This window comes from Triticum dicoccoides, chromosome 2B (assembly GCF_002162155.2).
Source record: "Triticum dicoccoides isolate Atlit2015 ecotype Zavitan chromosome 2B, WEW_v2.0, whole genome shotgun sequence".
Classification (NCBI taxonomy): Eukaryota; Viridiplantae; Streptophyta; class Magnoliopsida; order Poales; family Poaceae; genus Triticum; species Triticum dicoccoides.
The window spans coordinates 618,536,975-618,609,063 of NC_041383.1; the positions used below are offsets into that span (position 1 = coordinate 618,536,975).

A 72,089-nucleotide genomic window follows, 5' to 3' on the forward strand; every position below is an offset into this window, starting at 1 on the left:
CTATATATTTGGGCTCAATATCAGCCCGATGAGATGTTGGCCTGTTAATGGCCCATTTAATGGATGGGCCAATTTTTAGGATGTACATCTTTTGGCCTTTTAGCGACCCATTTAAATATTGGGCCAATTTCGGTCCTGGTGTGTCTTTCAGCCTGTTGACGGCCCATAAATCTGATGGGCCATTTGTAGTCGGACCTAAGTTTCGTTCTTTTAGCGGCCCATTTAAGTGTTGGGCCAATTTCTGGCTCGGTGTCACTTTCAGCCCGTTAACGGCCCATAAATCAGTTGGGCCATTTGCAGTCGGACCTGAGTTTTGGCCTTTTAGCGACCCATTTAAGTGTTGGGCCAATTCCCGGCCCTGTGTGACTTTCGGCCTGTTAACGGACCATAAATGAGTTGGTCCATTTGTAGTCGGACCTTAGTTTTGGCCTTTTAACGTCCGATGCCCATCATGGTCCAATACCAGCCTGGTTTCTCTTTCGGCCTGCTAAAGGCCCACAACACAGTTGGGCCATTTACAATACGACCTGACTTTCGGCCTGTTAGCGGCCCATGCTCTTCATGGTCCAGTACAAGCCCGCTGTCTCTTTCGGCCTGCTAAAGGCCTACAGTATAGTTGGGCCATATGTAGCCCAAACTTAGTAACGGCCTGTTAATGGCCCGTGAAATAAATTGGGGCCACCTGTTGCCCGCTTCGATGTTGGCCTGTTAACGACCTGGGAGGTAATAGGGCCGACCATTAACTTTCGGCCTAGTAACGGCCCATTAACTTAATGGGCCCACTAAAGTTCGTACATGTCTTTAGGCCAAATTAGATAATTTGAGCCCATTACAACGAGCAATTATGCACAGGACCAAAACCGATCAAGGAAAGGTACCACATACAGGGAATAACATTGCACATCCAGCATATATTACAGAATATTACATCCACTGGGCAATCAAAGATTGATGCCAGTGCAAATAAATGAGCAGAACCTAACCATCTACAACGTCACAATCTGCAACCTCAGCACAGATGACGCCCATAAGCATGTGGGCAAGTTCTTGCTGCTTTGCTACACTATCTCTGAAAACATTGATTAGTTGTTGTGTCGCACGACTCTGCACCTCTGATTCATCCACCATTTCCATCATTGCTTCAACCATTAATTGGTTCACAAACATACATTTATTCCATTGCATTCGAGACAGAGTATACTGAACAGATTCAGATGGCAATTTTGGCAGGCTTGTATTATTGATAGTGGAGAGTGTCTCGACCACTGCATCATAACATAAATTAGGACGGGAACCAAATAGATTAATAATGAGTTATTGCCATATTACATGGGCTAGATTTACTGGAAAGAAACAATGGGGTTGCCTTGCTGTTTTCAGAGTTTGTTTTCTTATCTTCAGCGGCCTGCACAAAATTAACACACTAGCATTGCTATCATCGGCCAAGTCAGATAATAGGAAAGCAACATTGACAAAACGAACGTTTGGGCAACTAGCCTACACCAAATTAACACAATATGGCACAGCTATCATCAGCCAGGTAAGGTAGTACAAAAGCAACATTGACACAATGAATGAATGGGAAACCAGAGAAGCACTACAATTCAGTAATGTGCGTGATATGAGATAGTACATTCATGCAGCTCAGTATGCAAAACTACCAGGCAGTTTTCCTTACAAAAATCAACATTGGCGCCTTTAACATTTTGCTACAACTAATTTTAGATCAGATAAAGGTTAGATTCATGCCGATTAACAAAATACATGTTGATGTAAAAATATAGTGATATACAACAGGTACTTACATCAGCATTGGAGCACAGAGAATTCCCGCAAGATATTTTCCTCGAATGTGATCCCAATGGAGGAAGTCTTCTATGGTTTAACCTTATTTTCTAAAAGAGAGATGGGTAAGAAACATGTAGAAAATATGATCAGAATGCTATAAAATTTCATGATGCAAGGATACGCACATGCTTCTTAGAATGGAGTTGACATTCTTTTGCTGGACTAGAGCGGACTAGTCCTTTGGCCACTAGAATTTGCTTATTATCAGTGGGAGTTGGGCTTCTCTGTCCTGGAGCAGTATCTATGAAAAATGGAGTTGGTTTATTATCTCCTGGCGTTTGGATCTTTTGCAAAGACCTGGTTTGTAACCCTTCAGATTCTAACATAGCCGTCTTCCCCTTGCATGCCTTATATAGAAGAATGATGATTCAGTTATAAAACATGCTACAACAGAGATGGAATAGGTACTGAAGAATAGAAAGGCATGACATATTGACATGTATTCCCTCCATCCGGAAATAAATGGATGGGTCTAGGCGTATTTCAGTTCTAGATACATCCAGTTTTATCCATTTCTGCGACATTTAATCCGGACGGATGGAGTATGATGTAAGAGCTAGGGATACGATAGGACAACACAGTAAAAAAAACACTGAAAACCCCACTGCAGAACCAAAGTATTCAAACCCACTGATATGAGATAGTACACTCCTGCAGCTCAGAATGCAAAACTACCAGGCAACTTTCCTTACAAAAATCAACATTGTGGCCTTTAATCATACATTTTGCTACAACTAAATTTAGATCAGATAAAGGTTGGATTCACACCGATTAACAAAATACACGCTGATGTAAAAATATAGTGATGTACAACAGGTACTTACATCTACATTGGAGCACAGAGAATTCCTGCAAGAATCTTTCCTCATAAACGATACCGTTGCAGAAATTCTTCTATCTATTAAGCTTATTTTCTAAAAGAGAGATGGGTAAGAAACATGTAGAAAATATGATCAGCATGCTATAAAATTTCATGATGCAAGGATACGCACACGCTTCTTAGAATTGAGTTGACATATTTTTGCTGGACTAGAGCAGACTAGTTCTTTGGCCACTGGAATCTGCTTATTATCAGTAGGAGTTGGGTTTCTCTGTGCTGGAGCAGTGTCTATAAAAACTGGAGTTGGTTTGTTTATCTCCTGGCGTTTGGATCTTTTGCAAAGGCCTTGTTTGTAACCCTTCAGATTCTAACATAGTCGTCTTCCCCTTGCATGCCTTCTAAAGAAGAATGGTGCTTTAATTGTAAAACATGCGACAACAGAGAGATGGAATAGGTACTGAAGAATAGAAAGGCATGACATATTGACATGTATTCCCTCCATCCGAAAAAAAATGGATGGGTCTAGGTGTATTTCAGTTCTAGATACATCCTTTTTTATCCATTTCGGCAACATGTAATCTAGACGGAGGGAGTATGGTGTAAGAGCTAGGGATACGATAGGACAACACAGCAAAAAAAACACTAGTTGAATGTAAAACTATATGCTAGCGGAATACGTACAGAAATAACTAAGGCAACATACACGTGTATGATTGGGAAAATAAGATGGCATTGCAGCAGAGCACTAGAACAACACTTCAATGTAAAAAAACATGGTATGGCAGACAGATGAAGTACATACTGATGAATAACAATGCATAAGATATTCAGAAGCATGATGTCCAAATTAAGCAGATGGCATTGCGATAGAGTAGAATGACAGTACTTGAATTTGAAAACATGTTATCATGAATGGAATAGGTACTGAAAAACAGGAAGGCATGACATATTTACATGCATGATCAGCATGCTAAGCACATGGCATTGCAACAGAGTAGATACACTCCAGGACATTATATGCATGGTGTACCCATATCACATGCCAAGTTAGATCAAGGACCTTGTGCGGTGAAGAGGATTCATCATCTTTCTGCAAGTCTTCTGAAGAACTGCCTTTACATGTTCCATCATATTGGGTATCATTGACATCAAGTTTATTGGCCTTTACATTGCTCCGTGAGGTTCTTGTGGATATATCAGTGTGTGCAATTATATCTGATATGCATGGAAGACAACTAGTAGTTAGATTTATGTAATGAGTGCCTGTAGGAGACGACATAAATAGTGGGGCTGGGGTTAACTAGCAGCAACAGGTCTCATAAACTAAAGGGAGAACATAGATGAAAGCTATAGAATATGTATCGTTTGTACTCGAGATTAACTAGATGGCACACAAAAGTATTAAAGAACAACATAGGTAATACTAGAAGTGGTATAATAGTATAATCACCAGCCTGTGGGATAGCATTGGCTGATGGATGATAACTATGGAACAGCGTTACCTAAAGAACAAGTATCTTAGCTGAACTATGGAACAACGTGAACTCCTAAACAAGACCCGTAAGAGATCAGCATGAATATATAGTGAAATGTGATCATCTATTTTCCATGCTTAGATGAATAACAATGCCATAACTGTTGCACACAAGTAAGATGATGGTACAAACTATCTGGTTGCCATCCATAGGAGTGAGCATCATGTGCTGACTTGTCGATGGCCCTGCAGTTGTTGTGGTTGTCCATGTTGGGCACGCGCATTCAATGCAGGGAACTGTTGAGTGGGCACTATAGCTCCCTTCTGGTGTATGCTTCCCTTGTTGGAGCAGCTGCGATGAGTCGGAAGACGGTGTGTCTGAAGATGCAGATAATGCATAATGTTAAGAATGACATATCTCTTTGATATGAAGAAATACACTAAGAGATCAACAGCAAGGTACGAGAGTGGTCACACGTCTGTTGACTGAAGACTAAATTGAGGTCACATGATTTTATTATTTTGGTACTGTCCGATCTACACCGTATGGCTTGATGGCTGTTTTGTGCCTCCCGACTGACACTGTTCAGAATCTTCCCCGAAGAGCCAGCGACCAACTGCAGCGCAGCCTACCTCTGTCGTCCGTGCCCCGGCCAAAACCCTGCTCCCCGCCCCACTGCACTGCTGTAGTTGTGCCGCCCCCGGGCCAATCCACAAAGACTCCCCGTCATTCAGATCCGGCAGCGGCAGTACCTTCAACCCGCGCAACTCTAAAAGATAGCCATCTAAGCGCTGCTTCCGCGGCGAACTTGCTGCCCCGCACCCTTATGTTAGACACCAGCCAACCGGCAGCCTAGGAGCTCTGCCGCCTTGAGGGGTGCTGCTTCCCGTTGGGAATCGATTGGCCCAGAATAAAAATTCAGACAACTGACGCCTAAATAAAGTGATTTGAGATGAAGGTGCAACCTATCTGGCGGCATGGTGAAGTAGGAAGGTCCAGCTGCCGAGTCGGTGAGTCCGGCGTGGTTGCGGTGGCGACCGGCAGTAGGGAAAGAGCGATATCATGACAGTCAACGGCCACACGGAAGCAGCGCCAGGACTCTGGACGGATCCAAAGTTGGACCGCTCCGGCGCCGTGAACAACGGCGGGGATGAATCGGCTCCGGTACGGTTCACGCGGCCGTCGCCGAGGCAGCACCAGCAACATGGAGTAAGAGGCACACGGCCCAGTGCACGACAGCAAATGGATAACGTCTCCGGCATTAGGGAGGAGGGCGGCTGTGAAATTGGTGCGGTGGGGGCGCCATGGAGGTGGGGCTGAGGTTTCACGGCTCGGGAGAAGGGAGCTTCCCGGGAGAAGGTGATTTGTCGCCCATGAGGTATGAATGGGGGCGGGGGGGGGGAGGGGAATTGGGAGGGGAGTGGAACCATGTCTTACGGACACATTTGTCTGAAATGTGAGGGGGAGTTACAGTTCTACCCTTGCCTATAGGCTTCTCGACTTGGGTCTATGTACTGAGGGTCGGGGATAGTAGAGTAACTTAGCTTCTCCCCAAATAGTGGACAGGAGCGATTTCGGGCGAGGAGGGCGTGTTTTGAACTATAGTGGGCGCGAGCGATTTCGGGCGAGGAGGGCGTGTTTTGAACTATTGTGGGCGCGAGCGATTTCACGCGAGGAGAGCGTGTTTTGAAATAGTGGGCGCGAGCTATTTCGGGCGAGGAGACCGTGTTTTTCCGACCATGGTTTATGAATTATTCGGCACATGTCATTTCGGCAGAGGAGAAGGCACGCTTGGATGAAGTTACGAACCTACCCTCGATGTACAACGGGCCAATTGATGCGTGTCCCACATAGGACGGTAATTTCGCGTCTCCCATTTATTTTCTCGAGCGAATTCCATCGAGTAGAGAGGATGTTTAACGGTTCATTCAAATTTTGGGAGAACGAGCATCCACGTCTACCTTACCAAGTCGATTCGAATCAAATTTTGAAATATTAGCTTGCCACTTCTTTTTTAGATGGAGAGATGATGCTAGGGAGTAATGTGTTTTTATATGCTTGTTGCTAGCGATTTACTATATGACAAATAGTTGACCCACTCAAAAACGCGAATCAAACCCAAAATGAAATATCTCGATTCAATGAAATAGCTCATTTAGTAGGTCAAAATAGTGAGCTAAATCCAAAATTGAACACCTCAATCGAGTAACATGTTGTACAGTATTATAGTACTCCATGAACATGTTGAAAGTCAAATTAATGAACTTGTTTGATATACGCATATATCCGTTCATGTGTGGATTACAGACAACATGTTCTCCAATTTAAATATTTGAATGCAAGTTTATATCGAAACATGGTTTATATCAGTCTTTGATGCATAAAACACGACCTCCCCCTCTCCCGGACTCCTGTTCTCTCTCTCTCTCTCTCTCTCTCTCTCTCTCTCTCTCTCTCTCCGACAATCTTCAATTCGGTCGCACGCATCCGACACAAAAACCTTGTTGGTCCCTCTCCCTTTCTCTCCATCTCTCTCTCTCTCTCTCTTTGTGTGTGTGTGTGTGTGGGGGGTTCTTTCTAGTTCGCATTCATATATACATCATCTATAGGTCTCTCTCGCACACTATGTATGATACTCTAGCTAGTCCAAGCTAGATATCTTGGGTGCACTCATTGTACGCACACAAATTCCTTGGCTCTTTGCCCGTAACTCTCCCACGCACCACTATGTCGTCTCGGAGCTCTTCCCCCCCTCTCTCAAACTCTCCATCCACCTGGGTCACACATACACATGCATATCTCACACGCACTCGATAGGCCTATCTAAAACTCTATCTCTCTCCCTCGTTCTCTCTCCATCTCATACGCACACACACACAATCTCATGCCCAGCTAGCCAAGTATCATGGTCTCTCACTCAATTGTAGGCACACACAGTCCCCCCTATATGTATATGACTAGATAATCTTAGTCTTCATCACAAACATGTGCATGGTCTATCTCGATTTCTCTCGGGGCATCTTTCTATCGTTCACGCACTGCCTCGATCTCCCACCCATATAGTCCCCTCATGATCTCGAGGGGATCTCTTTATCACAAACACACCCTCTCTTCCTCCCCATGCGTCCATGCCATCCATGTGTCCTTCTCAACCTTTTTTCCTTGTTGGCCAGACCTCTATTGGACATGTGCTCGAGGGGTGTCTCTCTCTGTTGCAAACAATCACACACTAGCTATCTTCGTGTATCTCCTCGCCTCGCTTTTCCATCTCGGAGATGCATGCGTGATATGTTCGCATAAGAAATGAAAAAACACACACTCTCTCTAATTTATCGTTTGTTGTCACTTTCTGTTTCACACACATACTCCTTTTGAACACTTACTCATTCTCCTTCACACGCACTTGATCTGTCTCGACTGAGGCACTCTCCTCGGTCCATAGCATATAGATTTATTGAAAAGTCAAACATCACAAAGTTTGACCATGTACGTGGAGAAAAACAATTACATCTAGTACGACAAACATATATCATTAGATTCACCATGAGATGTAGTTTTGTATGATGTATCTTTGGTATTGTAGATATAAATAACATTTGCGTGAACCTGATCAAAGTTTCCAAAGTTTGACTTCTAAAAAATTTACATGCACTGCATTATCGAGCGGATGGAATATCTCTTTCCCCCTCTCAGCTATCTGACGCACCACTCAGCCTTATCAGGGCTCCTCAATCTCTCTCAAACTTTATTGGTCAGTTTGGACCTGACCCTCATGCCTTGATGGCCAGTACTGCCTGGTGTGGACGTGAGATGTAAAATATTTCTGCCTGGCCAGGCTTGTGTGGTGCTGAAGCGTTTGGTTCATGCCTGGGCCAGGCAAAGCATCAACGTCCCATCAATCAATCCATGCATCAATTATTTAATGCTAATATCCATCCATGTTGTTGTTAGCCTTGTGGCCGCACGACCAGGCACGGCCAGGCGTTCGAAATTGTCGCCTGGGCCAGGCTACTTGTAGTGTCTAGAGTTCAGCTAGGCTAATTAAAGTGCAAGGGAACCCAGGCCAGGCGGGCTTTCTTTTTCACAGGGTAGCAACACAACAAGCGTGCATGAAATCCAGCCACAACCCCAGGCCAGGCAAAAGATGCTCAGGACGCAAGCCAAACTCGCCTTATATCTCCCTGGTTCACACATACACATGTCTCGCTCGCGCTATACATATAGACCCATCCAACACTCTCCGCCCTTGTTCTCTCTCCATGTGACATGCACCCCCTAAGTACCATAATCCCTCACTCCATCATAGGCGCAAGCACTCCCCCCCTCCTAAGTATGATTTTCTCTTACTAGCCATCAGGAACACACGTATTGTGTCCTTCCATCCATACGTCTATCTCGATATCTCTCGGGGCATCTTCTATCGCGCACACACCTTGTCACTCGATCTCCCACCCATGTAGTCCCATCACGATCTCCAGGGGATCTCTCTATGACCAACATACACTCTCTCCTCCCCATGTCTGCATTTTCTCCGTACATCAATCTCGACCTCTCTCCCTTGTTTGTCAGACCCCTCTTGGCCACGTGCTAGGGGTCTTGCTCTCTCGGTTCCAAACAACAACACACTATCTCCTCACCTTGCCTTCGTTGTCGAAGATGCATGTGTGATATGTTTGCATAAGACACACACACTTTTTCTCTACTTTTATCGTGTGTTGTCCATGTCTCTTTCACACACGCACACACACTTTTTTCACTCTCTCTCTCTCTCTCTCTAGTTAGGGACTCTGTCACGTCCATAAGCATATGGATGTTTTGAAAAGTCAAACCTCTGAAAAGTATGACCAGGTATATGTGGAGAAAAACATTTACATCTGGAACGATCATTGGATTCATCACAACATGTACTTACTTCATACTATCATTTATCTTTGGTATTGTAGATATAAGTAATTTCTTTATAAACTTGGTCAAAGTTTCAAAAGTTTGACTTAAAAAAATGTTGGAACTACATTATCGAATGGAGGGAATAGCTCTTTCTCTCTCTCTCTCTCTCTGCTATCTCTCACGGGCCTCCCCTCTCACTCAAACTCTCTATACCGACGGATTATACGCTCACTGTGTCAGCGTATAGCTCCGTATATTGTTTAGTTGACCGGTCAACCAATCCACATGCTGCCTTGTCAGCTCGTGTTCTGTATCTTCGTGTGCTGGCCCATGTGGCAGTGGGTGAAAATAAGTAAACTAGAGGCCCATCTGACACGCGGTGAAGTAAACAAAGTTGAAACCACTCGGGGTAGCACCCTGCATGCTAGTAAATTGACGGTGCATTGAGGACAAACTTCTTGCGTGCGAAGGATGCACTCACGCACAATTCACCACTGCGCCGCGGCATGCACAGAAGGACGCACTCGCGCACACCCAGCACACAACACAAACCAGCACATGTGTACACCGGCGTCGCCGCCGATTGAGATGGACGGCGAGGCAGCCAACAAGCGGGGCGGCTTAAGCCAAAACCGCATCCGGCGAGCCTGGACTTCATCAGCAGCCTCCCCGATGACATGCTGCTCATCATCATCGGCCTCCTCCCCACCAAATCTGCCGTGCAGACCGCCCTGCTCTCCCGGCGGTGGCGCCCCCTCTGGCGCTGCGTCCCCCTCAACCTCACCGTCGACAGCTGCCTCTGCGATGGGGATTGCAAACGCATGGCTGCAGTTTGCAAGATCCTTTCATCGCACCCTGGGCCAACCAGACGCCTTGACATCCGCATGTTTAGTACCAACTGCAAGGTCCAACCCAAGTTCGAAGAGTGGTTCTTATCCCCCGCCCTAGATCAGCTTGAGGAGCTCAGCTTTGAAGCTCGACGATGTCGCTCTCTGCCGCCGTCCGCGCTCTGCCTCACGCCAATGATGCGCCGCACCAGCTCCAGCTCCTGCTATCTTCCCTAGATTAATGTCGTGCCCGCCCTTCTTCTCCCTCAACTCAAGTAGCTCGACCTCTTCGACATTGTCATCTCGAAGAATGCTATGGAACACCTGCTCCACAGCTGTATTGTGCTCGAGTACGTTCGTCTTGAGCAGATCCACTGGTTCATTAGCCTCCACATCGCCTCGACGAATCTCCGATGGATTTATGTGTCTTGCTGGCCCCGCAACAAGACATCAATTGGGAAGAGATCACTCCAGCTGTTCCATGTTATGGTCATTGAGAATGCGCCTTTCCTTGAGAGATTGCTTGTATCGGATCTAGAAGGTCCAACAAAAATCAGGGTCATTGATGCGCCGAAATTGACAGTGTTGGTGTACTCGTCTGCCAAATTCTCCGAACTCTTTATTGGATCCGTAATCGTTCAGGTACATCACTCACCTTCTTCTCCGTCTTCTTGAAATTCACATTTTCAAATTTCTTCTTGATGTATTTATGACCATCTTCTAGAAAATGATTCCCACAAGCTTGACCCAGTCCATGCGCACAGTGAAGATCTTAGCACTAAAATCTATCGGGCCTAATCTGGATCAAGTTGTTGGATTCCTTACATGCTTTCCGTGCACGGAGAAGCTACTCATCGAGGTGAAACTTCTTTCCTATAAGTAAACGGTAATCACAACGTAGCTCAATTGTTTCGTAATTTTCCCAAATTACGATGAAAAGTGTAGTGTTCAAAACTGCATCTATGCACTGCACCGAAATAAATGTTTTTAGTTTTTTTTCTCACGTGATCACCTGCATCGTTTTTATGCTGTACTACTATAGTAGCCTAGGCTAGTCATAGTGGAAAGTAACTTAGACTACTCGAGTAACTCTATGGTTACCCTAAGAGAAAGTACTACCTCCGTCCTAGTTTACTCTTCCAATTTTGTAGTATCAAAATTTGACCATAGATTTAACTAACAAAATGTTAATGCATGTCACTAAGAACTATATCGTTGGATTCGTATTTGAACATAATTTCAAATGGTGTATTTTTTAGTGACATGCATTGGCATTTTCTTAGATAAATCTATGGTCAAAATTTTATACTATATACGAGGTAGTATTCCCTCTGTCCCAAAATTCTTGGCTTACATTTGTTTAGATACGGATGTATCTAACACTAAAATGTAACTAGATACATCCGTATTTAGACAAATTTAAGACAAGAATTTTGGGACGGAGGGAGTACAAAAGTGGGCTATGTAGGCCAAAACATGTGCCAAATTCACTTGTGATGCATTTGGCATCGATGCCCCTCCATTGCTCACCTGGTGCCCCAATCTGGATCACCTACTTTGCTACGGTGCCAAATTAACTCACGCAATGAAAAAACACTATGTGGGAGAGAGAGAGGACTGAGGCAATAAAAACACTTGTTTGGGAGAGTGAGAGGCTGGTGTAGTTGGTTTGATTGATTTTTTTATACATGTGGGTCTGTGTGCGCAACGGTGCCAAAATCTTTTGATTTGACATCGATGCATATTATGTGGCATACTTTTGCGAAATATGGCATCGGCCACCTAGTGGAAGGCAACAAATGCCCAAGCTCTTCACGTGCTCCTAGTTAAATGAGAGGAAACAGGAAGAGAGAGATAGAGAGAGAGAGTGAAAAATATTAATAGCCAGCCAACCCTATCGTATCAGCGAATGATATTGGTACCTCTTGATGACATGACAATCTTATGCAGCCAGCTGCTCTAATATGTTCTCTTCTTTTGCAGATAAAAAAAGACCCGAAAGTGAAAAATGTGCTGCACTATAACAATCTCATCGAATGCCTTGATCTCCATCTTACATAAATTGATTTGATCGACTATCGAGGCAGCACATCTGAGATTAAATTGGCCAGGTTCTTTGTTCTGGAGGCAAGTGTGCTCAAGGTAATGAGGTTTGGCATTCTCTGGCGCAACAATAAATGGCGTGATGATCACCGCTAGCGTCTAAGCCTAAATGGCAAAGTCTCCGCAGAAGCTGAATTTGTTTTTGAAACATCAAGTGGCCAGAGACTCGAAAACTTATTTGCCCGTTAGTGACTTGTCAGGGTGGTGGATTTTAGTTTGTTCGATAATGCTGCATCCACCCAAAGTAACAAAAGTTTCTTACGTAAACTTCCTAGTAATTCCCTCTTCATAGGTGCAGCATTACTCCTAACATTTGCAATATCAGTTTGAAACTTGTAATACTGCCGTGTCCTATTCCTGTGTTTTCAAAATCCTGCGAATCAAATAGGTCCTGAGTTGGTGATGATGTTGTGCCTCCCATCTTTCACCAATAGCCGTCGAATCTAGATCTGACGCATACAAACCAAGCTTCTCCATTTTTGCAAAAAGATGCCCGCATTTGTTCCCTATTTACAAACAACTCCTTGTCTCTCACAATCAGCCTTATCTCCTCCCCACCACATCTAGAAGGCCGTGGAAAAATCTGGCCCGATGGCCGCTGCTGGAGCCGTCCACCCCCAATCTTGGTGTTCCGTGCAATGCACGGGCATCTATGCACGGGAAATTATGTCGAACAGGGCTAGTTGTAAGCAGGCTAGCTCTACAGCCATGATGATAGTGATTGCAGACGGTGAGGCTGACTATGGTATGCCGAACACAGCGCCTATACTCAGGTGTCATCTCTGGCGCAGGGTCTTGTCACTTCACTGTGAGGAGCAACACATAATAATTTGACCAACGGGTAGTACTGTGCTAGTACTCCTACTACTACATTGGTAGTACTACTACTAGTACTAGTAGCACCACCGTCTGGATTTAGAAGTACTACCACGTCCATCTGGATTTTAGTATTTGACTAGCAATGTCTAGTAATGCATGTCACAAAAAATGTACTACTCCCTCTCTAAATAAATACATGGTGTTTTATTCCTATCGGCAAGAGAACTTAATGTTTTTTTGCTAACTAGAGTACTAATAGGATTACATTCAATGAACTAAACACTGCATGTCATGTTTGGTAGTCTCAAGTCATTGAAAGCATGCACGGCCCACATCTCTCATTGGTTGATATGTCACGAAATAAGAAACAAGGAGGGAGTTAATGCACCGTGCCTAAGTGTTTTGGGATTATTTGGTTTCGTAAGGTGACTTACACAACATTTTTGTTTACATGCATTAACATTTTATTAGTTAAATCAAAGGTCAAAACTTGGCGCAAAATGCAAAGGGGACCAATAAACCAGTAAGCATCAAACTTCTCTCGTTTGGCCCCAACTAGAGGTCAGGTGAGATGACTATACTACACCGGCACGGAGGGGGACGCAGCTTCATTGACTTATGGCAACTGCCTTTGGTTGAATGACACGTGGGCCCAGGGGGTGGCTGGCCCACCTATCATACAGCCAAAGGCAGGTGCAGTAGAGGGCCGAGGAGTAGTACGAAATCCTACGCACCTACGCATGCTAACCAAGGGCAAGAGTGATCACTCGAATCGCACAATTAGTTTACTAGAAGCTAAGCTAGACCCATGGAGGCGATGAGCGCGAGCATCAGCCGGCTGTGCCAGATGGTCCATGACGTCAGCCTGCGGCCCGGCACCGAGGAACGTCTCCAGGTAGTATTGCTTGAGGCCGCTAGGGCGAGGGGCCGCTTGGACGACAGCTTCGTGTCCTTGTTCGACGAGGTCCTCGTTGGTTCCTCGACAAGTTCACCGTCGTCAAGAAGCTCGCGGACGACTTTGACGTAAGCCTCCAGCCGACGCGCCCAGGCTCTATGATGCCCGCCACCCTCAATGGCCACTATGGTGACAACCTCTTTGACGCATTGGTGGCCCTACGACTGCAAGCCGTCGCGCCGGAGAATGTCCACCTCGAGGTCACGCTCGCCGCACAGCGCCTGGCGCAGCAAGACACCATCGACATAATCACCCACGTCTACGTGCAAATCGTCCACAAGGACTACAACATGCAAGAGGAGGATGATAGGACACTGGCTTTCTTGGACCACACTGTTCAGAAGCACGTTGAGCTCGCCGCCAACGCCGCTGCTCCTCACACGTCGGTTGGTGAACCGACGCACTAGGGCGTGAGGATGTCGTTGATGGATCCGTATGTATTTTTATCTTTCTGTCAAATCCATGTAGTAGTATATGATACTACAGTAATAATCTAACCTTTTGCATCAACTTCATAATTTTCGTACGTACTCCATGCATGAACGGCGCCAGAACCAAACTTCTCATTACTCTAGGCAAAATCGTTATTTTCTATCTATCGGTCGCGCCATGGAGCAAAACCAAATTTTACAAGTTACGAGTTCAAAAGGAAAAGCCTGCCGTGTTCGCGTCGCACCCCCACACGGTTGGTCCGGCACGCCGCTCAAGCGGGAATGCATGCGGTGTTGCCTTTTCACTTACAAGTGGGACCATAGTTGAGCAAACCGACTATCGGCAAACCCCCACCCTGCCCACCGCGCGATGGCTGAGAAAACAGGAGGAAGAAGAGATGGTTGTAGCATGGACTCCAAGAAAATTGGTGTTGGATGGGACTCGTGTGGGTGGCGTGTGCCGTACTGCTAGACGTGAATGCTAGTTATGGCACATGACACCCCACTATATCGAGCCTATATCGAGGTACGTAGAACAATTTTCCTGCAGTCCGTGCTCAGCCCTCCTCTATCACTCTTCTCAGTCAGCCATCGGACGCGCGGAGCCCAGCGTTTGTTTGCTCACATGCGGTCCCACGTGTCAGTGAAAACGCAAGCGGACTCCCTGAACCTGCACATCTTTCACCTCGACATGCTGGTGATGAAAAACAAATCCAATAAAGATCTTAGGTGGCCGCTTTTGGAGTTACTCAAGAGTAGTAAGATTCTATTTACAGTGTAACCCAAGATGCACATCTCGTGGCTTCAACTACCACTCTATTTTCTTTCATGACACGACCTGGATGCTGGATGTCCCACGTGTTGGCAAAAGGAGGAAGAACCTGACCAAATCTTCGGTTGTGCTCTCGGATTAGACTAGTTGTGCTAACTGAATTTTTTTTATTGTGTACTCCCTCCATTCCAAAATACTTGACTTCCATTTGTCCAAAAATGGATGTACCTATATACTAAAACATGTCTAAATACATATATATTTTGACAAATAGAAGGCATGTATTGTGCAATAGAGGGAGTAGAATGGATGCAAGTTTTTGTATTGGGAAGAAGAGTACATCCATATATTGATAGAGCGTTGGAGTTGGCCTTACAAGTGGGACCACAGTTGAGTAAACCGACTATCGGCAAATCCCCACCTCGCCCGTCGCGCGATGGCTGAGTTAGAGAAACGATGAGGTTGAAGAGATTGCTCTAGCACGAACTCCAAGAAATATGGTGTCAGATGGAAGTCGTGCTGGTGGCGTGTGCCGTACTCCTGGACGTGAATGCTTGTTCTGGCCCATGCCACCCTACTACTCCTACTACTTACTATATAGTACTAGTATCGAGGATTCGAGGTGCTGGTTATGTACAATATGGCTATAGTATAAACACCCGCACGACGCGCGAAGCATGTGAAGCTAGTACAAATAGTGTACTACTATTGTTGATTGGCCTCATCCGATAACCTGTTGCAATGCACGTACAATTATGTATTCGGAAAATATTTTTTTGCCTCATGGCACCACTCACTCAGAGAAGCGACTCGAAAGCCATTCATAAATTTAGTAAGTTTATCACAGGCATATCATTTTATTACATATAACAGGTCATCAACCCACATCGACAACGAGGATACATTATAAATACTAAAGTTTTCACCACATAACAAATAACAAGCAATGAAATGAACTTCAACTCAACCATTCCTCGGTGTTGGAAACGCTTGCTTTGAACCACAAGTGATTCTCTGGGACGGGACATCCATTGTAGATCTGGAGACCAACGCGGGACTGATCATCCAGGCTGAAGCGGCCTACTATATCAGTACCAGGGTAGGGAACCACCCAAATGTCCGAGGTATTGACACAGTTGCTTCTCATAAATGGTAGTAATGTTGTGTCAACAGTAGTTGGATTGCCTTTCACCATCATTGGATAGTTTTGTCCAAGGAAGAGCGAGTTTTCTCCAAGACTATCAATTCTGTACCAGGGAGAAAGAGTTGGCGCTAGCACACTAGTATCCATCCCGAATACCATGCAACGGGTGTTGGAATAGGTCCAGAGAGTGCGACCATGGGAGACTACACCTGCTTCCTTAGCAGTAACATCATGAGTGGGCTGTATACACACAAGAAGAGGTGATCCATAAGAATTAGTTGTCAGGCGCCACAAAATATATGGGCGCTGCTCGTCCTCATTCTCGTGATCATCACCATCGTCATCTCCCCCTTGGTTATAAAAATTTTCAATTATGGGTGGTGGAATGTTCACAGGACCTTGGAAACACAAGAAGAAGGTTAATTAGTAAAGGGAAACTTGCTAACCCGCATGCATGTGGATGAAACCATTATAATTACGGTGGAAGACAAACGTACCGAAAGCATAAGGATTCCATGCAAAAACAGTGCCACGAGTGGTGGCAGCAAACACAAGGCCCTCGTATTGAATTGCATCACAGTACTCATCCATGTACAGAAACTGGTTTTTGAGCAATATCCATCGAGTCAAACCACCAAGGATGGAAACAAGCTTGTCGAAGATAGCAACAACTTCATAGTTGTTGTAATTCCAAGAGTGGTTGGGAACTCGAAAAATTGATATCTTTCATAGAAGATAGTCACCATGATCGTATTTGAACGTGCGTACAATACCAGTGTGCTCAACCTGTGGGCAGTCTGCTGAGATTTTTGGAAGTGGAACCCGGTCAGGAGTGTACACATTCACAAGTTCCCACTCGCAGTTGGACCCAATGTAAACAACCCAATCTCCATTTGCGCATGCCCAAGCCTTGCCCTCAAGCGATGGCATCTTAACATCATATGTATCATTATCAAGCGGCATCAACTTGCACAGGGCGAGGCCTCTGTCATGCCGGTGCCAGTCATCAGGGTCACGGCGAAGAAGATAGGGGAGATCAAACCGCTCCTTGACTCTTGGGTTCCTTGTAATGATGTTATTAGTTGAGTCGAGAATGGGCTTAAACGAACCTGCCATGCTAGCCGAGATGATGACGTCGCACCGATCAATGAGTTCCTCCACCACGTCATCTTTTAGATTGGGACAAGAATAACTGGGTCGTTTTCGGCCTATTCCCTCCATGGAGAAGACAATCGAACAATGGCAAAAGAAAGGGTGAAGGGCTAAAGGAAAATGGAGGAGGGCGAGGAAGAGCGTACGACAGCAGTTCCAAATCGAGAGGGAAAGGCGAAGAGTCGGTGGACGGTTGCCAGTTTGCCATGGTTCACGAAGAGGCACCCCGGCCTACACGTCCGTTCAGAAATACTCCTACTACTCGCCGTCATCTCACTGATACGTTGGAACGAGGCCACATGTCAACCGAACATGGTGTGTAATTTCTCGTGCAAAATGCGATCTGGCCGCGTTGGCCCGAGGTGCTGCATTAGTTATCGACCTTTATTTTTTAATGGCGTGTCGTTCAGTTTTGAAGCATGACTAACTGGTACTGTATGCAGAGAAAATATAAACTACTCTACCACTACTCCACCTCCAGTACTAGTAGTATAAAAAAGATATGTAGGCTGGAGCTTCAGCGCTTTCTTGCCAAGGGCTGCCCACTTGCTTCTCACACTACCACCCTCTCTCCAGATCTAAAAAAGACGGCCCCTCTCTCCCTCCCCATCGGTGGTCATAGATCCGCCGGGGAAGAAAAGGACGTGCAGCATTGACACACTCGTCATCGGCGAGCGAGGTCACGCACTGATGACAAGGCCGTCATCTCAGGCCTAGCGCCCTCATGGGATGGCCTCCGTCCCCAAGCTCGCTGATGTAGTGTGTGCGGAGGACGACGACCACGAGTGATGCCACTTCCCGCTGACCCTCAGGTATGCTACCTCTTTTCGAACCATACCCTTGTTCTATTGCTACATCTTCCATGTCGTTGCATGTGGATCTTTTTCCACTCCACCACCTTCCCAATTTGCTATCCTCTGCTCTGCTGGCCACGCAGATGAAAACCATAATTTGCACTATTACAGGAAACCCTACTTCATGCAGACTAATCCATGTGTGGGTTGAATAAGGAAAGGAAGGAAGATTGTACTATCCAAGAGAGTAGGCTTCGAATCCGCATCTAGGTTGAAAAGGGGAAAATCAGTAGCTAAGGAACGAGTCTCGTGTCTCTTGGTTGAAGAAGGGTAGAAAGGCATGACAACGCAATAGAGAATGACCAGGTAGATCGGTTTGTTGTCCTCACATAGGAAAAAGGTGGCTAAAGAGAACAAAAATGGGACGTAATCCACATATGATGCCTGGATATTTGTTGCTCTGGGCAACCATACCTCCCTCACCACTCTGCGTCCGTGGAGGTACATCGTACTGGTGCGCCCACTGTCCAAATGGGCCTCCCATGCTCTTATTGCCACTTTTTTGTTGTTAGGCCCTCTGCTATGTAGGCCAAAAGCGGTGCCAAATCCACTTTTGGTTTATTTAACACCGATACCCTCCATTGCCCAGCTGGTGCCATAAAAAAATTCAAGGAACCGGAGCAAGTAGCTGCTCCGATGCCTAGCCGGTGCCAAATGTAGAAAGCAATAAACAATTGGCTCATGGCCCACTGCAAAGAGCTAACCAGGCTAAGGAAACTCATGTGAATAGAGCATCTAGGTCCCAATTTTTTTCAGGCTACGAATGCAACATTGTGAGACCGGTGCCAAGTAAAATCTTCAGGGCATCGCTGCCCAGCCGGTAGTATTTTAATGCATTGGGCATCGACTACATAGTTGCAGGCCTTAGTATAACACCAGCAGTCAAGTCAAGCAATGCTACTACTAAAGTGATGCCACATTTAACTAATGCCGCTCTCAGTCTAATGCCACCGATAAATTTAAGCAATGCCATTTAATGTCACTAGATTATTTCAGGGTTAGCTGTTGATTGTGGATGTATTAAAGATTTTTCAGCTAAGGCATTCTAATGTTGTTGCACAGCCAGTATACCAACGATGAAACTTGTTACTACCTTTAGATTTTTGCACTGTTAATGCTTATAGATTACATACTTCACTTTCATGAGATAAGTTAATTTTTTTGTACAGTGTAACCAAAATGTCAAGGCGCTAATGTCATTTTATTTTGGTTAAACTGCACAAACAATTATGAAGACAAGAGGAAAGGTCAAGAGTGGGCACTTCCTCCTCCGGCTGTTCTCTTGATTCGTTCGATCAAGTTTTTATGTTTGATCGATTATCAAGGTTGGGATAGCAATTTTTAAGCCCCCCCCCCCCGAGTTCGAAATGATATTTACCTTGGAGGTACATGGTTTCCAATTTTTTATACTGTCATTAGTTAATAATGCTAGTTACCTTCAGACTTTTGTATTTGGTTTAATGCTCATGCACAGCTAGTATACCAATGCTGAAACTTGTTACCTTTACATTTTGTATTGTTAATTCTTATAGAAACCTTCCAGTGCTAGAGTTTATTGAAATCTGTTCAGTAAAACCATTATACTGTACCATGTAATAAACTAATTACTCTACTGGTGCACTAGCCACTGGATTAGTATATATTTGTAGTATTCGAATGGTGTTGCATTAGCGTATGGACATAAATAAAGGGTGGCAAGCTTTCCCAGATATGTGCTCAAGAAAACTACTACCTATTTTTCTAAATACTAGACGTTTGGGTACTTTAAATTGAACCACGAAAACGTCTTATATTAAGGAACAGAGGGTGTAGAGTTCACTCAAATTATCCCGGTAAAGCTAGTCACACCTTTGTTAAAATTAATGTTCATTATGTTATCGGAGGAGGTCTGTATGTTTGTCTCTAATGCCTGTCGACTACATACCTGACATCATGATGTAATGTTAAGTCATTTCCTTTTGTACAGTGTCACTGAATTGTCAAGGCGGTGATGGCATTTTATTTTAGTAGAACTACACAAAATTTGCTTAAAAGAAGAGGAAAGGTCAGGAATGGCTCAGTTTTTCAGAAAAAACTATGTATGCCTTCCTGACATCAGCCGATGTTGCTTTATTTATTCCTTCAAACAGGTGGTTAGAAACAGTCTTGCTACCTTTTCCCATTAAGAAATTGGAATGCTTATATTTGTGAGTCTATGCTTCAACTAGTGCCACTTTTATAGTAATCACACTTTCAATATCTATGCAAACAGGGATGCTCGATTTTAGTGGAACTGCACAAAAAGTCCAACTGGTTCAACATTAGGAGCATGTTTTTTTCCAAACCTTTATATCCAATTGGTGGCACTATGAGCTGTTCATTACGAAGGTACATGGTTTGCTACTATCTTGCTACTCTTTTTGTACTGTCATTAGATAGTAATACTAGTGGTTTGCATGTGAATTTATTGGCAGGGTGGACCTACATTGGAGGTGCAGGACATGATTCAATGATTGGATGCTCAATTTCGGTTGTATCGATTTCACCTCTTCCATCACTGCGAACATGGATATCCTTGGTCTGATGAAGAATAGGCACTATATTTCTGCTCTGAACTAGCAAATCAATTCAGTATGAAATTGTCCAGGGAAAAACATAACTGTATCAGATTGTCCAGTGCAAAACATGACAGATGGTAAGCGGAAGAGACATGTTTAAACCGAAAATACATGGTGTGGTATATGTTTACTAGCTGCTTGATATTTGTGCAGACGGAGATGTCTGCCCGTTGCTATTTGGGAAACAAACAAAGTATCCACAATTTTGGTTGAGCTGCACAAGAGAATAGTATAGTCACTGCATGCAGTGCCATTTGAAAATAGACACAAAGATTGGATAGTCACTTCATGGGCTGCAGAAAAGTAGTATTGTACTATTTACTGGCCAACACTAGATGCTTCATTGCTTTGGTCTGATTATACAATGGGCATCATTTTGCCTAAGTTAAAGTTTGTATTCCAAAAATAGTCTCACGGTGTGATCGAGAGAAGACCAAATCATATTGTAGTGGATATTCCTCCATCATGTGTGGTTCATTCTCATGGTTCCAGCTGTTGGTGAAACCACTTACGTTTGCAAGAGGAATTGTAGACTTCACAAACAAATTTGTCTTTCAGTCTATACTAAATGTTGGCCAAGAGAAGCATCCATGTTAGTAGGAAGAACAGATGTTTTATCTAGATCTTTGCTTTTGGAGCTACATATTTGAATATGATCTGTGAATCATTAAGATGCATTAACATGTTGATCTTATGTATGGGAATCGTACTAGTTAGTTTTAGTTGCAACGCAAGATCCAAAGTGGCTGATCTTTGCTTTTGGAGCTACATATTTGTATATGATCTGTGAATCAATGAGATGCATTAACAGTTACTTATTTCTATTCGCTCAGTGTTTACAAGTTACTGATCGATCACTAGCTAGCCAACAAATGTGCTCCTGGCAGTTTTATTTGCGACGCAAGATGCGAAGTGACAGTTTTTTGAATAAAAATGCCTATCTCTGAAGAAACAGACAAGCTACACTATCAATCCTGCACGGATAAAAATGCCTACCTCTGAAGAAACTGACAAGCTACACTATCGATCCTACACGGATAAATAGTGGATCACGCACGTACTACCTCCTTTTTGGTTTGCAGGGCTCAATTCAAGAAACGACCTACTCGATCCTACATGAATAAATAGCGGATCACGCACGTACTAGTACCTCCTTTCTGGTTTGCAGGGCTTAATTCAAACCTCTCACCAACCAAGGTACTCCCTCCGTCCGGGTTTATTAGTCCCATGAGCAAACCAGCAAGACCAAGGCATGGCAATAATTAACGGCATGCAGAAGTTTAAGCCTAATTAATTCCAGCGATTTAAGTGGCTGCATGCGTGCCCTTGGCTGCAACTCAATGCATGCTGCTTCACGTACTGCCTACGAGCGATTCTGAGTGCCTGCATGCAGCCGGCCGTAATTAAGGCAGCTACCTGATGCAAAGAAAGATACGCTTTAATTGTTGCGGGCTTTTTAAATCCATGGAATCATTATTGACAAGGAGGGAGATGATTCGAGTGCACTCGTTTGACCGCCATGCCGGCGTGTGACCCAGATGGGATGGGACGGCACAGTCATAATTTCAGTTTGTCTAGTTTTCCACGGCAAGATGGCGCGCTAAGCCATTATGCATTGAATTCCTATGACCGTCGCGCTACCTTCCCCCTATAAGTACTATTTCCCGGCCTTCTCCGATGCCACCGTGACCCAACTCGCCATATCCTCATAAGCCCCCACCGGCCCAACGTCGCTCGCCACATCCGCCATGCCCCTGCCCGTCCGCGATAGGCGACTCCAGAGGCGGTCACCGCCGGAACTAGTGTTCGGTTTTTCACCGGAAGGCAGACGGAGGGAGGAGGCATTCTATCTGTCTTTAGATGGCAATACGGAGATCGAGGAGTTGTTGGAGCGCGACCGCATGGCGGAGGAGCAGGAGTTGTTGGAGCGCGACCGCCTGGCGGAGGAGCAGCGTATCGCTGATTTGCGCCGCCAGTGGGACATGGAGCAGCAGCGCACCGACGCTCTAAGTCACGAGCAGAGCGCCCACAACTGGGCCGACTACGTGGAGGGCGGTACCTGGCAAATAGCCCTGGAGGCTGTCGGGCACGCACGCGTTCGTGTCGCCGATTTTTACTACTAGCTCGTCAAGTGGGTTTCCCGCTTGGAAGCCGAAGCTTCAGTGGACCACGCCGGCATGGAAAGGGCCAACGCACGCGAGCAACGCGCCATATCGCATCTCTTGCAAGTCCGAGGCGAGGCGCAGGACGCCGGTGCCGACGTTTAGCGTGTACCACAGATGGCGGCCGACATCGTCTAGTTAGCTAAGAGTAAGTTAGTACTTGTACGCTACTAGAGTATTAGTGGGAGTAGATAGTTAACTTGGCTATGATGGTTGTCAACGTGGAAGTTCAGTACTCTATATGTGGATCAGACCTGTTACTTTGCTCTGAATGTTGAACTTTCCGTTGAACGTATGGAATGGGCTATTATTTTTTTAAATGGGTTGTATTTGTCCTCCGCTGGTTTAGAGGCTGATTTGTGGGCCTAGCAAGTTGATGCGTACACAATCAGGAGATGATTGTACGTGGAGAGGATGACAGAAGGGACCCACCAAGGTCATGGCAGTACGCAAGCAAGTGCCTCCTTATTTCAAGCCAATAAAAAATGGCTCCTCCTAGTGGATTTCTGACATCTGGGTCCCATGCCATTATCAACGTAGTCAATAAACGAGAGAATTGCATAACGAGCGGCTGACATCAGGGACCCAACAGCTCGCCCAGTTATTTTTGTTTTGGGTTAATTTGATAAATGCCACTCCAAATCTGGTGTATCCGAGAAATGCCACTGCAATATCCAAACTTTGAAAATTGCCATTTCATGCCATTTCTAGTGGCATTTTCGAAGTCTGGAGTGGCGTTTTTCAAAGTTTGCAAACTGTAGTGGCGTTTTTTAAAGTTTGCAAAAATTGCAGTGGCATTTTTCAAAGTTTGGAAATTGCAGTGGCCTTTTTATGAATCGCCATAATTGGAGTGGCATTTATCTAATTTGTTTTTGAGACGGAAGCAGGGTGTCAACTAGGCTATGCGGGACACTCTGGCATGTCTAGACAGCCTTTTCTTTTATGTTTACCACAGACCAGCCCAGTAGTTTTTTTTTCTTTCTGAAAATGGCTAGCCTAGTTTTTTTGTGATTTGTCAAGTAAGTCTCTTTATCAGGCCTATTGGGCTGCAAATCTTTCAAGACGAGGAGAGCTTCATTCGGCTGGCTGAGAAAATGGCCTATCAGTAATGAGAAATGTGATGTACATTTTTAAAACACATCAAACCGGCAATTAGTTTCAAATATCTTTTTTTCATTTCAAGATTTTAAATTGCATTGATTTTTATGCGTGGACAATTTATTGGATTTTATATTGATATACATTTATTTTTAAAATCAGTCCGAATGTGACTCGAAATTTCTGGATTAAAAACAGTTCAGACCGCACAGACATATGCAAAAATTCGTATAATTTTTTAACCGTGGCCACAATATGGGCTGTAATGCTAACAAAAAGAATATGGGCTCCAAAAAACACGTAAGAATTAGCAAATGGGCTGTAAATTATTTGAAATAATGGTAGATGGGTTGTATGCTGTTTTCCACATATTTGAGGCTTTCCACAGATGGCCTGTATACTGTTGGATGTCCATTCAACGGCCGTCCTGCTTCTTCAATCTCTGCTCTTCCTTCTCCAGCCGCTCAAACAAGCACCGACAGGACTGCCTGCTCCCTCCTCCCTGCGGCCGGCTGTGCTGTCGCGTAGGCCTCACTGCCCCACCATACTCCCTTCGCTGGCCTAGCCATCCCTCTACTCACCCATAGTCCCACACCTGCTATTATTCTCCGACGACGGCAGACGAACCAGTAAACCCTCATACAGTCGTACTCCCCTCCGTGTGGGAAACAACTGCCGAGTCTTCCCTACCTCCGTGTAGTTCACTTCCTAGGCCTCGCCATCGTCCACCGCCCTGGTGCTCTCGGCATGGCGTGGTCAACATGGTCAACGACCGACATGCATCTGAAGTGGACTGTACGTGGAGAGGATGACAGCTGGGTCCGCGGCCACACGTAAGGAAATGCCTCCTTATTACGCGCAAAATAATGATTCCTCCACCTGACATCTGGGACCCACCGAAAGGGCCTCTGTATTTCGCGAAAAAAACGTACCGCCACTGACAGCTCGGACCCACCAGCTATATCTTCGCACGCAAGGAAGTGCCTCCTTATTACACACACAAAAATGAATACTCCCCCTGCTAGCTGGGACCTAGTATAGTGGGCCTACTAAGTTGACGGGGATGAAGGGCTTTGTCAACTTAGTCAATATGCATGATTCTAGCTCAACTGACCATACGATGTCCATCCAACGGCTGTAGTGCTTCTTCAACATGTGGTCTTCTTGCTCCAGCCGCCCAAAGCAGCACCGGTTGTGCCGCCTGCTCCTACCTCCCGTGGCCAGTTGTGTTGCCGCGGAGGCCTCACCGCCCCATTACTACTCCCACCGCTGGCCAGGCCATCGCTCCACTCCACTCACCCACACCCCCTGTTATTCTGCGGCGATAGCAACGCAGCCAAACCAATGAAACCTCGTACTCCTCTCCGCGTGGGCATCCACTACCGCGTCTTCCCCGGCTCCGCGTCGCCCCCTTCCTAGGCCTCGCCGTCGTCCACCGCTGTGGTGCTCCCGACGCGGCGTGGTCAATGTGGTCAATGACCGAATTCCATCGGAAGAATACTGTACGGGGAGAGGCTGACAGCTGGGTCCACGGTAGCCGCAAGGAAGTGCCTCCTTATTACGCAGAAAATAATTATTCCTCCACCTGACAGCAGGGACCCACCGGACAGGCCACCAGTATTTCACGAAAAAAACATTTGCCCCTGACTGCTGGGACCCACCCAACGGGCCATCGTATTTTGCAAAAAAAAACGTTCCCCCTGCTGTCAGCTCGGACCCATCGGAAGTGCCTCCTTATTACGCCCAAAAAAATGAATACCCCCTACTAGCTGGGACCCACCTTCGTGGGAGGCTGACTTGTGGGCCTACTAAGTTGACAGGGACGGAGGGCTTTGTCAACTTAGTCAATATAAACGATTCTAGCTCCAGTGACCGTACGATGTCCATCCAACGGCCCTAGTGCTTCTTCAACCTCTGGTCTTCTTGCTCCAGCCGCCCAAAGCGGCGCCGGTCGTGCCGCCTGCTCCTGCCTCCCGTGGGCGGCTGTGCTGCCGCGGAGGCCTCACCGCCCCTACTACTCCCACCGTTGGCCAGGCCAGCGGCGACGGCATCCTCACACCGCAGCCGAACCAGTGAACCCTCGTAATCCTCTCCGCGCGGGCTTCCACTGCCGCATCTTCCCCGGCTCCCTGTTGTCCCCTTCCTAGGCCTCGTCGTCGTCCACCGCCTTGGTGCTCTCGGCGCAGCGTGATGTCTACTACACAACCTTCTTCTTGTAGACGTTGTTGGGCCTGCAAGTGCACAGGTTTGTAGGACAGTAGCAAATTTCCTTCAAGTGGATGACCTAAGGTTTATCAATACGTAGGACGCGTAGGACGAAGATGGTCTCTCTCAAACAACCCTGCATCCAAATAACAAAGAGTCTCTTGTGTCCCCAACACACCCAATACAATGGTAATTTGTATAGGTGCACTAGTTCGGCGAAGAGATGGTGATACAAGTGCAATATGGATGGTAGATAAAGGTATTTGTAATCTGAAATTATAAAAACAGCAAGGTAACTAATGGCAAAAGTGAGCGTAAACGGTATTGCAACGGTAGGAAACAAGGCCTAGGGTTCATACTTTCACTAGTGCAAGTTCTCTCAACAATAATAACATAGATAGATCATATAACAATCCCTCAACATGCAACAAAGAGTCACTCCAAAGACACTAATAGCGGAGAACGAACGAAGAGATTATGGTAGGGTACGAAACCACCTCAATGTTATTCTTTCGGGTCGATCTATAAAGGAGTTCGTACTAGAATAACACCTTAAGACACAAATCAACCAAAACCCTAATGTCACCTAGATACTCCATTGTCACCTCAAGTATCCGTGGGCATGATTATACGATATGCATCACACAATCTCAGATTCATCTATTCAACCAACACAAAGTACTTCAAAGAGTGCCCCAAAGTTTCTACCGGAGAGTCAAGAACATGTGCCAACCCCTATGCATAGGTTCATGGGCGGAACCCAAAAGTTGGTCACCAAAACATACATCAAGAGGCACATGAAATCCCATTGTCACCACAGATAAGCACGGCAAGACATACATCAAGTGTTCTCATAAAAGACTCAATCCGATAAGATAACTTCAAAGGGGAAAACTCCATTCATCACAAGAGAGTAGAGGGGGAGAAACATCATAAGATCCAACTACAATAGCAAATCTCGGGATACATCAAGATCGTGCCATAGAGGGAACACGAGAGAGAACACGAGAGAGAGAGATCAAACACATAGCTACTGGTCCATACCCTCAGCCTCGAGGGTGAACTACTCCCTCCTCGTCATGGAGAGCGCCGGGGTGATGAAGATGGCCACCGGTGAAGGATCCCCCCTCCGGCAGGGTGCCGGGAAGGGCTCCTGAGAGGTTTTTGGTGGCTACAGAGGCTTGCAGCGGTGGAACTCCCGATCTATCTTGATTTTTGATAGTTTTAGGGTACGTAGGGTTATATAGGCGAAAGAAGTCGGTCGGGGGGTGCTCGAGGGGTCCACAAGACAGGGGTCGCGCCCTGTAGAGGGGGGGGCGCCCTCCTATCTTCTGGGCTCCTCGAGTATCTTCTGACTTGATCTCCAAGCCTCCAGGATGATATTCTTCCAAAAAATCACGATGCCGAAGGTTTCATTCCGTTTGGACTCCGTTTGATATTCCTTTTCTTCGAAATACTGAAACAGGCAATAAAACAGCAATATGGGTTGGGCCTCCGGTTAATAGGTTAGTCCCAAAAGTAATATAAAAGTGTATAATAAAGCCCATAATCATTCAAAATAGATAATAAAATAGCATGAATGCTTCATAAATTATAGATACGTTGGAGACGCATCAAGCATCCCCAAGCTTAATTTCTACTCGTCCTCGAGTAGGTAAATGATAAAAGAAAGAATTTATGAAGTGTGAATGCTAGAGGGTGCACAAGTTTGATCAACGATAATTTCAATCACCTTTTCTAGCATGATAATATGTCATAACAGTAGTTCATCTCAGAAAAATTTTCATAATAACGTAACAAGCAATTCACATGTTGAAGCATAGACCATAAACTTCTTGAAAACTATCAAACTTCATTCTTAGTCATCAAACAATTGCAATTCATCTTACTTTCAGGAAGAGTCTATGTCAGAGCTTTGATTTAGCAAACTTCACATACTCAACTATCATATAGTCTTCTACAATTGCAAACACTCACGCAATACTTGTGGTTATGAAGTTTTAATCAGACACGGAGAAAGATTGGGGCTTATAATGTTTCCTCCAAACGTATTCACCTTTGGGTGATGTCAACAATAATAGTTCATGCTAACGTACATCCAATTGGATATATATATCAGGATCACCCTAACACAAAGTGCTTGCCAAAGGATAAAATGAAAAAGGGAAAGGTGAAGATCACCTTGACTCTTGCATAAAGTAAAAGACACAAAGTAAAAGATAGGCCCTTCGCAGAGGGAAGCAGAGGTTTTCATGCGCTTTTAGGGTTGGATACACAAAATCTTAATGCGAAAGAACGTCACTTTATATTGCCCCTTGTATATGGACCTTTATTATGCAGTCCGTCGCTTTTATTGCTTCCATAACAAGTTCGTACAAAGCTTATTTTCTCCGCACTAATAAGTCATGCATATTTAGAGAGCAATTTTTATTGCTTGCACCGATGACAACTTACTTGAAGGATCTTACTCAATCCATAGGTAGGTATGGTGGACTCTCATGGCAAAAACTAGGTTTAAGGATATTTGGAAGCACAAGTAGTATCTCTACTTGGTGCAAGGAATTTTGGCTAGCATGAGGGGGAAAGGCAAGCTCAACATGTCTGAATGATCCATGACAATATACTTTAACTGAGATGCGAGAAAACATAACCCATTACGTTGTCTTCCTTGTCCAACATCAACTCTTTAGCATGTCATACATAACGAGTGCTCCCAATTATGAAAGATGTCTATGATAATATATTTATATGTGAAATCTCCCTTCCTTCAATATTCTTTCATGAATTGTTCAAATGACCAATACAATGCTTGCTAACCGTCAATAAATTTACAACCTCTACTTCTTAGATGTGAAGTCATTACTCCCCATGGGATAAGCAAATGAAACCTATATAATTTCAGATTTATGACAATCAACTCATTCAACAATTTACTCATAGGATATAAGTGAAGCACACAAGTAAATGACAAACTACTCCAAAAAGATATAAGTGAAGATCAATGAGTAGCTAAATAATTATGCAACTATGCAAAGACTCTCTCTCATTAAAGGATTTCAGATCTTGCTATCTTATTCAAACAGCAAGCAAAGCAAAACAAAATGACATTGCAAGGATAGCACAACTCATGTGAAGAAGCAAAAAACTTAGGCTCAACCGATACTAACCGATGATTGTCGAAGAAAAAAGGTGGGATGCCTACCGGGGCATCCCCAAGCTTGAGCTTTTATGTCTCCTTAATTCCTCTCATATCATGGTTTCTCTTCTTTTTATCAAAAGCTTCATTCACAACAAACTCAACAAGAACTCGTGAGATCGGTTAGTATAAACCAATGCAAAACCTTATCACTTTCTACTGTAACAAATCACGAACATTATTATTCAACATTGAGTACTAAATGTCTCTGCATATTTAATACTCCTATCCTCAAATAGAATCATTAAACAAGCAAACATATGCAAACAATGCAACCATAACAGCAATCTGCCAAAACAGTATAGTCTGTAAAGAATGCAAGAGTATCAATACTTCCCTGACTCCAAAAATTATGAACTAAAATTCCCACTGTAATAAATTTATCAGATATTAATATGCAAAAAGATTCAACGTTATACCATTCTCTGACTTTTCTAGGGAATTTTTGCAACAGCGGTAAACTTTCTGTTTTCAAACAGCAACATGTATACTAGCAAAATAAGCATGGCAAAGGCTATCCTTGACATTTTTATTGAAAATAAAGATGCAAAACATTATTCTAACTAACATCAAGCAAAAACTAAAAAATAAAATGACGCTCCAAGCAAAACACATGTCATGTGGCGAATAAAAAATATAGCTCCAAGTAAAGTTACAGATGAACGAAGACGAAAGAGGGGATGCCTTCCGGGGCACCCCCAAGCTTAGGATCTTGGTTGTCCTTGAATATTACCTTGGGGTGCCTTGGGCATCCCCAAGCTTAGGCTCTTTCCACTCCTTATTCCATAGTCCATCGAATCTTTACCCAAAACTTGAAAACTTAAACCACACAAAACTCAAAACAAAACTCGTAAGCTCCGTTAGTATAAGAAAATAAATCACCACTTAGGTACTGTAATGAACTCCTTCTAAATTCATATTGGTGTAAAACCTACTGTATTATAACTTCTCTATGGTTCATACCACTTAATACTAGCCATAAATTGATCAAAATAAGCAAACAACACATAGAAAACAGAATCTGTCAAAAACAGAACAGTCTGTAGTAATCTGTATCAAACGTATACCTCTGGAACCCCAAAAATATTAAATAAATTTGTGGACCTTAGTAATTTGTCTATTAATCATCTGCAAAAATAATCAACCTAAAATCACTCTCCAGTAAAAAATGGCAGCTATTCTCGTGAGCGCTAAAGTTTCTGTTTTTTACAGCAAGATCACATAAACTTCACCCAAGTCTTCCCAAAGGTTCTACTTGGCACAATATTGAAACAAAGCTATAAAACATGATTACTACAGTAGCATAATCATGTGGACACACCAAAACAGTAAGGATAAATATTGGGTTGTCTCCCAACAAGCGCTTTTTCTTTAATGCCTTTTTAGCTAGGCATGATGATGGCAATGATGCTCACATAAAAGATAAGAATTGAAACATAAAGAGAGCATCATGAAGAATATGACTAGCACATTTAAGTATAACCCACTTCCTATGCATAGGGATTTTGTGAGCAAACAACTTATGGGAACAATAATCAACTAGCATAGGAAGGTAAAACAAGCATAACTTCAAGATTTTAAGCATATAGAGAGGAAAGTTGACATTATTACAATTCCTACAAGCATATGTTCCTCCCTCATAATAATTTTCAGTAGCATCATGAATGAATTCAACAATATAACCAGCACCTAAAGCATTCTTTTCATGATCTACAATCATAGAAATTTTACTACTCTCCAAATAAGCAAATTTATTCTCATTCGGAATAGTGAGAGTATCATAAGAGACTTGGACACTAAAAATTGTTTCCACATTAAAAGAGTAATGTTCAGAAAAAGGGTAATCATAATCATGACAATATTTGTAAATATAATCATCACTACTTTTTATAGCATAAGTTTCATCACAATAATCATCATAAGTAGCAACTTCGTTCTCATCATAATCGATTGAAACCTCTCCCAAGATAGTGGAATCACTAAATAAAGTTGACACTCTTCCAAATCCACTTTCATATTCATAACAATAAAATTAAACATCCTCCAAAATAGTGGGATCAATACTACCTAAAGTTGACACTCTTCCAGACCCACTTTCATCAATATAATCATCATAAGTAGGAGGCATGCTTTCATCATAGTAAATATTCTCATCAAAACTTGGGGGACAAAAAATATCATATTCATCAAACATAGCTTCCCCAAGCTTGTGGCTTTGCATATCATTAGCATCATGGATATTCAAGGAATTCATACTAACAAAATTGCAATCATGCTCATCATTCACATATTTAATGCCAAGCATTCTATGTAATTCTTCTTCTAGCACTTGAGCACAATTTTCCTTCCCATCATTCTCACGAAAGATATTAAAAAGATGAAGCGTATGAGGCAAACTCAATTCCAATTTTTTTGTACTTATCTTTATAAACTAAACTAGTGATAAAACAAGAAACAAAAAGATTCAATTGCAAGATCTAAAGATATACCTTCAAGCGCTAACCTCCCCGGCAACGGCGCCAGAAAAGAGCTTGATGTCTACTAACAACCTTCTTCTTGTAGACGTTGTTGGGCCTGCAAGTGCACAGGTTTGTAGGACAGTAGAAAATTTCCCTCAAGTGGATGACCTAAGGTTTATCAATCCGTAGTAGGCATAGGATGAAGATGGTCTCTCCCAAACAACCCTGCAACCAAATAACAAAGAGTCTCTTGTGTCCCCAACACACCCAATACAATGGTAATTTGTATAGGTGCACTAGTTCGGCGAAGAGATGCTGATACAAGTGCAATATGGATGGTAGATAAAGGTATTTGTAATCTAAAATTATAAAAATAGCAAGGTAACTAATGGCAAAAGTGAGGGTAAATGGTATTGCAATGGTAGGAAACAAGGCCTAGGGTTCATACTTTCACTAGTGCAAGTTCTCTCAACAATAATAACATAGATAGATCATATAACAATCCCTCAACATGCAACAAAGAGTCACTCCAAAGACACTAATAGCGGAGAACGAACGAAGAGATTATGGTAGGGTACGAAACCACCTCAAAGTTATTCTTTTGGATCGATCTATAAAAGAGTTCGTACTAGAATAACACCTTAAGACACAAATCAACCAAAACCCTAATGTCACCTAGATACTCCATTGTCACCTCAAGTATCCTTGGGCATGATTATACGATATGCATCACACAATCTCAGATTCATCTATTCAACCAACACAAAGTACTTCAAAGAGTGCCCCAAAGTTTCTACCGGAGAGTGAAGAACGTGTGCCAACCCCTATGCATAGGTTCATGGGCGGAACCCACAAGTTGGTCACCAAAACATACATCAAGAGGCACATGATATCCCATTGTCACCACAGATAAGCACGGCAAGACATACATCAAGTGTTCTCATAAAAGACTCAATCCGATAAGATAACTTCAAAGGGGAAAACTCCATTCATCACAAGAGAGTAGAGGGGGAGAAACATCATAAGATCCAACTACAATAACAAAGCTCGGGATACATCAAGATCGTGCCATAGAGGGAACACGAGAGAGAGAGAGAGAGAGAGAGAGATCAAACACATAGCTACTAGTACATACCCTCAGCCTCGAGGGTGAACTACTCCCTCCTCGTCATGGAGAGCGCCGGGATGATGAAGATGGCCACCGGTGAAGGATCCCCCCTCCGGCAGGGTACCGGGAAGGGCTTCCGAGAGGTTTTTGGTGGCTACAGAGGCTTGCGGCGGCGGAACTCCTGATCTATCTTGATTTTTGATAGTTTTAGGGTGCGTAGGGTTATATAGGCGAAAGAAGTTGGTTGGGGGGTGCTCGAGGGGTCCACGAGATAGGGGGCCGCGCCCTGTAGGGGGGCGCCCCCCTATCTCTTGGGCTCCTTGAGTATCTTCTGACTTGATCTCCAAGCCTCCAGGATGATATTCTTCCAAAAAATCACGATGCCGAAGGTTTCATTCCGTTTGGACTCCGTTTGTTATTCCTTTTCTTCGAAATACTTAAACAGGCAATAAAACAGCAATATGGGCTAGGCCTCCGGTTAATAGATTAGTCCCAAAAGTAATATAAAAGTGTATAATAAAGCCCATAATCATTCAAAACAGATAATAAAATAGCATGAATGCTTCATAAATTATAGATACGTTGGAGACGTAACACGGCGTGGTCAACGTGGTCAAGGAACGACTTCCATCGGACGTGGACTATACGTGGAGAGGCTGACAGCTGGGTCCAAGGGTAGCAGCAAGGAAGTGCCTCCTTATTACGCAGAAAATAATTATTCTTCCACCTGACAGCAGGGACCCACCGGACAAGCCACCGTATTTCGCGAAAAAAAATGTTTCCCCCTAACTGCTGGGATCCACCAGCTACATCTTCGCACGCAAGGAAGTGCGTCCGGGCAAAAAAAATGATTCGCCCCCCTGACTACTGGGACCCACCAGCTACATCTTCGCACGCAAGGAAGTGCCTAACAATCGGGACCCACCTGGTTGAAGCGTACCTAGCGTTGTCATTCTAGTCGCGAACGTGTACGTACATATATACTGGTCGATGTAGAGGCGTGCACGTGTCGTAGTAGAGGCGCACACGTGTCGTAGTAGAGGCGCGCACGTAGCATGTACACGTACGTACAGCGGCCAGGGAGCAAGAAAGAAAATATGGCCACGTACGTACATACGGACAGGGTCTCGAACGCCTACTCGCGCATACGTACATGGCTGGGTCGGAATGGAGAAATAGCATCGTCGTCGTGTTCATGGGGAGCCAACCGGCTAGGTCGGAACAGAATGTGTCGTCGTGTTCATTGGGAGGGCTTGGACGGAACAGGCGATGGAAACGAGGCCTAGTGTACCGCAAAACGGAGGAATCGGACCTCCTACGTTCGGAACTGGGTCTTGTTGATCGGGAGGGGTGCGGCGTACCGCAAAATGGAGGAAACGGACCTCCTACGGTCGAAACGGGGGTCCTCTTGATCGGGAGGGGTGTGGCGTACCGCAAAACGGACGAAACGGACCTTCTAAGGTTGAAACGGGGGGTCATGTTGATCGGGAGGGGTGTGACGTACCGCAAAACAGACGAAACGGACTTGTGTTGGAGCGCTACGGTCGAAACGGGGGTCCTGTTGATCGGGAGGGGTGTGGCGTACCGCAAAACGGACGAAACGGACTTGTGTTGGAGAGCACCATCGACCTCCTCCAGCCTCCACGGGCTACCGTCAACCTCCTCCAGCCTCCACGGGCTCCTGTTCATCCAGCCTCCACCGCGCGCTACTCCACCGGCTACTATTCAACCACCCCTCCACGGGCACCCCTCCATCATCTACTGTTCATCCAGCCCTCCACCACACCACGGGGTCCTGTTCAACCACCCCTCCACGGGCACCCCTCCACTGTCTACTGTTCATACAGCCCTCCACACCACGGGGTCGTGTTCATCCAGAGGCAACGCCACCGCTCATTGTTCATCCACCCCCCTCCCCCCGCAACACTCATTGTTCATCCAATCGACCGGCTTCAGTTAGCAGTAGTAGCAAAGGAATCGCTCGATCGGGTTCAGTTAACAGCCATCGATAGATCGCTCGGGTTCAGTAATGCGTAGCCTGCAGTGCAACTGTGCGGGTTCAGTTAGAGCCCAACGCCTCGCTCGGTTCAGTTAGAGCCAACACCTCACATACACGCGCGTACGTGTACGAGAGAAACGCGCATCGCTCGGCCCCCAACCACCCACCGTAACCGGGAACTCCCCAAAATTTTCCTCTTCCTCGCTTCTACCACGGTTTTTTCCGTCATGGACGGCCCAAAGAATGTCATGCAGCTGCGTCTCCGGCCCGCCCAGGACGAAAAGCCCATTTTCTGTCATGATTTTTTGTCATAGAAGTAGGAGCCCAGCACATCTATGATAATACCGGGTTTTGTCACAATTATCATCATAGAAGTGTCATATGTATGATAGAAAAAAAATCGTTCAGCCCAAAATGTCACGGATGTGTCTTTTTTTTGTAGTGTGATGTATAATAGATGTTGTATAACAGAGAAGAACGGCAAAAAAATTGGTGGCATTGAGTTGTTGATAGAAGTATGCAAAAAAGCTACTCAGTTGCTAGCAAGATGAATCAACGAGAACTATGAAGGTTGGAGTCTAGAAAGGTATTCCCTGTTAGAAATCGACTACGACAGCAGTTAGCTATGCATCATTCTTGGCGGTGGATCTCATCCCTGTCATTTTTAGCAATCACTACATGTGGGAGAAGTAAAGCATGTCAGTTGTATTGATTTTCAAACACACAAAAATGAAGGAGCAAAAGGAAGCCAAAATATAATTGTAGGGCCCTCTTAACACATAATGTTTGTGCCTAATCTGTTAATTAGCTTTTGCACGATCAAGGCAATTTTACTACTCCCTCCGTCCCATAATATAAGAAATTGCTTGCACATAATCCTTGGAGATTTATACTGGATTAATACATTTGTCCAGTTTAGTGGAGTCCTTAAACAAGCAATGACATTTTAGCAATATTGAACAAGCAACTCCAGTATAAATTTGAACAAGCAACTCCAGTATAAATTTGAACAAGCAATAGTATTTGTCAATGCTAGAGATACAGTCAAACTGTAATCACAAAGAATGATTGAGAGCATTGGAGATACACTCAAACATTTGTTCTTGAACAAGCAATGATACTTCTGTAATTCAGTAACAAAGCTTACAATTTCATTAAGAATTTGATAGGAGGAAATTTCAGTAAGGAATTGACAGGGCAAATTTCAATAACAACTAGCATAAGTGTACGATAAAGTAGTGTATGCTTGAGTGTGCCATTCTACTGCATTTATTAGTAGTGCATGGTTTTTGTAAGTTTGCAGCTGTCGAAAATGTGACTGAGGAGGATTCATCAGACGAAAATGTGGATGGTCAAGGAATTTCAAGTTTCAAGTTCCATGTCAAGGACATCACCTTCTTCTTCCTAGCCCTGCTACACAACTAGCTCGCTCTGCTCCTTGTTCTGAGCATCCATGGTTGCTTCCAGTTCTGCAGCATCATCAGCTCCTTCGTCTGAGGAAACCGCAACAGCTTCCGCATCAGAAACAACTGCTGGTTGCAAAAAGAGAATTCGCGTCACGCAGTGAATCAAATAGCGCAAGCATACTGATTTGATGCAAACTGTCCTTACCTTGTTGGTCCTCTTCTTTCGTTTCTTCGGTACCACCACTTGCCTCGTCTGAAGAAACCGGCACAGTAGTTTCCACACGACCTGATTGCACGCAAAATTCTTGCCAATTTCATATTTCATGAGACTGCAGCTACAACAAAACATGAGAGACATATCAATTTATAAGTTGTTACTGAAGTCTTTGTCCCACCTTCGTCTTCTTGACCCTGCTCCTCTTCTATTTCTTCAGTATCATCATTTTCGTCGTCAGAGGAAACCTGTGCAGCTTCCATAGCACGCACATGACCTGCATCTTCCTGGCTATGCTCCTCAACCAGTAGGCTCCTTTTGCTCGTCGTTCTGAAGATGCACGGCCTCTTCTTGCATTGCTGCAGTAGCGTCACGTCCCTCGTCTGAAGAAACTGGTGTAGGTACAACAGTTTCCATATCAGAAACATCACCTGCTTGCAAACAAAATTCAGGTGCCACAGCCAGAGTCAGACACATAGTTCAAATACAATACGGGGCACACATCAATTTGAAGTTTCAATTTCCATATCAGGGGCATCACCTATCTCACGTTCCTCTTCTATTTCTTCAGTATCATCATCTTCGTCGTCAAAGGAAGTCGGTGCAGTTTCCAAATCAGGCACACCACCTGCATCTTCCTGACACTGGTCCTCAACCAGCTTGTTTTGCTCTTCGTTCTGAAGATCCATGGCCTCCTTTTCCATTTCTTCAGTGTGTGCAGCAGCTTCCATATCATCACCTGATTGATTGCAAACAAAATTCTCATCAGTTTCAGATAGGACAGTCAAGACACATAACGCAGGGCATTGCACCTACATAAAGCACGGGACACGCATCGATTTAAGTTCCATGTAAGGGGAATCACCTGTCTCACGTTCCTCTTCCTTGTCCTGCTCCTCAACTAGCTCGTTTTTCTCCTCGGTCTGAGGATCCATGGCCGCTTCCATTTCTGCTGCATCGTCGGCTCTCTCCTCCTAGGCAACCGGCGCAGGCACGACAGTTTCGACATCAGAGTCAATAGCTGCTTGCAAACAAAATTTGCGTCAGGCGATAAATCTAACAGAGCAAGCAATATTATTTGAGGCAAGAAAACTGTTCTTACCTTGCTGGCCTTCCACTTCCTCATCCTGCTATGTACCAGTCTTCCTCGCCGGAGCCCTCCTCGACGTCCATCTTGTCTTGGGCACGGCTTCCTCGGCCATCGGAACCACCGTGGTCTGGCTCCGAGCGCGACGAGTGGTCCGAGCCGGCATTTGTGGTTCTTCCTCCATTTCTGCAGCATCCTCCTCCTTCTCCACCGGTGGTTCTTCTTCCTCAACCTGGTTCTGCGGATTTGTGGCTTCTTCCTCCATTTCTGCAGCATCACCTGCTTCGTCCAAGGAAACAGGTGCAGGCACAGCAGCTTCCGCATCAGAGGCAACGGCTGGTAGCAAACAAAATTCGCATCAGGCGATGAATCCAACAAAATTCACAAGAAAATTGATTTGATTTCAGCAATCAAACTGTTCTTACCTTGCTGGTCTTCCCCTTCCTCTTCCTGTTGCACAGCAGTCCTCCTCGACGCTCGTCTTCCCTTGGGTGCCTCCCGGCCATTGCCATTGGCATAGTATGGACGGTTGTTGGTGAGGTAGACACGTTGATAGCCGTCATGATAGAAACGACCGTTAGCATCCTTAAAGACACGATTGGATCCGGCGCCACGCCCCCTTCAACGGCCTCCTATGCCACCACCACCACCACCATAGTAGCCTTGGCCTCTGCCCCAGCCTCCACCAAAGTTTCCCTCCCTTTGGTAATAAATACCCTCTGAAATATAGCATAAGCCAGTGTGAGATCAGATCAACAGTTGCATATATACTGATGAGCGACCAGGAAGTCTCAAGAGTTTGTATAACATATTTACATGCGTAGTAGATACAGCCAACGGATCAATTATGGCATAATCAGATGGTATATAAATTAATCGAAAAAGATGTATGCATATATGAACAAAGAATCTGCCTGTCGGATTCTGTCTGAAGCAATTTAATGATTGAACAACTAGGAAGCGTGAAACAAAGAAGCATTATGTAGACCTTAACTAGAAATCGAGCCCCTTTGTGCCACCAAAATTAGAGCAATTTAACGCCATATGCAAGGATCTACAAAGATTTAACCAACACAGAGCGAAACAAAGGTTGGATCTATCCAGAGTCAGAACCCCACGCCACAGCACGCCACGCCACAATGCGGCCACCAGGCCAATCAAAGATACGGAAGAAGGTTTCGGGACCAGAGAATCTACAGATCGGGAGAGGCGCGCGCGATACCTTGGGGGTACTGCTGGTGCTTGTGGTGCTGGGGCGGCTGGTCGTCCTTGGAAGCGTTGGCAGCGTCCTTTGCAGCGGCGGTGGCGGCCTTCTTGGAGGCCTTGGTGGGATTGTCGGGATCGTCGAGCGGGATGACCTTCTTGACGATGCGGGTGATGGCCTCGTCGCCTGAGGCGCCGTTCGCCAGGTCGAGCAGGTCGATCCCCATCAACGGCGCGGTGGCGGCTAGGGATCTCCGCCTCTTCCGGCGGCGACCTCGGCACCAACCGTCCGCGTTCGTCCCCGCGCCCTTGGGTGGGTCCGAGGAGAGTTCCGGTTCTGAGGGGTCAGCGGGTTTGGGCTGTGCGGACTCCTCCATGTACGGCATCCGGATGGATCTGGGAGTGCTTGCTGTCGCTGTGAAGTGCAGGGAGAGAGAGAGGGGTTGCAGGAGAGGAGAGAGGGGCGATCCATCTAGGGTGGGAGGGAAGTGGATGGGAGAGGGAGGCCGTCGGTGGTGATCTGTGGGAGGGAGGAGGCGGTGGGTATGTGGCGGCGTGAGGAGGAAAGGAGGCATGGCTTGGGTGTGGCGCGAGGGAAGCTAGGGTTTGGATGAGGGGGCGAGACAGACGAGGGGTGAGAGTGTGAGGGGGACGAGGGCTGCCGTCGGATCGGGCAGTATCCGACGGTGTTTGAGCATGACCCGCGTGAGAGGCTTATAGACCAATCAGAACGCAGTAAACACTTTGAAGATGTTATGACCATTTAAATTGGTTGTAGTTTAATAAAAAATAAGGTTTTTCACAAGAAAAGCATTTTGTATTTTTCGAGTAACAATGATTGTTTTTTTGAAATATCTACCAAATATTTGTTGCAAAATTACACCACACCACACCATTGTTTTTTTTAAAGATCTACCAAACGGTTTGTTGTCAAAATATTTTCGAGTGCCCAAAAAGAGGTTTTTTTGTGAAGGACCTACCATATATTTGTTGCAAAATTGTAACAAATCAATTTTCTAAAATACTAGTACATATTTAATGAACAATTGACCAAATAGTTGGGTGTAAAAAGTTTTGATACACCTCTCGTGAAAAAGACAAATTTCCGCTGATTCTGCTAGAAGCGGGTCAAATTTGAACTGCAGCTACCTTGTAGTTTTCTCTTTATTTTTTCCAAAAATCATTTCTAAGTATATAAGTATCTATTTAATCAGAGAAACATCAAAAGGTCTCCAAGATTCAACAACTAGCTAGGAACGGTCAAGTCCGCTGTTTTGACCGCATTTTGAAACGGGCATAAAAAATTCAAAAAAAATCAAAAAATTGGGAAACCTTCGCATTGTGTCATCATATATGACCAAGTTTCCAGGAAAAATAATAAACTTGAAATACGGCAATTATTTTTAAAAAGTATTCTCAGAAATGAGCTATCATGCGTGAAGATTCATGGCTTTCAAGCCAAATGATCAATCTTATGGCCACATTCATGGCATAGTTTGTTCAAATGATCTCATATTGTGCACAAGGGTTGCATCTTGGAATTCCAAACAATGTTGCCTAAGGGAGTTTTCATTTTCTTTGCACGGAAAATTCATTTTCCATTTTTCGAGTGCGCGAAAAGAGGTTTTTTGTGAAGGACCTACCATATATTTGTTGCAAAATTGTACTGAATCAATTTTCTAAAATACTAGGACATATTTAATGCACATTTGACCAAATGGTTGGGTGTAAAAAAATTTGATCCACCTCTAGTGAAAAAGAAAAATTTCTGCCGATTCAGTTGGAAGCGGGTCAAATTTGAACTGCAGGTGCCTCATAGTTTGCTCTTTATTTTTTCAAAAAATCATTTCTAAGTACATAAGTACCTATTTAATTAGAGAAACACCAAAAAAATTCCAAGATTCAACCACTAGCTAGGAACGGTCATTCCCGCCGTTTTGACCGCATTTTGAAACGGGCATAAAAATACAAAAAAACTCAAAAATGGAAAACCTCTATGTCATTATATGTGACCAAGTTCCCAGAAAAAATAATAAACTTGTAATACGGCAATTATTTTAAAAAAGTGTTCTTAGAAATGAGCTATCATTTGTGAAGATTCATGGCTTTCAAGCCAAATGATCAATCTTATGGCCACATTCATGGCATAGTTTGTTCAAATGACCTCATATCATGCACAAGGGTGCATCTTGGAATTCCAAACAATGTTGCATAAGGGAGTTTTCATTTTCTTTGGACGAAAAATTCATTTTCCATTTTTTCGAGTGCCTAAAATGAGTTTTTTTGTGAAGGACCTACCATATATTTGTCGCAAAATTGTACCAAATCAATTTTATAAAATACTAGGACATATTTAATGCACAATTAACCAAATGGTTGTGTGTAAAAAGTTTTGATCCACCTCTCATGAAAAAGACAAATTTCCGCCGATTTAGTTGGAAGCGGGTCAAATTTGAACTATAGCTACCTCGTAGTTTGCTCTTTATTTTATCCAAAATAATTTCTAGGTACATAAGTATCTCTTTAATCAGAGAAACACCAAAAAAATTCCAAGATTCAACCACTAGCTGGGAACGGTCATGCCCGCCGTTTTGACCGCATTTTGAAACAGGTATAAAAAATTCAAAAAAAAATAAAAAATTGGAAAACCTTCGCATTGTTTCATCATATGTGGCCAAGTTACCAGCAAAAATTATAAACTTGTAATACGGCAATTATTTTAAAAAAGTGTTCTCAGAAATGAGCTATCATGCGTGAAGATTCATGGATTTCAAGCCAAATGATAAATCTTATGGCCACATTCATGGCATAGTTTGTCCAAATGATCTCATATTGTGCACAAGGGTGCATCTTGGAATTCCAAAGAATGTTGCCTAAGGGAGTTTTCATTTTCTTTGCACGGAAAATTCATTTTCCAGTTTTCGAGTGCCCGAAATGAGGTTTTTTTGTGAAGGGCCTACCATATATTTGTTGCAAAATTGTACCAAATCAATTTTCTAAAATACTAGGACATATTGAATGCACAATTTACCAAATGGTTGGGTGTAAAAAGTTTTGATCCACCTTTGGTGAAAAAGACAAATTCCCGCTGATTCAGTAGGAAGCGGGTCAAATTTGAACTGCAGGTGCCTCGTAGTTTGCTCTTTATTTTTTTCCAAAAATCATTTCTAGGTACATAAGTATCTTTTTAATCAGAGAAACACCAAAAAAATTCCAAGATTCAACCACTAGCTAGGAACGGTCATTCCCGCTGTGTTGGCCGCATTTTGAAACGGGCATAAAAAATTCAAAAGAAAAATAAAAAATTTGGAAAACATATGCATTGTGTCGTTATATGTGACCAAGTTTTCAGAAAAAATAATAAACTTGTAAAACGGTAATTATTTTAAAAAAAGTGTTCTCAGAAATGAGCTATCATGTGTGAAGATTCATGGCTTTCAAGCCAAATGATCAATCTTATGGCCACATTCATGGCATAGTTTGTTCAAATGACCTCATATCGTGCAGAAGGGTGCATCTTGGAATGAAAAACAATGTTGCCTAAGGAATTTTTCATTTTCTTTGCACAAAAAATTCATTTTCCCTTTTTTCGAGTGCCTAAAATGAGTTTTTTTTGTGAAGGACCTACCATATATTTGTTACAAAATTGGACCTAATCAATTTTATAAAATACTGGGCCATATATAATGCACAATTAACAAAATGGTTGGGTGTCAAAAGTTTTGATCCACCTCTGGTGAAAAAGATAAATTCCTGCCGATTCAGTAGGAAGCGGGTCAAATTTGAACTGCAGCTGCCTCATAGTTTGGTATTTATTTTTTCCAAAAATCATTTCTAGTTACATAAGTACCTATTTAATCATAAATACATGGTTTGGTGGCGATATGTCGAGGTTTGGACGGTGGCTGAGGGGCCCAACTCTAGAGCGCGTATACTCGCATGCCCGCCGCATGGTCACCGCGTTCCCGTGGCATTGCCATGTGTTCTAGGCGGCCTAGGCATGTCTAGTGGATTGGTCACTCCCAGGTAGGTGCTAGGAAGAAAATCACAACATAAGATTCTCATGAGGAGACCGATCGATGCTCAAACATGAATAAGCAGCCAAGTGTTTGATTAGCGGTATGGGAAATGCACATGGCTAATGGGCGTGAGTTTTGGCTGAGGATGATCAGTTATTAAGAAGACCATCTTCACAAATTTTTAGCTCAAAAGGAGGAGCCTAGGTGGTACTTGCTTTGCATAGTACCACACTGGACATAAATATGAATGTTGAAGCTGGGCTCAAAATAATGAATGGATTGAGCTGGCATTTGGTGGAGGATGGTTATTTGTGCATAGGAAAGCACTGTAGAAAATGGATACCATTTGGACATGCGAAAGTGGTACTTCCTTCACAAAGTGTTTTTCTGAACAGAATAGGAAAATGAATATTTTTTAATTATTTTTGAACTAGGCAAGGAAGGTTTTTTACTTATTTGACGAAGATATGACCCAAAGAATTTATGAGATTATTTTTGGGAATTTTGGTAATGACAGAAATATAGGTTGCTTCACAACCTAGGGCAAAAACTCCCACATGGACATGACACATAGGCAAAACTGATGAGGTGGCGCCTAGTCATAGCAACCCACCACAATTTACAAGGTTATGACCATCTATATTGGTCACGATCAGCTAGAAATAAGGCAGCGGACCAGTGCTATCTGCTTTATGACCATTTCGTGTAAGGAAATTGCGACTTTTCTGACCAAAATGGTCATTATAGTTTAGGGTTTGGAGCCCCCCGAACAGCTTTTGACCAATTGGTCAGAAATGGTCATAGATCTATGACCAATTCTTCTAGGGTCACTGATAGAAGGTCACGAGTTGACATATTTCTTGTAGTGACATATAAAAATCATATGGGTATGTCTCCATATAAAATGGTTTATGGAAAAGCATGTCACTTACCTCTCGAACTAGAACATAAGGCATATTGGGCCATTAAAGAGCTCAAGTACGATTTCAAACATGCTGGTGAGAAGAGGCTATTTGACATTAGCTCATTTGATCAATGGAGAACCCATGCCTATGAGAATGCCAAATTGTTTAAAGAAAAGGTTAAAAGATGGCATGACAAAAGGATACAAAAGCGTGAGTGTAATGTAAGTGATTATGTTTTGCAACACAACTCTCGTTTAAGATTTTTTGCAGGAAAACTTCTCTCTAAATGGGAAGGTCCTTACATTATCGAGGAGGTCTGTCATTCCGGTGCCATAAAAATCAACAACGCCAAAGGCACAAATCCAAAGGTGGTGAACGGTCAAAGAATCAAACACTATATCTTAGGTAATCCCATAAATGTTGAAACCAAGGTTATTGACACCGTAACCCCGGAGGAGTACATAAGGGACAGTTTCCAGAACATTTCAGACTACGAAAAGGAATAGGTATGTGGTACGGTAAGTAAACCCACTCCAAAACAGTTCTAATAGCAATTTTTCTCTGTTTTGGAATATTTAAAAAAATTAGGAAAATAAGTAGTCCGAAAGAGACGCGAGGCATCCACGAGGACAGAGGGTGCGCCCTACCCCCCTGGGCGTGCCCCCTGCCTCATGGACACCTCGTGTGCCCTCTGGACTATGCTTTGTTGCACGATACTTCTTTTGGTCGGTAAAAATTCATTATTTAATCTCCCGAAGGTTTTGACCACCGCACTACGACAAAATCCTCTGCTTTTGTTTCGAGATGTTTTTCTGTCAAATCTAGATCACCATGACGTCTTCAAGTACCCCCAAGGACAAGCTTTTTGAGAAGGTCATCAACCCTTACCTCGCGGAGGTGCTGCAACACCCTCAAACCACTGAGATGCGTCAAGGGTGCTGCACATCCGCGATGTTGAGGGACCGAGGAGGACCGAAAGCATGGAGACAAGACTCAAAGCAATGGAGAAACAAGTTTTCAAGTGCCAAGGGATGGGGGAACACGGACTCAACACCAACCACATGATGATCGCGGAGTTCACCAACAACCACAAGTTGGATGCCAAGAACATTGGGGGGACCGACTTCAAACTTCACGAGAAAATCGAGCACCTCCAAGCCCGGATCTATGACCTGCAAAACCAAAACTGTGAGTATGAATATAGATTCAAGAGGATGAGTTTGGCTGCAGATCTATGCCTTGGAAGATGGACGACAAGCCTACATCATCAACAACTCCATTATCACCACCTCCGAAGAAAGAGACATAAATACATGGGTATGGGCACTCCCCTTGGCAATTGCCAAGCTTGGGGGAGGTGCCTCGCTATTGTATCATCCTCGCACTTCTATCTTTACCGTTTTTCTTACTTCGATCCTTTTGGTTATATCTTGATCTAGTAGAATAAAGTTTACTATGATCTAGCTTTGAGTTTTGTGTTGATCTCTATCTATGTAATCAAGTTCGTGAGCTATATATAATAAAGATTAGTTTTGAGTTGAGGGCTTTGCTATCTTGCTATGATCTTGAGGGAATAAAAGAAAGAATAAAAAGAAAATAAAAAGATCATATTGATCTTATGGAGAGTAATGACTTCACATATAAAGAGTATGATGAATAAAAGTTGTTGAGAGTTGACAAACATTATTTTGGTCATCATTGCAATTAATAGGAAGTAATAAAGAAAGAGAGGTTTCCACATATGAATATACTATCTTGGACATCTTTTATGATTGTGAGCACTCACTAATATATGACATGCTAAAAAGTTGATGTTGGACAAGGAAGACAACGTAATGGGTTATGTTTTCTTATATCCGTAATAAATTATATTGTCATGGATCATCCAACATGTTGAGCTTGCCTTTCCCCCTCATGCTAGCCAAATTCTTTGCACCAAGTAGAGATACTACTTGTGCTTCCAAACATCCCTAAACCTAGTTTTGCCATGAGAGTCCACCATACCTACTTATGGATTGAGTAAGATCCTTCAAGTAAGTTGTCATCGGTGCAAGCAATAAAAATTTCTCTCTAAATATGTATGATCTATTAGTGTGGAGAAAATAAGCTTTATACGAGCTTGTGATATGGAAGAAATAAAAGTGACGGACTGCATAATAAAGGTCCCTATCACAAGTGGCAATATGAAGTGACATTCTTTTGCATTAAGCTTTTGTGCATCCAACCATAAAAGTGCATGAAAATCTTTGCTTCCCTCTGTGAAGGGACTATCTTTTATTTTTACCTTCTACCCTTATACAAGAGTCATGGGGATCTTCACCTTTCCTTTTTACACTTTATCCTTTAGCAAGCAGTATGTGTTGGAAAGATCCTAATATATATATCCAATTGGATGTAGGTTTTCATAAGTTATTATTGTTGACATTACCCTTGAGGTAAAAGGTTGGGAGGCGAAACTCTAAGCCCCTATCTTTCTCTATGTCCGATTGAAACTTCATACCCATAAGTATTGCATGAGTGTTAGCAATTGTGAAAGACTAAAATGATAGTTGAGTATGTGGACTTGCTGAAAAGCTCTTATATTGACTCTTTCTGATGTGGACTTGTTGAAAAGCTCTTATATTGACTCTTTCTGATGTTATGATAAATTTCAATTGCTTCAATGACAGAGATTATAGTTTGCTAGTTTTCAGTGAAGTTTCTGATTCATACTTTACATTGTGAATAGATTGTTACTTTAGCATAAGAAATCATATGACAATATATATGTTGTTGTTCTACGAATGATCATGATGCCCTCATGTCTGTATTTTATTTTATTGACACCTCTATCTCTAAACATGTGGACATATTTTTCGATATCGGGTTTCGCTTGAGGACAAGCAAGGTCTAAGCTTGGGGGAGTTGATACGTCCATTTTGCGTCATGCTTTTATATCAATATTTGTTGCATTAGGGGCTGTTACTACACATTATGTCACAATACTTATGCCTTTTCTCTCTTATTTTACAAGGTTGACATGAATAGGGAGAATGCCGGCAGCTGGAATTCTGGGTTGGAAATGGAGCAAATATTAGAGACCTATTGTGCACAACTCCAAAAGTCATGAAACTCCACAAAAGTAAGTTTTGAAATATATTAAAAATATTGGGCGAATAAAGCACCACAGGGGGGCCACCCACCAGCCACAAGGGTGGAGGGCGCACCCTACCACCTGGGCGCGCCCCTGCTTCGTGGGCCACCTGGCAGGCCCCCGATGCCCATCTTCTGCTACATGGTGTCTTTTGCCCTGGAAAAAATCATAAGGAAGCTTTTGGGACGAAGCGCCGCCGTCTTGAGGCGGAACCTTGGTGGAACCAATCTAGGGCTTCGGCGGAGCTGTTCCGCCGGGGAAACATCCCTTCGGGAGGGGGAAATCGTCGCCATTGTCATCACCAGTGATCCTCTCATTGAGAGGGGTCAATCTCCATCAACATCTTCACCAGCACCATCTCCTCTCAAACCCTAGTTCATCTCTTGTATCCGATCTTTGTCTCAAAACCTCATATTGGTAACTGTGGGTTGCTAGTAGTGTTGATTACTCCTTGTAGTTGATGCTATTTGGTTTATTCGGTGGAAGATCATATGTTCAGATCCTTTATGCATATTGATACCCCTCTGATTATGAACATGAATATGATTTTTGATTAGTTATGTTTGTTCCTGAGGACATGGGAGAAGTCTTGTTATAAGTAATCATATGAATTTGGTATTCGTTTGATATTTTGATGAGATGTATGTTGTCTCTCCTCTAGTGGTGTCATGTGAACGTCGACTACATGACACTTCACCATTGTTTGGGCCTAGGGGAAGGCATTGGTAAGTAATAAGTAGATAGTGGGTTGCTAGAGTGACAGAAGCTTAAACCATGTTTATGTGTCGCTTTGTAAGGGGCTGATTTGGATCCATATGTTTCATGTTATGGTTAGGTTCATCTTAATTCTTCTTTCATAGTTGTGGATGCTTGCGAGAGGGGTTAATCATAAGTGGGATGCTTGTCCAGGGAAGGGCAGTACCCAAGCACCGGTCCACCCACATATCAAATTATTAAAGTAACGAACACGAATAGCATGATGTAAACTAGCTTGATAGAAATTCCCATGTGTCCTCGGGAGCGCTTTGCTTTATATAAGAGTTTGTCCAGGCTTGTCCTTTGCTACAAAAAGGATTGGGCCACCTTGCTGCACCTTAGTTACTTTTGTTACTTGTTACCCGTTATGAATTACCTTATCACAAAACTATCAGTTGCCGATAATTTCAATGCTTGCAGAGAGTACCTTACTGAAAACTGCTTGTCATTTCCTTTTGCTCCCTGTTGGGTTCGACACTCTTACTTATCGAAAGGACTACAATAGATCCCCTATACTTGTGGGTCATCAAATCAAACCATTCCTGGCCTACCTTAATAGGCAAGAGCTCCCCGACGATCAAAATGACACGCGATGCATAGTTCGACGCTCCAAAGCCTTTAAACTTTAAAGTGAATGAGGGTGAACTATATAAAAGAAGTACTACTGGAGTCCTTCAAAGGTGTATCTCTGAAGAAGAGGGAAGGAAGCTCTTGGCAGAAATACATGCCGGCCTTGGCAGTCATCATGACGCACCCCGCGCCCTGGTAAGCAAGGTGTTCTGGACAAGCTTTTTATGGCCTACGGCTCGAGCTGATGCTCAAGACCTCGCCCAACGCTGCGTGGGCTGTCAGCTTTTCACCAATCAAAGCTACATGCCTCCCACTGCATTAAGAACAATCCCCATTACTTGGCCCTTTGTGGTCTGGGGGCTTGACATGGTTGGACCCCTTAAAGGGGGAAGCCACAAAAAGAAATATGTGCAGGTCATGGTGGACAAATTCACTAAATGGATAGAGGTCGAACCAGTAAAAACAGTTGAGGCCGGACCAGTGATTGACTTCATATCTGGCGTAGTCCACCGTTATGGTGTCTCGCATAGTATAACCACTGATAATGGCTCTAACTTCATAGATGATGAGGTGAAAACTTGGTGCGCTAAGTTGGGCATTAAACTTGACTATGCATCTGTATACCACCCTCAAACAAATAGCCAAGTCGAACGGGCCAATGGTCTGATCATGGTGGTTTTAAGCCCAGACTAGTGCGCTCTTTACGAGAATCAGATAAGCACTAGGTTGAGGAACTCGATTCCATACTTTGGGGACTCTGGACCATGCTCAATCGAACAACCGGATACACACCTTTCTTTATGGTGTACGACACAAAAACTGTACCGCCCTACGATATTATTCATGACTCACCTAGAGTGCGTATGTATGAAGAGAAAGAGGCCGAACTAGATCGGTAGGACAACCTAGATGGACTTGAAGAGGAGCGCAACGTTTCCAAGGCACGTTCTGCATTCTATCAACAATAGGCCAGGCATTACGAAAGCAGGGAAGTGTGGGCTAAAATATACAATGTCGGAGAACTTGTTCTACGCCTCCCTGAGAAGAAAAAGGACAAGCTCAAACCTAAATGGTAGGTCCCCTTCAAAATAGACGAAGTCCTTACTGGAGGAGTCTATCGCCTTCACAATTCCGAGGATAATCGCCTTGAGCCAAACCTATGGAACGACGCCCGGCTCCGAAGATTTTATGCATAATTCGGCCTCCTTAGGTCCCATTTTAAACTAGGTTTTTTCTATTTGTTTTCTCCCATTTTTACTTTTTTCACCTTTTTCTCCTTAAATTGTTGTTCGGATAAACCGTATTGTTGGGAGTATGCATCTTTAGATGTATACACTCCACCATACATGGGGACTTCTTTTAAAAGAAGCATTTTATTGAAAAGCTCATAAGCTCCTTTTATACATACTATTTGTTGCTTCTGCCATTATATGCACCTTTATGACTTCAGTTTTTGCCAAGCTGGGTTGCCTTGCTCCTATGCTTATACCCTACGTTCCCGATTGTTCGGCAAGGGTGTAAAGGGAGTACCTATGCGATTGTTACAACCGGGTTATCCGACCCTGTACCTCAGACTGGTGAAGCCGAAAGCTAGCATTCTTAAGGGAATCATTGGTTGGCACATATCCATCAGGCTGTTTCGGAAAAAATTATATTGGTTGTCTGTACTTCAGATACAAGCCCAGCCCAAGGAAAGGAACCCCTAACGGAACTATTCTTCTTGGAAGATGTTTCTTATGTTAAACAGTAAAATAACATAACTCCGTCAAACACATTTTGTCTGTTCGAGCAATATGGCCGGATTGCCTAGTTTCCGACAATACTAAATGTTTCTTAGTCAAACATAGTATATGGAAACACTCAAACTTTTTGGTTCGGAGCTAGAAGCTGAAGGTCTGCGATGACAAAATTTTCATACAATTCGGAAGGAGATAAGTTCGTTCATAAAGTACATGGGTACATCAAATCAAATGCTCACTCCCTTTCTACGCCATCTAGTAGACTATCTAATTTACAATCTTGTTGTGAAAATTTCGCCGCTGTCATTACTTGGTCGTATACCAAGCTTACGGGAATTTCCTTCCCGTCAAGTCCCCGCGATCCAACTCTGGCCATATGGTTCGGGACAAGACCGATATAACGTGTCTTCACCATGGCCCATGCCTCTCGAGCGCCTTCACGTCATGCGGATGTCTTCCACAGCTCGAAACGACACCAAGCACCCTTGAATAGATCAGCCAACCCCTCCATACTTTCTAGAGGGACGTTGGAAGGCCATAAGGCTTTGGCCATATTCTTCATAGCCTTCCAAGCACGCTCATGTAGCTTTGCCAGCTCCTTTAGAATGTCGCTTTGTAGAACGAGCATTTCCTCTTCGGGGCGGCCGGTCAGCATACATGTATCAATAATTTGGACAGTTCACAAGTCATACCGAATATGCCGCCCTTCAGCTTCTGGTTTTCCTACTGTGCCTCCAAGAGTTGAGCCTTCAAGCTCTTTATCTCTTTGGCTTGTTTCTTCATTTCTTCTTCTAGCTTCTTATCCTTGACATAATACATTGAGGTACTTTTATTTCTTCAAGCTCGGAGACAACAAAATTTAGCTGTGTCCGGCTTGTCTCAAGCTCCTGGGTCAATGCACTGTTCTTCTCCTTGAGAACTTGCGGTCATCAGACGATCCTTAGTCGGTTTTGTCCACCCGCTTTAAGTCTCGGGGGCTACTACTATCTATCCACTAAGTTCGTAAAGATTTGTACCTGCATATCCTTTGAGAATAGGCATGCAACCCCAGTGAGTCCATCCCCGGCAGCTCGGATATATGCACCTACAGTGCTTAGGGCATTAAACTCCGGATCCGTTAAGGCAGGGGCGTGCAAGGCTTCTTTTAAGTGACAATGGTTCATCGCACTCTCGACTTCAGAGTTGGTCACGGACATCTCATCCGGCTCTCCATTAGACGAACGAGTCTGTGCCGTATCAGCATGCGCTCCCGTCCCGATTGGTATCTCCGGCGCTGGATTAGCTGCATCTCGGCTGGCTGGGATCTTACCCACAGTTCACCATATACCCCTCCTGTGATGATAGAAGAAGGTTTTGAATGATAGTACGGCTTCATGACCGAATATTAAAAAAATAGAGAAATATACCTTTTCGGTGGTGGAACAGGCTCAGTGGTGTTGCCGGCCTCCTTTTGCTTTGCACGACCCTTCCGCGAAGGTGCTAACCTTTTCTTGGTTACCCTCCCCTGAGTATGGCTTGCTGAGCGTCGATCCTGCGAAACATGGTCCAATGCGGAGGATGAAGAGACAAGCATAAGCATCCATCTTCCCTAAGAATACAACCTCCGAATACTTACCTTCATGAAGGGGTAGAGGTCTGGGTAGTCAGCCATAATGGCCACCTCTGAGTCGTCAAGGCCCGCCTGATAGTAGACTCCATCTTCAAACTCCACAAACATGTCCGGATCCTCATGGAATTCGGGGTCTTCATTACCATCATGATCCTTTGGCTGGGTGCACGGCAGTTAATGTTCTCGACAATTTGCCTCAATGACTATTTAAGATAAATATAGCCAGGGTATTCGGTCAATGAATCTCAATGAGTAAAAAGGCATTAAACGGTTAGAAAACTTACCCATTCAATGGGAGTATACATGGAGTAGACCTCTCGACAATTTAAACGAAGGAAGTCTTCTTCTTATCCTTTATAAAGGTCAGCTAGCGTTGCGGCTAATGCGGCTTGACTATCCAGACCCTTTCGCCTGTAGCGGGATGTGTCGTCCTCCCTGTTATAGTTCCATAAGGGGGTTACTCTGGATTGAAGTGGCTGGATGCATCTTTGTATTGCAATGGCCATAACTTCCACTATGGAGAGCCCGGAATGGGTCAGTACCTTGACCTTATTTACCAATCTCATCACTTCTGCACTGCCTTCCTGGGCAGGAGACTTGGGACACCAGATATATAGCTTCTTCAAGGGGGCGCTGGAAAATTCTGGCAGTCTGCGCCGAACAGGGTCCGGAAGAGGTACATCATCAATATAGAACCATTTCGAAGACCATTCGGCAGATCCCTTCTTCGCAGTCCCGACTGGGTAGCCGGATCCTTCTATACGCCATACTTCGGCGCCACCCACTTCAAAAATAGACCCGCCACCCTGATGGCGGGGGACGAGGCAGAAGAACTTTTTCCATAGTTCAAAGTGAACCTCGCAGGCCAAAAACAATTTGCAAAGAGCGACAAAACCGGAGATATGTAAAATAGAACCTGGTGTTAGGTTGTGCAGCTGGATCCCGTAGTGTTCCAGTAGGCCCCTAAGGAAGGGATGGATTGGGAATCCCATGTCCCTCAAAAGGAATGAGGTGAAGCACACCCTCTCCCATTGGCTGGGATTGGGGAAATTCTCCGCCAATGCATCAGCACCTATAGTGGTTAACCCCGCTCGTACGGAGATTAGATCTGAGGGACAGAGATATCCTTGCATTTGAAGCTGACTGAGCTGGAGGTGGGATACGGAGTAACTCTGCCAGTCCCCTTCTTGAGGGCCATGAGGGCGCGAGGAGGAGCCAACGGCACTCGCCACGGTCTAATTTTCCATGGTCAGCAACTGTTGCTTTTGGTGCGATGCGGGGTGGCGTTTTTAAGATCTTGCCTCGTTTTATGGGTGCGGCTTGTGCCTGTCAGGAATATTAAAATACAGGGATAACAAACCATTTGCATTCACTCAGACGCATGGAAATCGAGGCGACGACAGGGAGGAATCATAAAGACTGGGTGCGAATACCGATGCCAGACTATCGTCAATCTAGAGTATAATGGGGAACCTGCCTTGCAAAGCCAAAGACTTGCGTCCGCACACTACCTCGACATTGAAGGCAAGTTCAGGGGCTACTGAGGGTGTCCTGGATTCTGGGGTCCTCATATGTCCGGCCTAAGAGTATGGGCCGGGCTGTATGGGCCATACAAGATCAAGTTGAAGATCATCTACCGTGTCCGGATGGGATTTCTCAATACGTGGGTGGCAAGAATAGAGTCCGGAGGTTTCCTTCCCTGATAAACCGACCTTGTACAAACCCTAGACCCCCTCCGGTGTGTATATAAACTGGAGGGGTTAGTCCGTGTAGGGTAACTTTCATCATCATCGGAATCTTCATAGGCTAAACATCTAGGGTTAGCCATTACAATCTCGAGGTAGATCAACTCTTGTAATCTTCATACTCGTCGAATATAATCAAGTAGGAGTAGGGTTTTACCTCCGTTAAGAGGGCCTGAACCTGGGTAAACATTGTGTCCCCTGACTCCCTGTTACCATCGATCTCTAGACACACAGCTTTGGCCCCCTTACCCGAGATATGCCAGTTTTGACACCGACACCTGCCCCTCCGCCGCCATGGAGGCCATCGACTAGAGGGGAAACCCTCCTCCCATCTAGGGGGAGGTTAAGGAGGAATAAGATGGAGGGGGCTCTCTCCCCTCTCTCTCAGTGGCGCCAGAACGCCGCAGGGGAAATCATCATGTGACGGTGATCTACACCAACACCTTTGTCATCTTGCCTAACATCTTCATCACCTTACCTCATCTATATTCATCGGTCCACTCTCCATCAAACCGCTATACCCTCTACTAGAACATGATGCTTTATGCTTCATATTATTATCCAATGATGTGTTGCCATCCTATGATGCTTGAGAAGATTTTTGTTATCTTATCGGTGATTGGTGAATTGCTATGATTGGTTTAATTTGATTGTGGTTATGTCGCTGTCCTTTGGTGCCCATCATATGAGCGCGCGTGTGGATCACACCATAGGGTTAGTTGTATGTTGATAGGACTATGTATTGGAGGGAAAGTGTGACAGCAGCTTCAGCCTAGCATAGAAATTGATGCACACGGGATTGAAGGGGGACCAATATATCTTAAGGCTATGGTTGGGTTTTACCTTAATGAACATTAGTAGTTGCGGATGCTTGCTAATATTTCCAATCGTAAGTGCATAGAAGTCCAAGGGATGACATGCTAGCATTGGCCTCTCCCACATAAAACTTGTTATTGGTCTAGCAATGTAGTCAATTGCTTAGGGACAAGTCCGCAACTCCTACCACCAATTTTCCACACTTGTTATACTAACTTAATTGTTCATTTATCTAAACAGCCCCTAGTTTTTATTTACATGCTTTTTATTATTTTGCAAACCTATCCCACAACACTTACAAAGTACTTCTAGTTTCATACTTATTCTAGGTAAAGCTAACGTTAAGCGCGCGTAGAGTTGTATCGGTGGTCTATAGAAGTTGAGGGAATATTTGTTCTAACTTTAGCTCCTCGTTGAGTTCAACACTCTTACTTATCGAAAGAAGCTAAAACTGATCCCCTACACCTGTGGGTTATCAAGACCTTTTTCTGGCGCCGTTGCCGAGGAGCAATAGTGTGGTGTGAATATTCTTGTGTGTGCTTGTTTGCTTTATCACTAAGTAGATTTTATTTGTTGTTCTAAGTTGGTCTCTATCTTTATTTATGTATATGGAACACGAAATACCAAAAAAATAGGTGTACTTGCTAGTAATGGAGATGGGGAACCTCCTAAAACCTTCGATGCTCGTTATGTGAAAAATATTAGACACTACTTTGATAATCCTGAGAAAACCCCATTCAATTTGATAACAGGAGAACCGTTGGATCAACGCAAATACTTTAGGGATTACCGCTTGACTCAAAAAGGGAAACTAATATGGGATCAAATTGAAATGTTACATTGGTATGCCCAGAATTTATGCTTGAGATATGATTATACTTGTTGCTCTAGGATGAAGGCTCGACACCTTCCCTTTTCATGTGGATTAAATGATAATGAAACCTTGGCTTCTTATGCTAATGGTATATATGATTACTATGATGTGGAACAAATAGAAGATTTCGTTGCTTTTAAGGGTGCTTATGAAACTGAATCTTTGTTTGAAAAGTATGAAAATTATGATGATGTTGTTTACAGACCTAATTTTTTGCTATACTTAAATATTGCTATGAGAATTATGAATATAATTCCAATATTAATGAGTTTATTGAGAAAGTCTCCGCTGTCCAAGAAGAGAGTAATATTTTGCACGAATCTATGGAAGAAGAAATTGATGACACTGTGAGCTCATTAGAGGAAAAAGATGAGGAGGAGAGCGAAGAACAAAGGAGGAAGAGCGGATTGATCACCCGTGCCCACATTCTAATGAGAGTAACTCTTTATCCCATACATTGTTTAATTTCCCTTCGTGCGTACCGAAGGATGAATGCTATGATCCCTTGGATTCGTTTGAAATATCCCTTTTTGATGAACTTGATGCTTGCTATGCTTGAGGCCATGATGCCAATAGGAATTATGCTTATCGGTTAAGCGCATGCGTAAGAAAATAGGTCTAATCATTTCAGCAAAACGCTCAAAGTCCTCATCATCCTTTGTCTTGGATGGTTTAGGAGGAAAGGGCATGGGTTTCTGAACCCATGGTTCTCTTTCCCTACCATGTTTCCTAGCAACAAAATCTCTCTTATCGTAACGTTGGTTTCTTCATTGTGGATTATTAAGACCAACCGCAGGTTCAATTTCTATATCATTGTTATTACTATGTTGAGCATCAACATGAACATCATTATTAGCATTATCATCAGGTTCATGTTCATCTCCGGATTGTGTTTCAACATCAGAGATAGAAGTATCATTAGGATTCTCAGGTGTTTCTACATTAGGTTCAATAGAAGCATGCAAAGTAATGTCATTTTTCTTTTTCTTCTTCTTAGAAGAACTAGGAGCATCTAGATTATTATTCTGAGAATCTTGTTCAATTCTCTTAGGGCGGCCTTCAGGATACAAAGGTTCCTGAGTCATTTTACCAGTTCTAGTAGCCACTCTAACAGCAAAGTCATGTTTATTATTTAGTTCATTAAGCAAATCGTTCTGAGCCTTAAGTACTTGTTCAGCTTGAGTGGCAACCATAGAGACATGTTTACTAGTGAGTTTAAGTTTACCTTTAACTCTAGCCATATAATCACTCAAGCATCCAATCATATAAGAATTATTTTTCAATTGCCTACTAACATAATCATTGAAATTTGCTTGTTTATCCATAAAGTCATCAAATTCATCTAAGCATGGGCTATGAAATTTAGTAGAGGGGATCTCAAATTTATCATATCAATAGAGAGAATTTACCTTCACTACCTGTGTCGGGTTATCAAGACAATGTGGTTCTTCAACAGGCGGTATATTAAGACCATGTATTTCTTCAATAGGAGGTAAATTCTTAACGTCTTCAGCTTTTATACCTTTTTCTTTCATTGATTTCTTTGCCTCTTGCATATCTTCAGGACTAAGAAATAGAACACCTCTCTTCTTCGGAGTGGGTTTAGGAATAGGCTCAGGAGTTGGCTCAATTGGTTCAGGAATTGCCTCAGGAATTGGCTCAGGAAGAGTCCAATTATTTTAATTAGTCAATATATTATTCAATAGTTATTCAGCTTGGTCGACTGTTCTTTCCCTGAAAACACAACCAGCACAACTATCCAAGTAGTCCTTGGAAGCATCGGTTAGTCCATTATAAAAGATATCAAGTATTTCATTTTTCTTAAGAGGATGACCAGGCAAAGCATTAAGTAATCGGAGAAGCCTCCCCCAAGCTTGTGGGAGACTCTCTTCTTCGATTTGCACAAAGTTATATATTTCCTGCAATGCAGCTTGTTTCTTATGAGCAGGGAAATATTTAGTAGAGAAATAATAAATCATATCCTGGAGACTACGCACGCAACTAGGATCAAGAGAATTAAACCAAGTCTTAGCATCACCCTTTAATGAGAACGGAAATATCTTAAGGATATAATAATAGCGAGACTTCTCGTCATTAGTAAACAGGGTAGCTATTTCATTTAACTTGTTGAGATGTGCCACAACAGTTTCAGATTCAGTGCCATAGAAAGGATCGGATTTAACTAAAGTAATAATCTCAGGATCAACAGAGAATTTATAATCCTTATCAGTAACAAAGATAGTTGAGGTGGCAAAAGTAGGGTCATGTTTCATTCTAGCATTTAGAGTCTTTTGTTTCAGCTTAGCTAACAATTTCTTAAGATCTGATCTATCGTCGCATGCAAGAAAATCTCTAGCAGTTTCTTCATCCATAACATAACCCTCAGGAACAACAGGCAGTTCATAATTAGGAGAACCTTCATCATCACTTTCATCAATAATTTCATTTTCAATAATTTCATTCTCCCTAGCCTTAGTAAGTTGTTCATCGAGAAATTCACCCAATGGCACAGTAGTATCAAGCATAGAAGTAGTTTCATCATAAGTATCATGCATAGCAGAAGTGGCATCATCAATAACATGTGACATATCAGAATTCATAGTAGTAGTAGGTTTAGGTGTCGCAAGCTTACTCAAAACAGAAGGAGAATCTAGTGCAGAGCTAGATGGCAGTTCCTTACCTCCCCTCGTAGTTGAGGGAAAAATCTTGGTTTTGCGTCTTTCAAGTTCTTCATAGTGATCAACAGATATAAATCCCAAGTGACTCAAAGACTAGAGCTATGCTCCCCGGCAACGGTGCCAGAAATTAGTCTTGATAACCCACAAGTGTAGGGGATCGCAACAGCTTTCGAGGGTAGAGTATTCAACCCAAATTTATTGATTCAACACAAGGGGAGCCAAAGAATATTCTTAAGTATTAGCAGTTGAGTTGTCAATTCAAACACACCTGGGTAACTTAGTATCTGCAGCAAAGTATTTAGTAGCAAAGTAATATGATAGTAATGGTAACAGTGGCAAAAGTAAAGGTAATAGTTTTGTAGTAATTGTAACAGTAGCAACAGAAAAGTAAATAAGCGAAGTACAAGATGTGAAAAGCTCGTAGGCATTTGATCAATGATGGATAATTATGTTGGATGCAATTCCTCATGTAATAGCTATAACATAGGGTGACACAGAACTAGCTCCAAATCATCAATGTAATGTAGGCATGTATTCTGAATATAGTCATACGTGCTTATGGAAAATAACTTGCATGACATCTTTTGTCCTACCCTCTCGTGGCAGCGGGGTCCTAGCGGAAACAAAGGGATATTAAGGCCTCCTTTTAATAGAGAACCGGACCAAAGCATTAACACATAGTGAATACATGAACTCCTCAAACTACGGTCATCACCGAGAAGTATCCTGATTATTGTCACTTTGGGGTTGTCGGATCATAACACATAATAGGTGACTATAGACTTGCAAGATAGGATCAAGAACAAACATATATTCATGAAAACATAATAGGTTCAGATCTAAAATCATGGCACTCGGGCCCTATTGACAAGGATTAAGCATAGCAAAGTCATAGCGACATCAATCTCAGAACATAGTGGATGCTAGGGATCAAACCCTAACAAAACTAACTTGATTACATGGTAAATCTCATCCAACCCATCACCGTCCAGCAAGCCTATGATGGAATTACTCATGCACGGCGGTGAGCATCATGAAATTGGTGATGGAGGATGGTTCATGATGATGATGGCGACGAATCCCCCTCTCCGGAGCCCCGAACAGACTCCACATCAGCCCTCCTGAGAGAGATTAGGGCTTGGTGGTGGCTCCGTATCGTAAAACGCGATGAAACTTCCTCTCTGATTTTTTTCTCCGCGAGACGGAATATATGGAGTTGGAGTTGAGGTCGGCGGAGCTCCAGGAGGCCCACGAGACAGGGGGCATGCCCAGAGGGGGTGGGCGCGCCCCCACCCTCGTGGACAGGGTGTGGGCCCCCTGGTCTTGATTCTTTTGCCAGTATTTTTTATATTTTCCAAAACCTGCCTCTGTGGATTTGCAGGTCATTTCGAGAACTTTTGTTTTCTACACATAAAACAACATCATGGCAGTTCTGCTGAAAACAGTGTCAGTCCGGGTTAGTTTCATTCAAATCATGCAAGTTAGAGTCCAAAACAAGGGCAAAAGTGTTTGGAAAAGTAGATTGTTGGAGACATATCAGAGAGGAACCACATCTCCAACTCTCTATATTTCCAATACGATAAAATTGCAAGAATCTGTTTATACTATGTATTGGCCTTTACTTGATGTGCATGAATTGTTCTCTTATGACATGTCGATGCATAGGAAGAGAGTTAGACTTCTTTATTGCATGATATATGTTGCTTTGTGCTCACTACTAAATTACAAATCATTGTTAATTAAAATTAGCTTTGATATACCTTGGGATCCGGGTGGATCAATTACTTGAGCACTATATGCCTGCTTAATGGCTTTAAAGAAAGCGCTGCCAGGGAGACAACCCGGAATTTTTAGAGAATCATTTATTTCTGTTATGTGCTTTTAAAAAGTTAAAAACAATAAACTGGGGAACCTAAAACTTTTCAAAAAGAAAAGTGAAAGTAAGAAGTTCGAGCATCGTTGAAGTGGGGGAGCTCTTTGAACTTTGTTTATGCCCATGGAAACTTTGCAAATATTGAATTACAAAAAAATTCAACAAAAAAAATTCAACAAAAATAATTATCCACATGTACAAATCCATTGTATTATGAAAATAATGTGCCAAGATTTACCTTTAGGATGATTAGATTGCTTGTTTGGTTTGTGCAGTGTAAAAACAAAAACTTTGGGTGTAGTGCGTGATTTTTCATTTTTTAATGGAACGTCGAATGTTTCTGAAATTTTTACACAATACTTCTATGCAAATTTTTTATTTTGTCCTAAATTTTCAAAAAATTTGGAGTTACAGAAGTATGGTAAATGTTCAGATTGCTACAGATTGTCCTGTTTTTGACAGATTCTATTTTTGACGCATTGTTTTGCGTATTTTGATGGAACTGCGGATTTTATCATTGTATAAGCCATGGAGAAGTTAGAGTACAGTAGTTATAATGCAAAAATAAAATATGAATGGGTTTACAACAGTACTTAAAGTGGTGATTTGCTTTATTATACTAAGGGATCTTTCGAGGGTTTTGGTAAGTTTTGTGTGATTAAAGTTTTCAAGTTTTGGGTCAGGTCACGATGGATGAAGGAATAAGGAGTGGCAAGAGCCTAAGCTTGGGGATGCCCGAGGCACCCCAAGGTAATATTCAATGACTCCCAATCAACTAAGCTTGGGGATGCCCCGGATGGCATCCCCTCTTTCTTCTAACGACCATATGTAATTTTACTTGGAGCTATATTTTTATTCGTCACATGATATGCATAAATTCTTGGAGCGTCTTTTCTGTTTATTTTCCCTTTTATTTTATGCACCATGCTAGTATGAGATATTCCTTAGTTGATTTATAGAATGCTCTATTCACTTCACTTATATGTTTTGACTATGGCTTTATAGAATACTTCATGTGCTTCACTTATATCATTCGAAGTTTGGATTTCCTGTTTCTCTACATAGAAAAAATGTTATTTGTAGAATGCTCTTTTGATTCATTTATATTTGTTAGAGCTTGGGCAAGTCTTTTTTAGAAAGAATTAAACTCTCTTACTTCACTTATATCTATTTAGAGAGTTAACATGAATCGGTCATTCACATGGTTAGTCATTAAATCCTACATAAAACTTGTAGATCGCTGAATATGATATGTTTGATTCCTTGCAATAGTTTTGCAATATTGAGGTGGTAATATGGGTACATGCTAGTTAAAGAGTTAAAGTTTAGTATTAATAATGTTGTTAAGGGAAGTAAGTCTTTATGCAAGTAAATCCCCACACATGTAAAGTGGTGGCCGTTGACATTAGCGGTGAGGTCAGAGCATAATTTATCCTTGATTGAAATCCTTTGTGTTGTTTGAATCGGGAGCGCGCGATGGTTAACTCCTACCATCCTCCCCCTAGGGGCATGCGAGTAGTACTTTGCTTCGAGAGCTAATAAAACTTTCACAATAAGTATATGAGTTCTTTATGATTAATGTTGAGTCCGAGGATTATACGCACTCTCACTTTTCCGCCATTGCTAGCCTCTCTAGTACAGCGCAACTTGTTGGAAATATGCCCTAGAGGCAATAATAAAAGGATTATTATTATATTTCCTTGTTCATGATAATCGTATTTTATTCATGCTATAATTGTATTATCTGGAAATCGTAATGCACGTGTGAATACTTAGACCAAATACGTCCCTAGTAAGCCTCTAGTTGACTAGCTCGTTGGTCAACAGATAGTCATGGTTTCCTGACTATGGACATCAGATGTCATTGACAACGGGATCACATCATTAGGAGAATGATGTGATGGACAAGACCCAATCCTAAGCATAGCACAAGATCGTGTAGTTCGTTTTGCTAGAGCTTTTCCAATGTCAAGTATCTCTTCCTTAGACCATGAGATCGTGTAACTCCCGGATACCGTAGGAGTACTTTGGGTGTACCAAACGTCACAACGTAACTGGGTGACTATAAAGGTGCACTACAGGTATCTCCGAAAGTGTCTGTTGGGTTGACACGGATCGAGACTGGGATTTGTCACTCCGTATGACGGAGAGGTATCTCTGGGCCCACTCGGTAATGCATCATCATAATGAGCTCAAAGTTACCAAGTGTTTGGTCACAGGATCATGCATTACGGTATGAGTAAAGTGACTTGCCGGTAACGAGACTAAACGAGCTATTGGGATACCGATGATCGAGTCTCGGGCATGTAACGTACCGATTGACAAAGGGAATTGCATACGGGGTTGATTGAATCCTCGACATCGTGGTTCATCTGATGACATCATCGAGGAGCATGTGGGAGCCAACATGGGTATCCAGATCCCGTTGTTGGTTATTGACCGGAGAGCCGTCTCGGTCATGTCTGCGTGTCTCCCGAACCCGTAGGGTCTACACACTTAAGGTTCGGTGACGCTAGGTTATTAGGAAGACTTGTATGTGATTACCGAATGTTGTTCGGAGTCCCGGATGAGATCCCGGACGTCACGAGGAGTTCCGGAATGGTCCGAAGGTGAAGATTTATATATGGGAAGTTGTCATACGGACACCGGAAAGTTTCGGGGGCATATCGGTATTGTACCGGGGCCACCGGAGGGGTTCCGGGGGTCCACCGGGAGGGGCCACCCCTCTTGGAGGGCCTCATGGGCCGCAAGGGGCAGGGAACCAGCCCCTGGAGGGCTGGGCGCGCCCCCCCTTGGGCCCATGCGCCTAGGGTTTGGGGGGAACCCTAGTGGGGGCGCCCCCCTTGCTTTGGGGGCAAGCCCCCCTCCCTTGCCGCCGCCCCCCCTCTAGATCTCATCTAGAGGGGGCCGGCCCCCTTCCCCCTTCCCCTATAAATAGAGGGGCGAGGGGAGGGCTGAACACCTGATCCAAGGCGCAGCCCCTCCCCTCCCCAACACCTCTCCTCCTCCGTTGAGTGCTTGGCGAAGCCCTGTCGGAGTACTGCCTCTCCACCATCATCACGCCGTCGTGCTGCTGCTGGAGCCTTCTTCCTCAACCTCTCCTTCCCCCTTGCTGGATCAAGAAGGAGGAGACATCATCCGCTCTGTACGTGTATTGAACGCGGAGGTGTTGTCCGTTCAGCACTTGGTCATCGGTGATTTGGATCACGGCGAGTACGACTCCATCATCCCCGTTCCCTTGAACGCTTCCGCACGCGATCTACAAGTGGTATGTAGATGCAATCTATCTCCCATGACTCGTTGCTTAGATGAACTCATAGATGGATCTTGGTGAAACCATAGGAAAAAATTTAATTTTCTGCAACGTTCCCCAACAATGGCATCATGAGCTATGTCTATGCGTAGTTCTCTATTGCACGAGTAGAACACAATTTTGTTGTGGGCGTAGATCTTGTCAACTTGCTTGCCGCTACTAGTCTTTTCTTGCTTCAGCAGTATTGTGGGATGAAGCGGCCCGGACTGACCTTACACGTACGCTTACGTGAGACAGGTTCCACCGACTGACATGCACTAGTTGCATAAGGTGGCTAGCGGGTGTCTGTCTCTCCCACTTTAGTTGGAGCGGATTCGACGAAAAGGGTCCTTATGAAGGGTAAATAGAAGATTGACAAAATCACGTTGTGGTTATTCGTAGGTAAGAAAACGTTCTTGCTAGAACCCAATTGCAGCCACGTAAAAGATGCAACAACAATTAGAGGACGTCTAACTTGTTTTTGCAGCAATTGTCATGTGATGTGATATGGCCAGAAGTTGTGATGAATGATGAATAATCTATTGTGATGTATGAGATCATGTTCTTGTAATAGGAATCACGACTTTCATGTCGATGAGTATGACAACCGGCAGGAGCCATAGGAGTTGTCTTTATTTTTTGTATGACCTGCGTGTCATTGAAGAACGCCATGTAAATTACTTTACTTTATTGCTAAACGTGTTAGCCATAGAAGTAGGAGTAGTCGTTGGCGTGACAACTTCATGAAGACACAATGATGGAGATCATGATGATGGAGATCATGGTGTCATGCCGGTGACAAAGATGATCATGGAGCCCCGAAGATGGAGATCGAAGGAGCTATATGATATTGGCCATATCATGTCACTACTTTATATAATTGCATGTGATGTTTATTATGTTTTATGCATCTTGTTTACTTAGAACGGCGGTAGTAAATAAGATGATCCCTTATAATAATTTCAAGAAAGTGTTCCCCCTAACTGTGCACCGTTGCTAAAGTTCGTCGTTTCGAAGCACCACGTGATGATCGGGTGTGATAGATCCTTACATTCACATACAACGGGTGTAAGACAGATTTACACATGTAGAACACTTAGGGTTAACTTGACGAGCCTAGCATGTACAGACATGGCCTCGGAACACAAGAGACCGAAAGGTCGAACATGAGTCGTATGGAAGATACGATCAACATGGAGATGTTCACCGATGATGACTAGTCCATCTCACGTGATGATCGGACACGGCCTAGTCGACTCGGATCGTGTAACACTTAGATGACTAGAGGGATGTCAAATCTGAGTGGGAGTTCATTCAATAATTTGATTAGATGAACTTAATTATCATGAACTTAGTCTAAAACTTTTGCAAAATATGTCTTGTAGATCAAATGGCCAACGCTCATGTCAACATGAACTTCAACGTGTTCCTAGAGAAAACCAAGCTGAAAGATGATGGCAGCAACTATTCGGACTGGGTCCGGAACCTGAGGATCATCCTCATAGCAGCCAAGAAAGCATAGGTCCTAGATGAACCGCTAGGTGAAGCACCCATCCCAGAGAACCAAGACGTTATGAATGTTTGGCAGTCACGTGCTGATGATTACTCCCTCGTTCAGTGCGGCATGCTTTACAGCTTAGAACCGGGGCTCCAAAAGCGTTTTGAGAAACACGGAGCATATGAGATGTTCGAGGAGCTGAAAATGGTTTTTCAAGCTCATGCCCGAGTCGAGAGATATGAAGTCTCCGACAAGTTCTATAATTGTAAGATGGAGGAAAACAGTTCTGTCAGTGAGCACATACTCAAAATGTCTAGGTTGCACAACTACCTGTCCCAGCTGGAGATCAACCTCCTGGACGAGGCGGTCATTGACAGAATCCTTCAGTTGCTCCCACCGAGCTACAAGAGCTTTGTGTTGAACTATAATATGCAGGGGATGGTGAAGACCATTCCTGAAGTATTTTCAATGCTGAAGTCAGCAGAGGTTAAAATCAAGAAAGAATATCAAGTGTTGATGGTCAATAAGACCACTAAGTTCAAGAAGGGCAAGGGTAAGAAGAACTTCAAGAAGGACGGCAAAGATGTTGCCGCGCCCGGTAAGCCAGTTGCCGGGAAGAAGTCAAAGAATGGACCCAAGCCTGAGACTGAGTGCTTTTATTGCAAGGGGAAGGGTCACTGGAAGCGGAACTGCCCCAAATACTTAGCGGACAAGAAGGCCGGCAACACTAAAGGTATATTTGATATACATGTAATTGATATATACCTTACCAGTACTCGTAATAACTCCTGGGTATTTGATACCGGTGTCGTTGCTCATATTTGTAACTCACAGCAGGAGCTGCGGAATAAGCGGAGACTGCCAAAGGACAAGGTGACGATGCGCGTCGGGAATAGTTCCAAGGTCGATGTGATCGCCGTCGGCACGCTACCTCTACATTTACCCACGGGATTAGTTATGAACCTCAATAATTGTTATTTAGTGCCAAGTTTGAGCATGAACATTGTATCTGGATCTCATTTAATACGAGATGGCTACTCATTTAAATCCGAGAATAATGGTTGTTCTATTTATATGAGAGATATGTTTTATGGTCATGCCCCGATGGTCAATGGTTTATTCTTAATGAATCTCGAACGTAATATTACACATATTCATAGTGTGAATACCAAAAGATGTAAAGTTGATAACGATAGTCCCACATACTTGTGGCACTGCCGCCTTGGTCACATTGGTGTCAAGCGCATGAAGAAGCTCCATGCTGATGGACTTTTAGAGTCTCTAGATTATGAATCATTTGACACATGCGAACCATGCCTCATGGGCAAAATGACCAAGACTCCGTTCTCCGGAACAATGGAGCGAGCAACCAACTTGTTGGAAATCATACATACCGATGTGTGCGGTCCAATGAGTGTTGAGGCTCGCGGAGGATATCGTTATGTTCTCACTCTCACTGATGACTTGAGTAGATATGGGTATGTCTACTTAATGAAACACAAGTCTGAAACCTTTGAAAAGTTCAAGGAATTTCAGAATGAGGTAGAGAATCAACGTGACCGAAAGATAAAGTTCCTACAATCAGATCGTGGAGGAGAATACTTAAGTCACGAATTTGGTACACACTTAAGGAAATGTGGAATCGTTTCACAACTCACGCCGCCTAGAACACCTCAGCGTAACGGTGTGTCCGAACGTCGTAATCGCACTCTATTGGATATGGTGCGATCTATGATGTCTCTTACCGATTTACCGCTATCATTTTGGGGATACGCTCTAGAGACAGCTACATTCACTTTAAATAGGGCACTGTCTAAATCCGTTGAGACGACACCGTATGAATTATGGTTTGGGAAGAAACCTAAGCTGTCGTTTCTAAAAGTTTGGGGATGCGATGCTTATGTCAAAAAATTACAACCTGAAAAGCTCGAACCCAAGTCGGAAAAATGCGTCTTCATAGGATACCCTAAGGAAACCATTGGGTATACCTTCTACTTAAGATCCGAGGGCAAGACCTTTGTTGCCAAGACTGGATCCTTTCTGGGAAAAGAGTTTCTCTTGAAAGAAGTAAGTGGGAGGAAAGTAGAACTCGATGAAGTACTACCTCTTGAACCGGAAAGTAGTGCAGCTCAGGAAAATGTTCCTGTGGTGCCTACACCAACTGGAGAGGAAATTAATGATTATGATCAAGGTACTTCGGATCAAGTTGCTACTGAACCTCGAAGGTCCACAAGGACACGTTCCACACCAGAGTGGTATGGCAACCCTGTCCTGGAAATCATGTTGTTAGACAACGGTGAACCTTCGAACTATGAAGAAGCGATGGCGGGCCTAGATTCCAACAAATGGCTTGAAGCCATGCAATCCGAGATAGAATCCATGTATGAAAACAAAGTATGGACTTTGACAGACTTGCCCGATGATCGGCGAGCGATAGAAAACAAATGGATCTTTAAGAAGAAGACAGATACAGATGGTAATATTACCATCTATAAAGCTCGACTTGTCGCTAAGGGTTATCGGCAAGTTCAAGGGGTTGACTACGATGAGGCTTTCTCTCCCGTAGCGAAGCTGAAGTCTGTCCGAATCATGTTAGCAATTGCCGCATACTATGATTATGAGATATGGCAGATGGACGTCAAAACAGCATTCCTTAACGGGCATCTTAAGGAAGAACTGTATATGATGCAGTCGGAGGGTTTTGTCGATCCTAAGAATGCTAACAAAGTATGCAAGCTCCAGCGATCCATTTATGGGCCGGTGCAAGCATCTCGGAGTTGGAACATTCTCTTTGATGAGATGATCAAAGCATTTGGGTTTATGCAGACTTATGGAGAAGCCTGCGTTTACAAGAAAGTGAGTGGGAGATCTGTAGCATTTCTCATATTATATGTAGATGACATACTTTTGATGGGAAATGATATAGAACTTTTGGATAGCATTAAGGCCTACTTGAATAAGTGTTTTTCAATGAAGGACCTTGGAGAAGCTGCTTACATATTAGGCATCAAGATCTATAGGGATAGATCGAGACGCCTCATAGGTCTTTCACAAAGCACATACCTTGATAAGATTTTGAAGAAGTTCAAAATGGATCAGTCCAAGAAAGGGTTCTTGCCTGTATTGCAAGGTGTGAGATTGAGCTCGGCTCAATGCCCGACCACGGCAAAAGATAAAGAAGAGATGAGTGTCGTCCCCTATGCTTCAGCCATAGGATCTATTATGTATGCCATGTTGTGTACCAGACCTGATGTAAACCTTGCCGTAAGTTTGGTAGGAAGATACCAAAGTAATCCTGGCAAGGAACACTGGACAGCGGTCAAGAATATCCTGAAGTACCTGAAAAGGACAAAGGACATGTTTCTCGTTTATGGAGGTGACGAAGAGCTCGCCGTAAAGGGTTACGTCGACGCTAGCTTCGACACAGATCTGGATGAATCTAAGTCACAAACCGGATACGTGTATATGTTGAATGGTGGAGCAGTAAGCTGGTGCAGCTGCAAGCAGAGCGTCGTGGCGGGATCTACATATGAAGCGGAGTACATGGCAGCCTCGGAGGCAGCACATGAAGCAATTTGGGTGAAGGAGTTCATCACCGACCTAGGAGTCATACCAAATGCGTCGGGGCCGATCAAACTCTTCTGTGACAACACTGGAGCTATTGCCCTTACCAAGGAGCCCAGGTTTCACAAGAAGACCAGGCACATCAAGCGTCGCTTCAACTCCATCCGTGAAAATGTTCAAGATGGAGACATAGATATTTGCAAAGTACATACGGATCTGAATGACGCAGATCCATTGACTAAACCTCTCTCGCAAGCAAAACATGATCAACACCAGAACTCTATGGGTGTTCGATTCATCACAATGTAACTAGATTATTGACTCTAGTGCAAGTGGGAGACTGTTGGAAATATGCCCTAGAGGCAATAATAAAAGGATTATTATTATATTTCCTTGTTCATGATAATTGTCTTTTATTCATGCTATAATTGTATTATCCCGAAATCGTAATGCACGTGTGAATACTTAGACCAAATACGTCCCTAGTAAGCCTCTAGTTGACTAGCTCGTTGGTCAACAGATAGTCATGGTTTCCTGACTATGGACATTAGATGTCATTGACAACGGGATCACATCATTAGGAGAATGATGTGATGGACAAGACCCAATCCTAAGCATATCACAAGATCGTGTAGTTCGTTTTGCTAGAGCTTTTCCAATGTCAAGTATCTCTTCCTTAGACCATGAGATCGTGTAACTCCCGGATACCGTAGGAGTACTTTGGGTGTACCAAACGTCACAACGTAACTAGGTGACTATAAAGGTGCACTACAGGTATCTCCGAAAGTGTCTGTTGGGTTGACACGGATCGAGACTGGGATTTGTCACTCTGTATGACGGAGAGGTATCTCTGGGCCCACTCAGTAATGCATCATCATAATGAGCTCAAAGTGACCAAGTGTTTGGTCACGGGATCATGCATTATGGTACGAGTAAAGTGACTTGCCGGTAACGAGACTGAACGAGGTATTGGGATACCGACGATCGAGTCTCGGGCATGTAATGTACCGATTGACAAAGGGAATTGCATACGGGGTTGATTGAATCCTCGACATCGTGGTTCATCCAATGACATCATCGAGGAGCATGTGGGAGCCAACATGGGTATCTAGATCCCGTTGTTGGTTATTGACCGGAGAGCCGTCTCGGTCATGTCTGCGTGTCTCCCGAACCCGTAGGGTCTACACACTTAAGGTTCGGTGACGCTAGGGTTATTAGGGAGACTTGTATGTGATTATCGAATGTTTTTCGGAGTCCCAGATGAGATCCTGGACGTCACGAGGAGTTCTGAAATGGTCCGGAGGTGAAGATTTATATATGGGAAGTTGTCATACGGACACCGGAAAGTTTCGGGGGCATATCGGTATTGTACCGGGGCCACCGGAGGGGTTCCGGGGGTCCACCGGGAGGGGCCACCCCTCTCGGAGGGCCTCATGGGCCGCAAGGGGCAGGGAACCAGCCCCTGGAGGGCTGGGCGCCCCCCCCCCCTTGGGCCCATACGCCTAGGGTTGGGGGGAACCCTAGTGGGGGCGCCCCCTTGCTTTGGGGGCAAGCCCCCCTCCCTGGCCGCCGCCCCCCCTCTAGATCTCATCTAGAGGGGGCCGTCCCCCTTCCCCCTTCCCCTATAAATAGAGGGGCGAGGGGAGGGTTGAACACCTGATCCAAGGCGCAGCCCCTCCCCTCCCCAACACCTCTCCTCCTCCGTTGAGTGCTTGGCGAAGCCCTGTCGAAGTACTGCCTCTCCACCATCATCACGCCGTCGTGCTGCTGCTGGAGCCTTCTTCCTCAACCTCTCCTTCCCCCTTGCTGGATCAAGAAGGAGGAGACGTCATCCGCTCCATACGTGTGTTGAACGCGGAGGTGCTGTCCGTTCAGCACTTGGTCATCGGTAATTTGGATCACGACGAGTACGACTCCATCATCCCCGTTCCCTTGAACGCTTCCGCACGCGATCTACAAGTGGTATGTAGATGCAATCTCTCTCCCATGACTCGTTGCTTAGATGAACTCATAGATGGATCTTGGTGAAACCGTAGGAAAATTTTTAATTTTCTGCAACGTTCCCCAACACAACTTTCGCCGGTGCATAAACCCACCTTATATCTTCCTCAAAACAGCCACCATACCTACCTATCATGGTATTCCATAGCCATTCCGAGATATATTGCCATGCAACTTCCATCATCATCATATACATGACTTGAGCGTTCATTGTCATATTGCTTTGCATGATCGTAAGATAGCTAGCATGATATTTTCATGGCTTGTCAGTTTTTTTATATCTTTGCTATGCTAGATCATTGCACATCTTGGTACACTTCTAGACACATTCATATAGTGATCATGTATTAGTTTTATCGAGTTGTAAGTAAATAAAAGTGTGATGATCATCATTATTAGAGCATTGCCCCGGTGAGGAAAGGATGATGGAGCCTATGGTTCCCTCACATCAGGATGAGACTTTGGACTTACAAAAAAGAGAGGCCAAAGAGCCCAAAATATAAAAAAAAGAGGCCAAAGAGCCCAAAATAAAAAAATAAAAAAATAAAACAAACAAAATGAGAGAAAAAGAGAGAAGGGGCAACGTTATTATCCTTTTACCACACTTGTGCTTCAGAGTAGCACCATGTTCCTCATATAGAGAGTCTCTTGAGTTATCACTTTCATATACTAGTGGGAATTTTTCATTATAGAACTTGGCTTGTATATTCCGATGATGGGCTTCCTCAAATGCCCGAGTCTTCATGAGCAAGCAAGTTGGATGCACACCCACTTAGTTTTCAGTTGAGCTTTTGTACACTTATAGCTCTTAGTGCATCCGTTGCATGGCAATCCCTACTCCTCGCATTGATATCAATTGATGGGCATCTACATAGCCCGTTGATCCGCCTAGTTGATGCGAGATTTTTTCCGTCTCCTATTGATCCCTACCACCACATTCTATTCCACCCATAGTGCTATATCCATGGCTAACGCTCATGTATTGAGTGAAGTTGAAAATGCTGAAGCGCGTTAGAAGTATGATCCAGTTGCCTGGTTTAAAACATGGTGCTCATGATTTATACTTTATGCAGGGAAGACTGAGTGTGTCATGCTTACCACAATTAAGTGTATAGAGGTTGTTTACTTTAGCTCCATTATTATGAAAGGCAATCATAAATTACATGCATGTCTTGTATTATTCTTTCGATGACAAATGATAGACTATTGCTTTGAATCACTTGTGTCTTAATATTCATGCCATGATTAGATTACATGATCAAGATTATGCTAGGTAGCATTCCACATAAAATTTATCTTTTTTTATCATTTACCTACTCGAGGACGAGCAGGAATTAAGCTTCTAGATGTTGATACGTCTCCATCGTATCTATAATTTTTTATTGTTTCATGCCAATGTTTTACAACTTCCATATACTTTTGACAACATTTTATATCATTTTTCGGGACTAACATATTAATCCAGTGCCCAGTGCCAGTTCCTGTTTGTTGCATGTTTTTTGCTTCACAGAAAATCCATATCAAACAGAGTCCAAATGCGATAAAAATTTATGGATATTCTTTGGAATATATGTGATTTTTAGGAAGCGGAATCAACGCGAGACGGTGCCCGAGGGGCTCACAAGCCCTTGAGGCGCGCCCCCTACCCAGGGTGTGACCAGGGGGCTTGTGGCCACCCGAAGGTCAGTTGGAGGTGTCCTTTGGACGCAAGGAATCTTATATTCGAATAAAAATCGTTTTAAGATTTCAGCCCAATTGGAGTTACGGATCTCCAGATATTTAAGAAAGGTGAAAGGCCAGAATCAGGAACGTGAAACAGAAGAGAAACAGAGAGAGAGATCCAATCTCGGAGGGGCTCCTGCCCCTCTGCCTCCATGGAGTCCATGGACCAGAGGTGAAACCCTCCTCCCATCTAGGGGGAGGTCAAGGAAGAAGGAGGGGGGCCGTCTCCCCCTCTCTCCTGGTGGCGCCGAAACACTACCGACGCAATCATCGTGTGACGTCAACCTTACCCAACACCTCCGTCATATTCCCCAACATCTTCATCACCTTCCCTCATCTATATTCAACGGTCCACTCTCTCGCAACCCGTTTTACCCTCTACTTGAACATGGTGCTTTATGCTTCATATTATTATCCAATGATGTGTTGCCATCCTATGATGCTTGAGTAGATTTTTGTTGTCCTATCGGTGAT

General features: G+C 43.7%; 2 protein-coding genes and 1 long non-coding RNA gene across 3 annotated transcripts; all 3 read right to left on the minus strand.

Annotated features, from left to right (window-relative positions):
- Positions 1 to 35,474: 35,474 nt before the first annotated feature.
- LOC119368121 lies at positions 35,475 to 36,620 on the minus strand. Its single transcript, XR_005176538.1, has 3 exons — positions 36,523 to 36,620; positions 36,306 to 36,440; positions 35,475 to 35,585 (listed from the first exon to the last, which is right to left on the minus strand). It is a non-coding gene; the product is annotated as an uncharacterized LOC119368121 (long non-coding RNA).
- Positions 36,621 to 36,737: 117 nt separating this feature from the next.
- Positions 36,738 to 37,544, minus strand: LOC119368122. Its single transcript, XM_037633461.1, has 2 exons — positions 37,397 to 37,544; positions 36,738 to 37,270 (listed from the first exon to the last, which is right to left on the minus strand). The coding sequence occupies exons 1-2, from the start codon at positions 37,476 to 37,478 to the stop codon at positions 37,035 to 37,037; spliced, it is 318 nt and encodes a 105-aa protein (XP_037489358.1). The 5' UTR covers positions 37,479 to 37,544; the 3' UTR covers positions 36,738 to 37,034.
- A 530-nt stretch (positions 37,545 to 38,074) lies between these two features.
- On the minus strand, positions 38,075 to 39,332 carry LOC119368124. Its single transcript, XM_037633463.1, has 2 exons — positions 38,841 to 39,332; positions 38,075 to 38,337 (listed from the first exon to the last, which is right to left on the minus strand). The coding sequence occupies exons 1-2, from the start codon at positions 39,205 to 39,207 to the stop codon at positions 38,240 to 38,242; spliced, it is 465 nt and encodes a 154-aa protein (XP_037489360.1). The 5' UTR covers positions 39,208 to 39,332; the 3' UTR covers positions 38,075 to 38,239.
- Between the last annotated feature and the right edge of the window lie 32,757 nt (positions 39,333 to 72,089).

What these genes read in the sequence shown, in the direction of transcription:
- LOC119368122 (XM_037633461.1), bottom strand. Translation starts at nt 37,478, where the DNA reads ATGGAAGCGGCCATGGATCCTCAGACCGAGGAGAAAAACGAGCTAGTT. An exon ending in GGAAGAGGAACGTGAGACAG is followed by an intron (nt 37,271 to 37,396) that starts GTGATTCCCCTT and finishes GCAATCAATCAG; the next exon opens with GTGATGATATGGAAGCTGCT.
- LOC119368124 (XM_037633463.1), bottom strand. Translation starts at nt 39,207, where the DNA reads ATGCCGTACATGGAGGAGTCCGCACAGCCCAAACCCGCTGACCCCTCA. An exon ending in GCACCAGCAGTACCCCCAAG is followed by an intron (nt 38,338 to 38,840) that starts GTATCGCGCGCG and finishes GCTATATTTCAG; the next exon opens with AGGGTATTTATTACCAAAGG.